The 72,089-nt window shown below is 35.3% G+C and overlaps 2 protein-coding genes and 1 pseudogene across 2 annotated transcripts in view; 1 reads left to right on the forward strand and 2 right to left on the reverse strand.

Moving 5' to 3' along the window:
- Window positions 1-1,094, reverse strand: part of LOC107869150 (probable LRR receptor-like serine/threonine-protein kinase At3g47570) — a 4,527-nt gene extending 3,433 nt beyond the window's left edge. The window contains exon 1 of the mRNA XM_016715713.2: window positions 1-1,094. This exon is cut by the window's left edge and continues 69 nt beyond it. Within this exon, the coding sequence (XP_016571199.2) occupies window positions 1-979 (979 nt within the window). The 5' untranslated portion in view covers window positions 980-1,094.
- A 24,961-nt stretch (window positions 1,095-26,055) lies between these two features.
- On the forward strand, window positions 26,056-38,334 carry LOC107869149 (annotated as a pseudogene).
- A 16,945-nt stretch (window positions 38,335-55,279) lies between these two features.
- On the reverse strand, window positions 55,280-57,061 carry LOC107869148 (probable leucine-rich repeat receptor-like protein kinase At1g35710). The gene is made up of 4 exons (XM_047411520.1): window positions 56,900-57,061; window positions 56,253-56,502; window positions 55,961-56,176; window positions 55,280-55,458 (listed from the first exon to the last, which is right to left on the reverse strand). The coding sequence occupies exons 1-4, from the start codon at window positions 57,059-57,061 to the stop codon at window positions 55,280-55,282; spliced, it is 807 nt and encodes a 268-aa protein (XP_047267476.1).
- Window positions 57,062-72,089: the final 15,028 nt, after the last annotated feature.

Genomic DNA, 72,089 nt, shown 5'->3' on the forward strand with positions numbered 1-72,089 from the left:
GTCCATCAAACTCATTTTTTGATAAAGACAAAATTTGAAGTTGTGAACAATTTGATAAGCTTGTAGGCATATTACCCTGAAGCTTGTTATCAGACAGATAAAGTCCTTTGAGTATTGGGAGACCATTGCATAAACCATTGGGAAGACTTCCTGATAAGCCATTGCCAGTAAATGCAATGAATTCAATCCTAGAAATATTGAAAATTGTAAATGGTATAGAACCCGTAAGTTGATTATATTGCATGGCAAACCAGTTCATGTTGTGAAGAATGCCGATCCCTTCTGGAATGTTTCCTTGAAGTGAATTATAAGATATATCTAAAGCCTCCAACCTTGAGGCATTCAAGAGTGACAGAGGTATAGAGCCTATTAGATTATTACCCCTCAACTTTAATTCTCTAAGGTTTCCAATCACTTTTGGTATTTGGCCCTCTATGGAATTGAAATTCAGATTCAAAGTCTCAAGTGTGGAAACATTAGAAAATGAAGAAGGGATGGAACCAGTGAAACTATTATTTCGAAGGTTTAGTACTTGAAGTTGGTGTAAAAACCCAAACAAAGAGGGAACCTCCCCACTGAAGCTGTTGAAGCTTAAATCAACAAACTTAAGCCGATGCAAGTGTGCCATTTCTTGAGGCAAATTTCCATGGAAATTGTTGCTTCCCAAGTCAAGAGAAACAAGAAATGTGAGCTTCCCAAGTTCACGGGGTATTATGCCCGCAAGATTCATGTTGGAAAGATTCAAGAATCTCACTCTGTGGTGACGAGAGCCACAAGTGACTCCAACCCAATGGCAAAGAGACGTATCTGGAGACCAACTTTCATCCAAGAAGTGAAAGGGGTCCGAAATGATTTTAGATTTCAGGGAAAGAAGAGCTAATTGATCAGTGGAGATATTTGATTGGGTCATGGCTGAACTACTTATAACATAGTACTGAAGCAACAAGAGAAAAGAGGTGAAACAACCAAGTTTCTCCATAATTGCTTATATTGGTAAGAATATGGTTAGTAATGACGTGGTTTTGAGACTTTAAATAGCAAAGAGGTTTCTTTCTCTGTCTGATTTTAAAATCTATAAAAATCTTTTTTTATGAGAATTTACCATACATTAAGTTAAAAAGGAATGGCTTTACTTTATTCATTAATTAAGTCATGTAAAGAAACAATAAAGTAACTTTAGTTTGTTCGGGAAAGAAGACTCAAAAAGGAGTCTTCCACTAAGTTTTATAACCAAATGTAAGATGCTCATTGGAGGAGCAAGAATGAATTGAAGAGATTTTCTTTGTTATTATCTTTGTTTAACAACTTAAACAGTACTGACTACAATATCATAATGAATAGGGATATAGTTTTGGCAAACCAAAATTTAACTAGTGTCAGCTATGAGTTCATAGGGATTTATATCTTTTGATATGGAGTATATATATATATATATATATATATGAAAAAAGCTACTAAATAGCAACAACTATTAGGCTTGAACCCATTATTTTGATATTACAATGAATTCAATTTGACTGAACTCATTGGATGTATCTTCCTCATGATGTTCAGGAAGCACCTGGTTCGAGTCTGTTGAGGCGCCATCTGCACCAGCTGTAAGGTTGTTAGAAAGTTAGTTACAAAGAACTTTTGGTGCTGGGTACATAGTTCTATTTGGAGTTTCATTATTTCACGGATTTTGATCTTCCCATAAAATGGTTAGCGACCTCTTTGGGTACATGATTTCGATGTACTAAAACAAAAGTTAGACTGATAAGTGCACTTTCATTTTGATTATTCCTGTTGTTTTGGGTACACAAAATTTGTAAGTTTGTACACTAAACTTCAATACAAGTTCAAGAATGACTATTCAAGAACAACTAGAAGTATAAACACCTTCAACACAAGATTAGAATTGATCTTTCACTAGAAGTATGTTTCTGTTAAGAAATAAGATGAAATCGAAATTAAAGCCAAGTCCCCTGAATTCATGGAGTATCCTTAAGGAAATAATTCCCCTCAAGTATCCGAGATTGCGGAGTTTTCCTCCCAAAATAAAATAGCTTACAATCCGATAGTAATGGTACCTCAAACTATCGGATTTTTCAAACTCACTCGACCGGATATGATCACATAGAGTTTTTAGAAGACAAGAAGTGTGTAAGCTGTTAAAAATCATCTGTATACCTGAGGAATACGTCAGGTATTTATAGACATAAGGTGTCCCTTCGGAAAGAAAGCATTGGTTTAGTAAAAAGGCACCTTTTCTGTACAGTCACATTACCTGCGCCCAGCTGTGCTGGAACTGCGCCTGACCTGCAGCCGCAAGTGACATTGTGCAGATTCCAGTAGATTCTGCGCTACACCTATGTCCGCAGGTTGCCAGTGCGTGTACAAATCACTTTTTTGCACGAAACAGTGTTCCTCTTACCTAGAAGGTTCGCATACCTTTAAGGTGCACGTGGTACATGCGTTTTCATGGCGTCCGAAATGGGAGAAAAATATTCTATTGGATTCTTTGGATTAAATTTCACTTGTTATTTAAGTATCAAATAAAATTTATCTAAAAATTTGATCTCATCGATCCTTTGACAGATCCGAAGCCGAAGCCAAAGCTGAGAGAGCGAAGATGATGACGGCACGAGGAACCTCTTTGTTCTTGCCTCACTATCCAAGTGGAAATGTGTTTCTCAATATAAATAAATGAAAGTTTCTTTCTCCCACCAATGTGGGAGAATTTAGTAGACTTTTATTTTTGAGTACACTTTTTATTTTTCTGTGGACTCACTTTCCCTCCACTATTTTCCTCTATTTTCCCTTCACACATTCAACTTGAACCCAACAATCCCCCACATGAATGGAGAATGACTATCTTATCAAGAATTTATGGACAAGCATATGATCATCAAGCAAAGACTGATTGCATCTGGATTAGTGAATTTTCCTTTGAACTTTTCATAGTGAACATGCATCGGATGCACTTGGTCAATCAGTAGATTTGATATCTTTGAATCATCGAGCTTTAATGTACACCTAGACAACACATGTCACACAACCAATCTTTTACCATTTATGGTTCTCACGATTTTGTTCTTTTCATCCATGATTATGTCCCAGTTTCATGAGAGCTTAGAGAATAGGCTTTACTAACATTCTCTTTGCAGTGGCTTCCACTTCATCCTCACATAGGTGATTTATAAATGTACAATCATATAGATTAAACTATTTGGTCAAATATGTCAAATTTAGATAATTATTAAAAGATTTCACACTATAAATCTTATCCTTGTTTACTAAAAATTGCCTATATTAAATTATAAGAATGGGTTGGGTATATTGACAATCTCAATCCTGTCAGACACAACTTTGTTTGATCTCCATGAACCTAGCTCTTGGGATCTCCAGTCCGATAGGTAGAGTTACCGTCATGCTGACTTGTCTTAGGCCGTAAACCCATTTCCTTGGATGTTCTCTAAATTCCTTCTCTAGATAGGCCTTTTTTGAGTGGATTCGACACATTATCCTTTGACTTCACATAGTCAACAATGATAATTTCACTAGAGAGAAGTTCTCTTATGGTATTATGTCTCCATCTTATGTGACGAGATTTATCCTTAGACATCATGCTCCCTACCCTACTTATTATTGTTTGGCTATCATAGTGTATACATACTAGTGCCACTAGTTTGGGTCAATAAGGAATATCTTTCAAGAAATTCTGGAGCCATTCTGCTTCTTCACCGACTTTATCCAACGCGATAAACTAAGATTCCATTGTAGAGCGAGCAATATATGTCTGTTTGGACGATTTCCACAAGATTGCTCCTCCACTTATGGTAAATATATATCCACTTGTGAATTTTACTTCATTTGATCCAGTGATCCAATTTGCATCACTATATCCTTTAATTACCGCAAGATATTTATTATAATGCAAAACATAGTCTTGAGTGTATTTAAGATACCCCACAACTCTTTTCATTGCTATCTAATGAGTTTTATTTGGATTACTCATGTGCTGACTCAACTTACTAACAACACATGTTATATCTGGCCGTGTACAATTCATGATATACATCAAATATCCCAACACTCTTGCATAGTCCAACTGTGACTCACTTTCACTTTCATTCGTTTGAAGTACTCACATCCAATGAAGTCTTGGCAATACCGAATTTCAAATACTTGAACTTGTTAAGTACCTTTTAGATGTAATGAGACTATGACAATGCCAACCCTTGTGGAGTTCTGTGGATTCTTATTCCTAAGATCACATCCGTAACTCCAAGGTCTTTCATATCAAACTTGCTCTCAAGCATTCGTTTTATAACATTTTTGTCAGAAATGTCTCTACTAATGATTAACATATCACCCACATACAAACAAACAATGATCTTGTGATTTGGAGTGCATTTAATAGAAACACATTTATCACATTCGCTTATCTTAAACCCATTTGCCAACATGGTTTGGTCAAACTTCGTATGCCGCTGTTTAGGTGTTTGTTTTAGTCCATAAAGTGACTTAACAAGTTTACACACCTTATTTTATTTTTCTGGAACCAAAAAATCCTTAGGCTATTCCATGTAAATTTCTTCCTCTAATTCTCTATCTAGGAATGTTGTTTTCACATTCATTTGATGGATTTCAAGATCATATACCACCTACAAGACAATTACATCTGAATTGATGTTATTAATGTTACTGGCGAGTATGTATCAAAGTAATCAAGTCCGTCGTTCTGTTTGAAGTCTTTCACTACAAGTCTTGCCTTGTATTTTTTAATAGTACCATCCGCTTTTATTTTTCTTTTGAAAATCCATTTAGAATCTAAAGGTTTATTTCCTGGAGGAAGACCAACTAACTCCCACGTATGGTTGCTTAAGATTGAATCAATTTCACTATTGACTGCCTTTTTCCAAAAGGATAAGTCTGAAGAAGACATCGCTTCTTTAAATATTTGAGGCTCATTTTTTAAGAGAAATGTTACAAAATTCGATCCAAATGAGCTAAACTTTCATTAACGTGTACTACTGTAATACCCTAGAAAATGGGTCGCGGAGCATCACACGGTGCTTAAAGCTACGAGTAGCCCCAAGATAACCCTTTGAGCCATTTTCATTCAGTTCAACACAAATCAATGGGGTTTCCATAAATAACCCTCAACTATCAATAGAGTAATCATCATCCAAGAATAAAAGAATTTTAGAAAGATAACAAAATACGACTTATTAGTCAACTCCCAACATCTATACTAGTCTGACAAGCCTTTAAGAAAATCAATAAAACCAGCGAGCCATTGAGACATGCTCCAACTGACTCACACTCAGTTATCAAATGTAAACAATTCCGTGAAACCAACATCAGACATCACGTCCTCAGAACATGAGGACTCACCACAACAGAGGATGTAGAACAGCGTGCCTGAAGAATCACTATCGAACCTGGAACTGAGCACCTGAACCTATATTCCTAGAAAATGCAGCCCACATCCGAAGATGGGGATCAGTAACATGGAAAGGAACAGAGTATATGGGGGTGTATGCAGTTGTATAAACATCATCAGCAGAAATATTTATAAGAAATATGCAGGATGTATGAAAGACTCACATAGCCCGAAGAAAATCATCATAATCATGAGAGGATGAAATAAGTACAATAACACATGTGAGTCATCATATAATTTGTCAATAACTTTTAGTTCATCAAGAATATCAATTCTCATAATGTAAATATCATTTAAATCTTTCGAAGGAATAACTTTCACAATTCCACTTTCAAATCACTTCACCATTCACTACAGACACAAGGAAACACACACACACTGGGAGATCCTATAACCGACATAAACCATGTGAGCTAAATAGAGTCCAACGTACAACCCACGTTGGGGAGATCCGTCCTATCCTTTCCATCGAAGTAGGATTATCGATATCAAATCCACACAAACTAGCGATCACTATATAAATCAGCCTCAGACTTACTCCTATGGGGGCACATAGTTCAAGGGAAGTAAGGTCTCTTTATACCTCCCACGTGGTGCTAAGAATTTCTCCCAGACTTAGCTCAGATCATTTCAAAGATAATCCACAATAAAACAATTTCATTAATATATAAATATACATCGGGAGCCATCATGCTTCCCATCTATCAAAATCAACCACGTTGTGGATTTCTTTCACACTCGAGTTCAAAACAACTCCATTAGGACCAAAAGGTCAAATCATTCAAAATATCTCAAATATTCAACATCAACGTGCTTATAACACACACTTTCTCAAAAAAACACAATTTTCAATGGGGATTCACGACCCAAATATCAAAATCATGATAAATATCGTTCAAGATTCATGCTTTATATCTCCACAAATGTAAATTCATCTTTCAAAATCATAAACATCAAGATTTCATAATAATCATCATAAGATATGGGTTGATGCTTCAAATTCATAAAAAATCAAATAAAAATTATGCCTTTGTAAAGAAAATTACTTTTGAGCTCAAGAACGAAAGAGAGTTCTTGTTGAAAAACCGCACATACCTTGAATGATGAGCTTTAGATCGATACTCATTTTTGAGATGTTAATCGTGCCTTTGAATGATGGTTCTTGGAGTTCTTTAACTAGGAACTTGGAATCTTGAATAAATTTGCAGAATTAATGGTGAACTTTGGAGGTTCTTGAAGTTGGATGTAGGAGCTTAGGATTTTCTTTTTGAGGGAATTTGATGAAATATAACATATAATGCTTCTAATAGGCTTTAATATAGGGTTTGGACGGATTTTGGGTGAGGGAAAATGACCAAAATGCCCTTAAAAATCTAATAATTCTCGAATCTGTCCTTTGGTGGACTGTTTTGATAGTCTGAAGTAGATCAACCATAGCGTTTTACTCTGATATCCAATTTCATTAGAAAGAGGACTCTCATATCTTTCCGTTGATATATAGTGTCTCACCTAGATCATTGTGTACGAGGAGTTATGATCGTTTGAAGGTGAACCAAAAATTTGCTTTTGATAGGCTGAAGTAGATCGACCATAACTTTTTGCTCCGATAGACAAATTGGATGAAACTAATTTCATTGGAAAGAGTTCTCGCAGAGCTTTTCGTTGATCTATAGTAGATCACCAGATCATTATGTACTAGGAGTTATGATCGTTTAAATTGGAGCAAAAATACACCAGACCTCAATACTTTTTCCGCACGTTTTACTGTTCACTACTATTCACGTTTCAATCGGAATGTTCATAACTCGTCGCTCGGGTGTCCATTTTGGATGATCCACATATCGTTGGAAATATTATTCGATACTCTACGCAATGGTGGGTCATAATCTAAGACATTCTGCACGAAAAATTTATAAGTCATTCTAGAAGATAGAACCCAACACATTTATGCACAAAATTTCAACGAAACATGTCCATTTTTTTAACTCTTTCTGGGCAATAATCGAATCACCCACTGGGTTAGAAACTAGGATAGGCTCAGGAATAATCTCAGGGCTCATTTCAAAATTCACAGCAATCAAAGGTGTAACATATGAGAAACTGGATCTAGGATCCAACAAAGCATACACATCAAATTGAAATATACAAAGCATACCAGTAACAACAACGGGAGAGTCCTCCTATTCCTGGCGGGACGGTAAAGCATAGAATCTATTCTGGCGCTGCCCGCCAGCATTGCTAGAAGAGGCGCCCTGAGCTGGGGCTGGGCGAGTCGCTGGAACTGCATTAACAGTCTGAGTCTGGATCTGAGGGCGATAGTCACGACGCCCTTATCCATCCTGTGGACAATCTCTAACTCTGTGACCCATGTCACCATATCGGAAATAACCCCTCTTCTTACCCCAACACTCACTAGAATGAGCCCTACCACACTTAGGACATAGGGGACGATTTGGCTTACTGCCAGCACTATACTGGGACCTGGATGCATATGACCTGCTACCTTGCTCCTTCCTACCTCTAGACACGAGAGCACTAGCAGATGATGGTGCTGACATAGATGAACGATCCTAATACTGAGGGCGACTCCCTCCCTGTGATCTAGTCTGACCCTATCCGTGTTTCTCGGACCTAGCTCTCTTATTCTCTCTCATTCTATCTCTCTCCTTAATCTTGTCTACCTCAATCTATTGGGCATGAGTCATCAGCCTAGAAAAATTCATCTCACTATTCAGTATAGTAGACCTACACTCCTTAACCAAATAACTAGATACTCAAGTCATAAACTTACTCATACTAGCCCTATTATTAGCCACTAAGTCAGGAGCATACTTGGCCAACTGATTGAACTTTAGAGAGTACTCCCTAACAGTCATAGAGCCCTGTCGCAGGTTCATAAACTCTTCCACCTTTGCCTCCCTCATCTCCAAAGGGAAAAACTTATCCAGAATGCATCCTGGAACTCTTTCCAAATTGTAGGGATAGCTCCCTCACCTCTACCTTTCATCCAAGTAACAACCCAGTCATAAGCGAGGTCTTTCAACCTATACGCAGCTAAGTCCATACTATATTCCTCAGATACATGCATCACCTGGGTAATCTTTTGCACCTCCTCTAAAAACAACCGTGGATCCTCATCAGACTTGGACCCATAGAATTTCCAGCGGATTCATCTGCATGAAGTCACGGATCCTAGCAGAAATTGAATCACTTCCCTACTTCTGCGAAGCTGGGGCCGGGTTGGCCTGAACATTTGCAGTAACAGCTTGGGCCAGTGCTTGAAAGGCTACCTGAAATTCAGCATGAGACACATTTTCATTCAATGGGTCAGCGGGTTGAGGTTACTGACCATAATTATTTCTTGTCGCTCGCGTAGAGGCATATTTCTGAAAGAGGAGAGCACGAATCAATAGCAAAAAGAGACACTTTAAGCACGATAGACTTTTAAAAGAAAGAATCATACTTTTTCCTAAAACATCTTGTAGCCTCTTGCTCATAGATGTGGTGCGCTACACACCGATAATCAAGAATCAACTTAATGCTACTTGTCAGACTCCCTAAGACACCTTAAAACCTTAGGCTCTGACACCAAGTTTGTAACACCCCAAAAAATGGGTCCCGGAGCGTCACACGGTGCTTGAGGCTACGAGTAGTCCCAAGCTAACCCTTTGAACCATTTTCATTCAGTTCAACACAAATCAATGGGGTTTCCATAAATAACCCTCAACTATCAACAAAGTAATCATCATCCAAAAATAAAAGAATTTTAGAAAGATAACGAAATACGACTTATTAGTCAACTCCCAACATCTATACTAGTCTGACAAGCCTCTAAGAAATTCAATAAAACCAACGAGCCATTGAGACATGCCCCAACTGAATCATACTCAGTTATCAAATGTAAACAATTTCGTGAAACCAACATCAGACATCACATCCTTGGAACATGAGGACTCATCACAATAGAGGATATAGAACAGCGTGCCCGAAAAATTACTGTCGAACCTGGAACTGAGCACCTGAACCTACATTCCGAGAAAATATAGCCTACATCTGAAGATGTGGGTCAGTACCATGGAAAGTAACTGAGTATATAGGGGTGTATGCAGTTGTATAAACATCATCAGCAGAAATATTTATAAGAAATATGCAGGATGTATGAAAGACTCACATAGCCTGAAGAAAATCATCATAATCATGAGAGGATGAAATAAGTACAATAACACATGTGAGTCACCATATAATTTGTCAATCACTTTTAGTTCATTAAGAATATCAATTCTCATACTGTAAATATCATTTAAATATTTCGAAAGAATAACTTTCACAATTCCACTTTCAAATCACTTCACCATTCACCATAGACACAAGAAAACACACACACATACTGGGAGATCCTATAACCGACATAAACCATGTGAGCTACATGGAGTCCAACGTACAACCCACGTTGGGAGTGCCGTCCTATCCTTGCCATCAGAGTAGGACTATCGATATCAAATTCACACAAACTAGTGATCACTATATAAATCAGCCTCAGGCTCACTCCTACGGGGGCACGTGGTTCTAGGTAAGTAAGGTCACTTTATACCTCTCACTCGGTGCTAAAGATTTCTCCCCAACTTAGCTCAGATTATTTCAAAGACAATCCACAACAAAATAATTTCAGTAATATATAATTATACATCGGGAGCCATCATGCTTCCCATCAATCAAAATCAACCACGTTGTGGATTTCTTCCACACTCGAGTTCAAAATAACTCCATTAAGACCAAAAGGTCAAATCATTCAAAATATCTCAAATATTCAACATCAACGTGCTTATAACACATACTTTCTCAAAAAAATACAATTTTTAATGGGGATTCACGACCCAAATATCAAAATCATGATAAATATCGTTCAAGATTCATGCTTTATATCTCCACAAATGTAAATTCATCTTTCAAAATCATAAACTTCAAGATTTCATAATAATCATCATAAGATATGGGTTCATGCTTCAAATTTATAAAAAATCAAATAAAAATCATGCCTTTGTAAAGAAAATTACTTTTGGGCACAAGAACGAAAAAGAGTTCTTGTTGAAAAATACCACATACCTTGAATGATGAACTTTAGATCGATACTCATTTTTGAGATGTTAATCGTGCCTTTGAATGATGGTTCTTGGAGTTCTTCAACTAGGAACTTGGAATCTTGAATAAATTTGCAGAATTAATGGTGAACTTTGGAGGTTTTTGAAGTTGGATGTAGGAGCTTAGGGTTTTTTTTTTGAGGGAATTTGATGAAATATAACATATAATGCTTTTAATAGACTTTAGTATAGGGTTTGGACGGATTTTGGGTGAGGGGGAATGACCAAAATTCTCCTAAAAATTAAGTAATTCTCGAATCTGTCCTTTGGTGGACTGTTTTGATAGTCTGAAGTAGATCAACCATAACGTTTTACTCCGATATCCAAATTGGATGAAACTAATTTCATTAGAAAGAGGACTCTCATATCTTTTCATTGATATATAGTATCTCACTCAGATCATTGTGTACGAGGAGTTATGATCATTTGAAGTTGATCCAAAAATTTGCTTTTGATAGGCTGAAGTAGATCGACCATAACTTTTTGCTCCGATAGAAAAATTGGATTAAACCAATTTTATTGAAAAGAGGACTCGCAGAGATTTCCGTTGATATATAGTAGATCACCCAGATTATTATGTACAAAGAGTTATGATCATTTAAAGTTGGAGCAAAAATACGCCAGGCTTCAGTACTTTTTCCTGCACATTTTACTGTTCACTACTATTCACAGTTCGATCGGAATGTTCATAACTCATCGCTCGGGTGTCTGTTTTGGATGATCCACATATCTTTGGATAGCTTATTCGATACTCTACGTAATGGTGGGTCACAATCTAAGACATTCCACACGAAAAATTTATAATTCATTCTAGAAGATAGAACCCAAGACGTTTACGCACAAAATTTCAACGAAAAATTTTCTGGGGTATTACAACTACATCTTGGATTTTTATCATTATTTAAATCCTCACTTGGTTCATCTCGAGGTCGTTTAGACCCTCCACTAGACTGTTCATGTCTAGTTTTATACTGATAAATGTTTTCAAAGAATTCAACATTATCTGATTCAATTATCGTATGTTCAGTGATATCTGAATGTTCGAATTTATGAACCAAAAATCGATATGCTTTACTACTTTTAGAATATCCTATGAACACACCGTCCACTATGTTAGGTCCTATCTTTACCCTCTTAGGCATAGAAACTTGGACCTTCGCTAGACACCCCTACACTTTGAAATATTTCAAGTTGAATTTTCTTCCTTTCCATTTTTCATATGGAATTGATTGTGTCTTACTGTGGGGCACTCTATTGAGTATTCGATTTGCTGTAAAGATAGCTTCCCCCACAATTTTTATGATAAATCTGAATTTATAAGTAAGATATTCATTATTTCCTTCAAGGTTTGGTTTTTCCTTTCCGCAATTCTATTAGATTGAGGTGAATATGGGGTCGAAGTTTGATGGACAATTCCATTCTCTACACATATTTTCACAAAGGCAGATTCATATTCTCTGCCCCTATCACTTCTTATCGTTTTGATCCTTTTCTCTAACTGATTTTCAACTTTTGTTTTATATTACCTAAACACATTTATTGCTTCATCTTTACTGTTTAGTAAATAGACATAACAGTATCTAGTACAATCGTCAATAAAAGTTATAAAATACTTTTTTAGACCAAGAGATAGTGTTGACTTCATATCATAAATGTCACTATTAATTAAGTCTAAGGGATTGAAATTCCTTTCAACGGACTTAGACGGATGCTTAGTATACTTTGATTCCATACACATTTGATATTTTGATTTATTGCACTCAAAGTTTAGCAAAACTTCTAAGTTAATCAGTTTTCACAATATTTTGTAATTTACATGTCTTAATCGTTCATGCCATAAATCATTAGACTCAAGCAAGTAAGAAGAAACTGAACTTTTATTGATTTCAACATTCAGTACATTCATTTTGAGTAAGCCCTCATTGAGGTAGCCTTTTCCTACGTACACTTCTCCTTTACTAAGTATAATTTTTCTGAAAACAAATTCACATTTGAATTCATTTTATCAAGAAGTGATACAAAAAAACAAGTTCTTTCATAACTCCGGTATATACAGGACATTGCTCAAAGTCAACATTTTGCCTGATGTCATTTTCAGGCAGACCTTTCTTGTTCTTTCAACTTTTACAGTTGTGGAGTTTGCCATATAGATCTTCTCTTCCCCTTGGGCTAGAGCAAACGTGACAGGTGGAACCGGAATCCATCCATCATTCTTGAGGATTTTCTACCAAGTTGCATTCAGACAGCATGGCACACAGATCGTCCATTTCTTTCTTGGATTCAGCCACATTTACTTGGTTCTTCTTTTTGTCTTTCCTTGGAGCACGATAATTTATTGACTTGTGGCCAATCTTGCTACAATTAAAGCATTTTTCCTTGAATTTCTCTTAGGTTGATTATTTTTTTGTCCGGCTTTCTTTCATTTTTTTTGAGTTGTTGTGGTCATCTTCTACAATGTTTGTTCCATTCATCACAGAATTTCCTTTCAACTCTAGCTTGGACAATCACCTAGCTCTAGATGATTACAAACAAAGGTTACGCCATAACACTTACTACAATCATAAACTATTATAGGCAAACTTTTAAGAATAAAATACAAAGACTCAATTACAACAAGGAAATAAAGATACAACTCAATGAGCAATAGGTTCCTAGTTGCAACTGCAGCCTTTGAATCACCACTTCGGGAAGATATTTAGTTGTAATTATATGGAAGTGATTGTTTTCTTATTAAGGAATATGAGCAATCTATGTTATGACAAAAGAAAACCTAGGAGAGATCCCATTGGTTGAAGCAAAAAGATGGCAACAGCTTTTCACCAACTTTTGTACTATGTGTCAGCTACGATAGTTTGACTGTGACAGCGACAGGTGAGCCCAACCTGTTTCCTAATGAGTAGTAGCATTTTACATCACAAAAACTTCAGGAAACAGGTCTCAAACTATGAATTTATCAATCATCAAAACTAAGAGCTTAACACCATTTATTGTTAATTTACGGGCTCGGTATGGCTGCGACAAGGACTCGGTTTCAGATAGGAAACATAGTGAGTCAGCATAATGGGGAATCCAGCAGATGCATTGAAAGTAACGGATCCTTTCTGAAGTGTAGGAACAAACAAAATCCATTACGCTCTAATCAGGATATTTTATTATACTAACCATTTATATTACTTGCCTAACTGTATTTAAAGAGATAGAGAGTAGAAGATGCCAAAATAATCGTATGACAACTATATAAAGAGTATAATTCCTCTAAATTTTTTTTAAGATGTTCATTTTCAAGAGGAATAATTTGGCTTTAGTTAAACAATTTACATGTTCCCCCTTTTGCAACAATAATATTAAGAGGAAACAACCTTTCTTTTTGAAATGGACTAAAAAGAAAAGTAGGTCATTATTTTTTAAATGAAGGGAGTAATATTTAGCTAAACTATAAATACTTGGTAGCTAGGCTTATTTAAGCAAGCGTACCATTTCTTGAGGCAATTTCCACGGAAATTGTTACTTCCCAAGTCTAGAGAAACAAGAAATGTGAGGTTTTTAAAATCACGGGGAATCCTGCCTGTAAGAGCCATGTTACAATGATTCAAGGACTTCACTTGTTGGTGACGAGAACCGCAACTGACTCCAACCCAATGAAAAACAGATGTAGCGGGAGACTAATTTTCATCAAGAAGTGAGAGGAGTCAGAAATGATTTGAGATTTTAAGGACGGAAGAGCTAATTGATCGGTAGCAGTGTTGGTTTGGGACATGGCTGAACTAGCCATAACATAGTCAAGCAACAAGAGTATTATTAAGAGAAAAGAACTGAAGGCTTTCTCCATAAGTACAAATATTAGTAAGAAAATAGAATGGTTAATAACCTATGGTTTTGAGACTTAACATAGCAAATGAGGTCTCCCTTGTGGTCTTCATGATTTATTCAACATGTCATATCAGTTCTAATACCACAAAGACTTGTAAATATGGTGCAAAATTCATCAAATCAGCCAAAGACTTGTGCAAGCCAACCAAGTCTCTTGCTTTATTTTCTCTAGAAGTGTGAGTGGTGAAAAGTAATGCTACATTTATTAATTTACTAGCTTTTGCACACGTGTGTTCCACATAAATTTTTATATATTCATTAAAATGATTAAATTTCTATTAAAATAAGGGTATAATGAGTAATAAAATGCAACAATTACAATCTATATCTATGTATTATTAATAGGAGATGACAAAACCTCTACATTAAGCCATGTGGCATCTTACGAGTTTGCCATTTGGCATCTTTGGACAAAAAATTAGTTATTTATGTTATTAGTTATTATACAAATATTTCAATTTCAAATTAATTATTAAAAAATTGACATGAAAATAACGTACTTTTAATTGAACGTTTTAAAACTTAAAAATCAATAATAATTGGTGCATTACATTTTGAATTCATAATGGTTACAAGTTATTAACTTTATCCAACTGAATGAAACAATGACAGATTTTTCACATTTTTAGAGAAAACTACAACATGAGAAAGTAGTTATTTTTTGAATTTGAACTTAAAATGGTTATCTAAAAGAATTAATGGATCTCTTTTTCTTCATTTGATGAATTCTTGCATTCTTTATATTTTTTTTTATTAGATGGCTAACTGAACAACTATTGAGTATATTAACAGAGAGTGAAGTGGAAGTCCAAGAAGAAGAAGAATTGCATCTATCAACTTGGCCGAAAGATGAAAATAATAAAAGGTAAAACAGAACGAATATTCCAACAAAAGTATTGTAAGTCCTCTTCTTTGACAGAGGTCCCTTTCTTAGCCACGTTTTTATAATATATACTTTGCATTATCATAAACATATTAGCCGTTGGATTTTTTCATCATTGAAATAATATATTTCATAATGCATAAACACACACATATACTTATCATTGATTTTTCATGTGCAATAATAATGCACAAAGTAATTTTTTCTTATGTATAGCTAAGTTTTTCTTTTGTTGCCATAAAAAAAGTGTCTTTATACCTATTATTTAATTCATCGGGTATGTTATTGTTCTTATAGAAAGTTGAAACCGAAATCAATTTATTTAAATGTGCAACATTTTATTAAAAAACTTGTTAGGTGCAGGTGGCTACAGAGAAAATAAATGAATACTTGAAGAAGAAGGCTAATGTGTTTGCCTACAAGATTTTTCTTACAGATTTAATAAATAAATACCTGATGGAACTCTAATTATAGTATCTTCCAAAGAGATTATTTCAACAATGCTTGAAACTTCTTTATTATTGAATTGTTGGCCATGTCCTTACGTTTATTAAAATGTTTTACTTACACATGATACTTTTCAGTGCGAATTTGGATTTAGTCGGTTTTCAATGTGAATATCGAACATCGGATGGACATTCAAAAGAAATGTTAAAAACGTGCAATCGAAAATTTTAGTTATCATGAAATCCATTAATACGATTGAATAGTATCAAGAAATCATTTGAACATTACTGCTGTTAAATTATTCATGCTTTCCCCATGCATTTTTCTTTTATGATTTAGTAAATTTATTTCTTTAATGAATATATAATATCATCTATCCTCATGGGAGCATGCTACTCCTCTTTCTTAAATCATTTTGTTTATTTAGTAATTGGTGGATTAGGTAGTGCACGCGAAAATATTGTTATAAGGACAAAAAATTAAATGTAAGAAGGAGAATTTTAAAAATTGTCCGATCAATTAAAGATTAACAGTGTTTTTTTTAAAAAAAAAAATGAGATAATTAGTTAAAGACTAAAAAGGTAATTTCGTTGAAAAAAATTAGATAACAAATAAAAGTCATCATAAATAATAGGGTAAAAGCTGGAAAGATGGAAGAAACCATTACACAATTAGAGAATTATTTATATAAATATAATCTCATGTGTCAAAAAAAGTCAAATTATTATGCGAGTATAAATACAAATACTACTACTAATACTAATATATTAATATATTATTGAAAGGATAGGATGCAGCCTCCACATTAAGCGAAGTGGTAGATTCAAAATAAGCCACTTGTCAGTTTTTTAGTAGTTCTAAGGAAATTAAAATAATATATTATTAAAAGGAGAGGATGCAGCCTCCACGTTAAGCCAAGTGGTAGATTCATAATAAGCCACTTGTCAGTGTTTTAGTAGTTCTAAAGAAATTAAAATAATTAAATAAAAAACAGAAAATAACTTTAATAAAATTCTAAACTGAAAAGTTAAAACTGCAAATCAGTTTGTATTTCTAAAATGAAGTTCACGAAATCCAAAAAAAAAATGTTTAGTTTTTATATATCTCCAAATGCTCTTCTTTTTTTCCTTTGATGAATTTTTGTTGATCTCGCTCACATCATTCTCTTGCATGAGAGACCTTCTTCTCCTTCATTTCTTGCCCAATATATTCATCTCTTTTTTTCATTTCTTTGTCTTTTCAATTTAATTTATGAATTTTCATGGTTGCTGAAAAATAATACACCCAATTCGAATCTTGTCTTGGTATTTGTTGTCGAGAAAGCTACGACACAGAAAAGTTTCAAGGCCGGATATAATCTCCCAAAGAACGCTGTCAGTAGTGGCAAAAAGTAGGACTAGGCAAAAGGGCCACAAAATCTACATACAAGATCTGCATCTTCAATTTGCTGAAGAAATTTTATCTCGACGTCGGTATCTCCAGCAAAGCCATGGGTATGATTTTATTAGTCTATTTACGTGTCTAAACAATGATTACATGACTTTTGTTTTGAAGCAGCAAAGAGGCATAATTTGATGACCAAAGCAAATTATTAACTGATTTTGTTTATATATGGTATGGTGCTATGTGGATTTTAAGTACATGTGTAGTTCTAGCATACAATTGAAGTAATAAAGTGTTTGGTTTGTTGGTCTGTTGAAGCTCCATATTGATAAATAATGATTTTATTCATGACTATGAGTTTTAAATATCTATATCTATATATTATTAATGAGAGAGGACAAAGCTTCCACAGTAATCCATGTGGCAGCATGATAAAACACAATGTGTACAATGTGTCATTTTAGGACAACAAGTAGATAGTTTTTATTTATTTTTTTTAATTCAACACCCAATGGGCCACTTTATTAATCAAACAAAAATGTACATTGTTGGCCCAACGTACCAGAGTCCAAAAAGGAAATCAAACAATGCAAAAAGAAAAACTAAGTGTACCTAATTAAACGATTAATTAGGAAAGTGAAATGTCTGCAGATAAACTCAACAGACACGAGAATTTCAGAGAAAACTTCATTGACAGGAACCGCATCCAAGCTCAAAACTATTGGGAGGAGACGAATCGGAGCTGCGAAAAAGGACTCCAGCGGCTACAAAGTGTTTCTTCTTCACCTATGCATTCCAAATTGGTCAATCAAATTAATCGGAGCTGCTCATCGAACCTGTTCAACCTCGTCACCACCATTGACTCTTGAACACAGCTTTCAGGTATTGTGGTTGCGGTAAATTAGATTCCTTTTTTCAAATCTAAATTTCAACGGGTTGAATTCCTAATGAAGATTGATACCACTATTGACATTTAAATCCTCGAAAAAAATATCTACTTTTAAAAATTTTGAGGTTGGATCAAGCTGTTTCAAGCTATTAGGATTCATCTGCTCATGCTAGTCAAAATACCAAGCCAGAATTTTCAAGTGGAAATTAGAGGTACAACTAAAACTCTGCAAATCTGTACTAACACCCTAATCTTTACACTTTTTCCTTAATGAACTGAACCCACATAGGTTAATACCATCATTTTAAGTGAAGAGCGTCAAAACTAGAGTGAATTAATAAGATCTGTGACATAAGTGTATAAGTACTAAACGGAATATTAAAAAATCTCCTAATATTGACTTGTGAGTCTTGGTTTCATACCATACGTAACACCTCAAAGCTCTCACCAGGTTCATGGTATAGTAACCAACCGAAATTACTTCAGACTTCACAAAGTACATTAATAAGTCAATCTTTTAAACTCAACATTAGTATTCATATCACAAAAGTGTACCAGAAAGTATGGTTGTTTAAGATGTGAAATTTGTAACAAAGTGTCTGATTCTCATGTTTGGTAAACTTAGTTTATCAAGATTGATAATCCTTTTTTTCTTTAATTGGAACTTCCTCGAAATTCCTATATTCAACTGTACCTGCAAAATCAAAAACCAAGTTAGCAAAATAGTCAGCAAGAATATTTCCCTCTCTCAAGGAGTGTTGTACTCTTACTGACATAGCCTCGATAAGTCTTTTAATGGACTTGACCTCCATTGTTACACTCCACGGGACTTCCCAAACTCTATTAATAATGTGCCCCAAAGCCAAAGAATCAGATTCAATGATGATATTAAGGAAATTATTTTTCCAGCTGTAAACCTTCTCTAACGGCCACAGCCTCAGCCTCAGCCTCAACCACCAGATTAGTTGAATCAACAATCTTCAAACCCTTTGCACCCAATAAATCACCATAACTATTTCTTACACAAAAAGCAACAGAGCTAGCACCTGGATTACCTCTTGAGGCCCCATTTGTGTTACATTTCCACAAACCAACTGGTGGTGGTAACCATTTCACAAATTTGCACTGAAAACTTGGCCTATAACCATCAAGCAGAGCTACCATATAAGGCCAAGTTCTAGGAATCTCAGTTTATTGAAACTTCAGTTTGATAAACTTCTGAAGGGTAGTGTTAATATCATGCAACACATTACCTATAGAATACACTCCTCCATGTAATACTGTGTTTCTCCTTTTCCATATAAACCATAAAACAATATTAGGAATAGCATGAAAGATTACCTTTTGTCTAGCATTTCCATGTGTATCCCACCACTTTTTCATGGTCTGTTTTACTTGAATCCGAGGACCAATGATACCAGCTGTATTTGGCACATAATTCCGAACATTGATAGCTATTTCATCATTTAGAAAAGGATATTTCATGGTCTCTCTGGATGGTACTGAACAACAAGAACAAACTTGAGATATATTAGGGTTTCAGATAGCCAAAATTGCTGCAACAGGGACCCTGTTAGTCCATACTCTTCATCCAAAGAATGAAATTTTAAAAGAAAGTCCTTTCACCCAGATCTTCTTAAAAAAATTTGAAACTTCATCCTTTTTTCTCAAGATTTCCCATGTACTTTTTACTAAAAAATTTTCAGAACTTGTCTTAGTCCACCAAGGTTTATCCCTCATCTCAAATTGCCTGACATAATCCATATGATTTCTAATATGATCCACAATGTGGGCAGGTATGTGATTTTGCATTTCCTCATAGTCCCAGTCTGCTTTATTCATAAATACTCCAATTTCTGTCAAAGGATGATAAGAAACCACCTCTGATTGATGATTATAAAGTGGACCAAACATTGTCCAATTATCATACCAAATATTTACTGAATCTCCCTTAGGTTCTCACCATAGGTGTTGTTCAATGCAGTTTCTATTATGTAGCATATGTTTTCACTATTGAGAACCTCCCCTCCCCTTAACCAATGAAGGTAATTATTTCTTTCAATACTTGTTCCATAAAAATGTAGCCCATAAAGTGTTCTCTGTTCTAAATTTCCACCATAGCTTAGCATACATGGATTGTGAGACATCAAACAAAGATTTAAAATCCAGTCCTCTTTCCTGTTTGGGCAAGCAAACTTTATCTCAAACAGCCCAATGTTTGCTCCTTCCAGTGACCTTGTTACTCCAAAAGAATTTAGCAAAGATTTTGTGCAATTCCTTAATAACACACTTAGGGGGAACTATGGCAGAAAGTACATGTATAGGAACACTTTGTAAAACACTTGTGATCAACACCTCTTTGTCTTCATATGATAATAGATTTCCTTTCCAGGCTTGTAAGTTTGTCTTAACCCATTTGATAAGATCAGCATAATGTTCTTTTCTTTTTCTAGCATGGGTTATGGGACACCCTAAGTATATTAAAGGAAAGTGACCTATTGTAAAACCTGTATACTCTTCCACCAATTGTCTCACATTAGATGCTGCATTTCAAAGCAGATAATAATAACTCTTATCCTTATTTACCTTCTGCCCTGATTGAATAATTTTCTCCAAAGAATACTTATTAGTTGAAGCAAATATAGTAGCGTCATCTACATAAGCAAGATGATTAGAATTAGCACTTCACTTGGGTAAACCATACCCTACAAATTGAGTATCTTCAAATAAGGAATTTAAGGCCTTGCTTAGAACCTTGCTGATAGAATGAATAAAGCAGGGGACAAAGAATCCCCTTGCTTCACTCTCCTGGTAGAATGAAAGGACAAGAAGTAGATAGGTTAGTTAGTAGTTACCTATTTTTGAATTTTACTTTTAAAATTTCCTTAGAAAATTTAAATTTTGACAATTAATTAATTAATTCATATTTGAAGCTTTTTAATAGATAACTAATTTTTGAATAACTTTTAAACAAATATTATTTAATTAAGAAACTCCTATTTTTTTTTTTTTTTTATAATTTTTGACCTCGGTATCTTTTTTAGATTTTGGTCATTTTAAGACAAAATTTAATATTTAATAATCTCGCTAATAAAATTATATAAAGAGAGAGATTAAAACATAAAACCTCTATCAAAATATTTTTAAAAAATATTAAAAAGGACTGCCAAGTGTTTGAGTATTTATCCGCACTTTGGCTGTTTTAAAATCAATGCTATTATAGCAACTACATAATTGTTTAAAAACAAAATAAAAACTTGCAGATACATAATATTTAGGGATAATTTCACTTTACATAAAATAAAATATTTAGTTTACAATAAATATAACTATTTTTAATTACAAGTATATATTCTATCGCTATTCTATTTTATATGTAATAAGAGAGAGAAAATATTTCTGGACTTACAAGTATTAACATTAGAAAATTTCTATTTTTAAACAAGAAAAAATAAATTTAAATATTAAAAGAAAAAACTAATTAGAAAGAAAAAATTATACTAATCTATACATTAACTTCCCCATACAAGTTGCACATTAAGAAAATGAAAAAGAAAAATAAATAAAAAATTACCAGACGTACTAATTTACACATTATATAATTTTTCTGTTTTAAGCAAAAAAATCATAAAATAAATATCTGTGGTAATTGATATATCAAAATATTCTAATTTTTTTTTAGTATTTTTATTAATATGTATCTACTTTAAATTTCTAAATTTGGCAAGTTATCAACTCCAAAAATAACTTTCTTTTCCACTTTCACGTTCTCCACAAAAATGGATGTCACTTTTATAACCGATGAATGCACCATATCTACCAAATCACTGTTCGGCTTTCGATACTTCTAGATTTAACAAGATCAACTTCTTATTAGGAAGTGGTTTACTCGAATTTCAGTGACGAATCACAATTAATTACTGGCTAGATTGTGAGGTAAGATATGGACTTTTGATATTCCTAATTCTCTTCTTTATTCTGTATTGTTTGCTTTCAAATTACAATTTCATTCAGAACTAAGAAATGATCAAGTTTGCAATATTATATTGTTAAACCTTTTCCGACGTTCTGCATACCTTTCAACTTTGATCCCATTCTTTGTTCTATTTGAATTCCATAGAGTTAAGCAATTCCAATGACCAATAGAGAACGGGTGGTGAAGATGACTCATCCACAAAGACTTTTATTCGCTTAATTTGGAGATTTCAAAGGACGAAGAACTCGACTAATTAAGTCCTTATCAAATTGTTTCTTCTAATTAACTACAAAGTAGACAAGTTGATAACTGACGTGTAACACAAATATATGTTCAAGTGAATGGTCTACATCTCAATGTTTTTTTTGGTAGTCTTCTTTTGTTTGTGTTTAGATATGTCTTTGGTGTGATACCTAATATTTTTCAATTACAAACTTTTCCTTACTCAATTTTTTTATAATGTCTTAGGAGAAAGATCCCCAAAAGTTCTCTATTATTTTAAGAGGTATGAAATTCTACTACTACTTTTTACCTAAGTCATAGACAAACAAATCAAGTTTCACAAGACCTGATAGATTGCTTTATATCTAAATTGCCTTTCAAGCAATTTAGATTCTTATTTTTTCTCATAATTTTGCTTCAAGTTTGTTATCAATTTCTTAATTGTATTTCAACTAGATTAAGAAAGTTGTTTATTGGCCACTTCATATGATAATTATTAACTATTCTCATGTGATTCATAATAAGTGTTATATTATGGACAGCTGTGTATTTATAGTTGTTTTAACTTTCTTTTACATGTACATTATCCAGTGTTAAACATAAGAGACTTTATAATAAGTGTTATATTATGGACAGTTGTGTATTTGTAGTTGTTTTAACTTTCTTTTACATGTACATTATCCAGTGTTAAACATAAGAGACTTTCAAAACGCAACTTTGAACTTTTGCGTCAACAATAACAACATATCCGTTATAATCTTACAAAGTGAAGTTTGGAAAGGGTAGATTTTATGCAGAAATGATGAATTGATTAAGAAAAATTTAATTACTTGGAGAAATCTTTGAATGTTGGATAGAGGAGGAAATATCAAACTTGATTGTACTATAAGAACTGTTAAGTGTATGTTTGGTTACGAGTTTAATATTCCGGTACAACATCTCTGTCTCTTTTATTTTATTGAAATAATTTACGGAACAACTTCATATATTTTAATCTTCCAAACAGCGGAGAAAGAATTCATATACGAACGCATCATCTAAGCACGAAACTATGGGACTCCTTGTGGAGTAAAATATGTAAATTCATTTTCTGGCATGTAGATCTTATTTTGGTACATCTTTTTTTCAAATTAATGAATTTATGGCCACAGTAATGGTGTAATGTGATACTCTCTCATCATCTTTTTTGAGCTACTGTAATTCACTGTGACACAATTGTTTGCTTAGCTCATTATTTTTATTTAATAATGCAAAGTTTATGGCGGTTTCATTCAGAAGTTTTTTCCCATATCTCGAGTTTCGACAGACGTATTTATATTTCTGATATCTCTGTGTGGAAATTTTGATCAGCTTTCAGAGAACTCTTAGATCTACTTTTGATAAATGAGTTCTAGGTAGAAATTGAAAAGCAAACGGACTTATTATGTGTCTAAAGGGGATATACTGTCAAAAAGTGAAGAGTGGTGGAGGTATTTAGTAAACAAGTTTATTTTTTGGAACAAAATACTACATGTTTTGAGTCTTTCAAAATATTATGAGGATATCCTTAGTTTGTTAGAGTTTAACCTTTAAATTATGATTTTATATCTCAGTGTCAATTGCTTATACAATCCTTCCATGTAGTTTTTATATAAGCTAATATAATTTTCATACAAACTCATTAGTGGAAATTCTAACAAATAACTGACTAATGTAGTGAAATGATTAGTTTATATTTCAGATTCTGACGAAATAAAGATAAAATGCGATTCTACACTTCCTTTCCCTCTATATCTAGATTACATACGGATGTTGGATATATATTGTGGTTCCCTCGAGTTGTATTTAATTAACGAAAATTTTAATGTAAATTTATTTTTAGCACATTACTCTATAAGTTTCAATATTTTGTGAGACTAGAATAACATTTTCTTTATACTTACAGAACTATAAATGAGAATAGCTCTAATGTTTAGAACTTACAAATAAAATTATAGAAAATTATTGCAATGTTCACTAACCATTCTGATCAACTAATTTTGTCTCTATGCTATGTCAGGTGTCAAATTAATGAAATGGCGGCAAGCTAACATAGTACCCAGAATGCAAAAAGCGAAATAGCTACCTCCACTTTGGATAAGAAGTTGCAATTTTAAATTGTTGTATTAAGGATATCCTATGATACATATTACTCTTCATAGGGGATGAGAAGATCAAAGGAAGTTGTAATGTTGAAATTTTATCATGTTCATGAGTACATGAGTGTAATTATTTCAGATCTGAATGATATTAATAATCATTTGTTAAGGTTGATTTAGATAACTATAGTATGTGAACCACCGAAGTCGGTGTAAAAGAAGTTATTCATTGACAAAAATAGTTTTTAAAATTTCCTTTTTTAGATGTATCCATATCTTATTTGATTTATTTGGTTCAACGTTGTTGCTAACAAGCTACTTGAGGCAACTCAAAGTTAATTATTATTCATAACTTGCAAGAAGTGGCAAAGGGGGTCACCTTTTGAAGTCTTCTCCTTTTGCAAAAGATAGCTTTTATGGAGTTAAGTTTACAACAAAGTGATTTGTTACTAAATGCTTGATATTGTTCTATAAATGTTGATCTTGCTCACGCATTCGGCAATTGAGCAAATTTCATTTTATGATGTTTGCCTAAATTTTTTTTTTTCTTTTTAGGATGTTATTGAGAGTTTTATTGGAATATAGCATTGATGTCTAGTTTGCTGAATAATGAATTGTTGCCATAATGAGCTTTGCAAGTCAATATTAATGTTGTCAAGATATTCAAAAAATGAGTCCTATGAGTGATTTTTGTCTTGCATATTAAAAGATGATTGATCTGTTTTGCTTTTGGTCTTTAGTAGATGTGTTGGTTATGGATGGCATATTTAATGTCATCAATTGCAAGTGAAGTATTTATGTCTTTACTATTTTTCATGGATACTATTGTTTGTGCAAATTACTTTTCTTAGAATTGTCCTCGCATCGCGCGAGTACGTATACTAGTTAAATCTTTATAAGTATGACAAGAAGCAAGAATTCGGGATGTATTATAAAATTTAAAATTAATTCTTAATTTTAAGCAATGAACTGTAAATTGTGAACATTGATTATTAGTTAGCAAATTTTCAACAAAGTCACAGATAACTAATTTGAACCCAAATAAAAATACAGACTTTCTACAGAAATTCAAAGAAAATTAAATTAAAAAAGTGTAATAGATAGAGACAAAAAAATAAATAGAGAAGGAAAAATACAATACACACATCCTTCTTAAGACTTTATTCATAACAATATAGCTGGAAAAAGAAATACAAAATACGTACATGGTTGTTTGAGCCCTTGTCGGCACCATCTCACATAATCAATCAAAATTCAAGAGTCTTCTTCATCGAGTAAAACTAAAGCATAAATCAAATAGTACAATAAAAAAATTAGTGGTTCGCTACTTTTAACTATTGAATGAAAAAGTTAAGTTTGTGGGAAGGAGTCACATGAGATAAAAAAGATGAATTTATATAGATAAAGTTTTAAATTAAATATTTATATCAATACTAATACCACCAAATCAACCAAGTCTTTCACATTCCAATCAGAATTTTAAATATGGTGGCAAAAATTCCTCTAATCAGCCAAAGACTTGGCAAGTCAACCAAGTCTTGCTTTATTTTTGTGTGCTTAGTTCTTTGTAAATAGTCTTGCTTTCACATGCTCTAGCATTGTTGGTGAAAAGTAGTGCCACATTTAGTAACTTAATACTGTAGTGTCTTCTTAATATTAATCGAGTTTAATCCACTTGGCTCTTGTGGATTTATCACAGGCAATGAGAGCCTTCCTAGATGGTCAAGTTTTGTCCAGTGAATTACTTTCTGTATTGGAGAATAATTTCATTAACTATTATCACTCACTTAGTTATACTATGCTAATTATACTAATTGTTTCTCTAGGTAAAGGCAACTCTCTAGCTCTTATGCTATGAGCACATCTCTGGCCAAATAGTGAACATGAACAAAACTTGCTATTTGGTGGCTCCAAACACTAAGCTGATAGAACAACTCATTGGCGTAACTGGTAAAGGTTCTTCCATGTGATCAGGAGGTCACGGTTTCGAGCCGTGGAAACAGTCTTGCAAACGGTGATTGTGTCGTTAACATGTTTTACACAAATTCATCGAAAGCAAGTAAAGCTGTCAATAAAAATGTAACACTGAACCTTGAGAAGCGGGGAGTTAGAACTTGAATTTTATGGTTTAAAATTCAGAAATAGTGACGTGTCTGGCATTAATAGCCTGGTTCTGAATTAATTTTTTTTTAAATATTTAGAGAATATTATTAATTAAAATATTTAATCTAGACTAAAGCTACTGAATTCAGTTGAACCTGTAGACAACCTTCTACCTCCGTTCCGGCACATACTAAAGTGTGGACACAAATGTGTGTTTTGCTTGTGTGGGCACATCAAGAATTGAAATTTTCTTTGACATTCTTGTGGTGCGTGTCTCACATTGTTGAAAATGAGAAATTACAAACCTTCCTCGAATGAATCTTCTATCTCCATTCCGAATAATTTTATGAGATAATACTCAATTACTCCCCTGAACTATACCCAAAAAGACTATGACACGCATCAACTTGAAGGGGGTCCTATTACCCCTGAACTAATTAAAAGTGTAATTTTGATACTCTTAGTGCCTACATGGCACATACGTGGCACAACACTCTGAAGTGTCCACGTAGGCATACGTGTGTGCCACGTATGTGCCACGTAGGAACTAAAGGTGTCAAAATTATACTCTTAATTAGTTCAGGCGGGTTATAGGACTCCTTTTAAGTTGAGGTGTGTCATAGCCTTTTTGGGTATAATTTAGGGGGCTAATTGGGTATTTTCTCTAATTTTATTATACTAAAGAAAATTTGAAATTTAAGAAAAATAGGTCATTCTGTAAAACTAGAGAATCTCTAAATTTCACACAGAGTATCCCTTATGTTCCAAACAGTCGTATTATTTCTATATATTTAGCAATGTACAGACATTTTCACCGTAGCTAAAATCTAATTCTGATAGGTCCCTCTTAGACGGGGCAGATTGTTTAAGCAAACTTGTTGGACTCAGCTAAATAAATCCTCCAACACAACATGTGGGTCCAAACACCGAGACTACATAGATCAAGGAATAACTTTTAAAGGGAGGTTTGAGGAATCCGCGGCGCAAAAATACTTCCAACAATTAACCACGACCATTCATTTCTGTCATAGCCAAGGTGTCTATCATCGCGATCTAAAACCTGAAAATATAATCCTGGATGAAACTGGAAACCTAAAGGTCTCCGATTTTGGCCTGAGTGCTCTATACGAGACCAAAAGACAAGACGGACTCCTACACACGACATGTGGAACTCCAGCATACGTCGCGCCAGAGGTCTTAAATAAGAGAGGGTACGATGGCCAAAAGGCGGATATTTGGTCATGTGGGATCATTTTATTTGTCTTGTTAGCTGGTTATCTTCCATTCCATGATGCAAATTTAATGGTAATATACAAGAAAATTAGTAAAGGGGAATTCAAATGTCCTGAACATTTCCATTCTGAAGTGAAAAAACTTCTTTCAAGAATTCTGGATTTAAATCCATTTTCAAGAATGACATTAGCTAAGCTAATGAACAATAATAGGTTCAAGAAAGGATTCAAATAAATTGATAAACCACCAATGCTGGATCAAGAACAAGACAAATCGCCTCGTAGCATTTTCGACATTGTGGATGATTTAGATGCAGAAAGTTCTTCAGGACACATAGAGCAACATCCATTAACAATGAATCCTACTTGTTTGAATGCTTTCGATATCATCTCTCTTTCTCCTGCTTTTGATCTCTCTAGCTTGTTCAAGAAAGATAAGATCTGTAGATCGGATGCTAGATTCACGACACAAAATTCCGCATCCACTATCGTCTCAAGGCTAAAGGAAGTAGCTTATATGGGGAGTTTTAAGGTTACTATCTGTTAGAGTGCACGCCCTACTGATTTTAATGTTATACTCTACTAGTTGTCTATCTGTGGAATAAGTAGGCTAACGTGGTTCACTAAAGTAAAAGATGAACACAGTATTTTTACGTGAAAAACACCCAGCTCAAGAAAGGTGTAAAAAATTATGACCTGTACCTCTACAGAATTTAACCCCAATCTTCACTATTACTCTTGAGCCTTAACAATCAACAAATTACAAGACTTCTTGTAAACTGGAAATTAAAACTTCTAACTCCTATTTCTAGAAAAATAAAAATCTTCCCAAGATAAGTGTTCCCAAGTCCTCGAGTTCCCTAACTTGAACACACAACTCCTAACTCAGTTTATACTTCACTGAGACTAAAATAAAAGACTCATTACAACTCAAAGAACCAAGCTATTACATAAAGTCTACGACTTGCTAAGTAAAGGACCAGGTTCTTCTTCAAGTAAGTGAACTGATTTGCTGATTGATGATTTTCTTGTCAATGCATGAGTGAAACCTTGAATGCCGTATGTTGTATTTAAGCCAACCCCTTGATGGAGTCCTTTAGATAATGTACTCTTCTATCTTAAATAGTACTCCAAGGTAGTTTCACTCCTTAGCTGAATAGAACTCTTTCTCTCTTATTCCTTAGTCTGGTAGGATTCCTTGATCAACTCAATCTTCAAGTGTGTGCATTTATCTTCTTATTTTCACCCTCTTTTCTGCATGTGATAAGTATGAAAATATATTTGACTTTTCTTGTTTATCCACTCCTTTCTTTACGCATTGTTAGCCTTCTATCAGCTTCAATGTGCAATCTATGTGAGGACCAGATTGCAGAACATATTTCATTCATATGTCCGTCATCAAAACTTCAAAACCCCTAAAAAATTATCCTTTTTTGATGATGACAAACTCAGCAACATAACATCATTCATAAAGTCCTGACATACTTAATAAAGGAATTTAAACAAAAGAACACAAAATAAAACAGGTTTAGTCAATTGAGTTATAAGCATTACATAATCTATTCTTCCCCCTTTTGACATCATTGAAAAGCTGGACCCAGAAAGTGAAAGACATTTAATAATCCATGGCCACTGGGGCTATCACTAAAACAATCAAAATTTAAAGTAATAGAACATTAATACAAGATGAAAAGATAGGGGAAACACATTTAAGCAAATAAGTATATCTCATTCAGTATCAGGATACAATTAAAGTTACCAAAATAGCACAAGAGATAACAAGTAACTAGGGAAGGAAATAAAAAAGAGACAATCCTAGAAAACTAAGATAGAGGCTAAGTAGATGAGGAGGAGGGGATATGGGAGGTCAATTTCCTAACAATATTAACATTCTCAGATCGTTCATGTTCCAAAGAAGCTATTAGGGAGGCAATTTGATCACGTAGAGGGCTCTTCTCATTATCATGGGTAGCTTGAGCAGCTTCTAGTTTAGCCTGAGAAACCTCCAGCTCAACAGTCTTTGCTGCAACTATATTCCTTAACCTTTGCACAGGTTTATTGGAACTTCTCATGGAAACAGGTAATATCTTATGGTTCATTGACCCTATGACATCCTTAGTGGTTTGGAGAGACCACACTTTGACAAGTATATTGAAATCCTCAAAAACAAAAGTGAGCCAAAATTCATATAGCAAAGCATGACCATTTTTATCTTGAAGTAAGAACCTCTGCATGTGCTGAATCATGAGTCGAGGTAGGTATATCTACACTTCAGTATTAAGAAGGTCCATCAGGGTAAGATCAAGAAAACTGGCTATAGTCCTTCTTTTCGATCGAGGAAGGAGCATTTTGTGAACAACATCAAAGTAAAACTGATAGAGTGGGGATATGTCATGTAGGACCCTACGATGAGTGAAAAGTTAAGGGTTTCTAGAGAAATTTCTAGATATATCAAGAGAAGAAGAAAGATTATCAAGAGGAGGCCAGGTAACCTTGACATAATGACCCCATCCCCAGAATATTCAAGTTTGAGCAAGGTCAGTAGCATAAAGATTGATGGTAATCCCATGAACAGTGGTAGAAAATATTTCTCCAATGGTAACTCCATTGGTATAAAACTCATACACTTCATCTTTTCCAAACTTACGTTGATGATCACCTTGAAGAACCAAGTGTGATGACCCCTGAGCTTCCACTTTTGAGACCAAGACATCCATTTCAGGGCCCTCAAAACTAGTAACAACACGTCCTCTAGCTAACTTACTTCTTTAGAAGTGGATAATATGAGCTGACTGAGAAGCTTTGTCAGCAGGAGTATCCACATCATACTCAAAATCAGCATCTGAGTTAGTAGAGAGAGCAGGGGGAGTGTCAAAAGTGACTCAAATGTAGATGAGTCAGAAGGAACAGGTATCTCAACTTATTTCCTTGAATGAGAATAAATTCTTGGAGTAGTGGTGAATAAATTCTTGGAGTAGTGGTCTTGGAAAAGGAAGAGGACTTTGAAGCAGATTTGGGCTTAGAAGAATGAGTACAAAAAGCTGAGGGTTTAGGAATCATGCGATTGGCAGTCTTGCCTCTTTGTACCAAATAAAGAAGTATATCTGGTGATTGGGAGGTAGGAGAGGTAGGAGCCGATGTAGCAACCCATATTTTCTTACTGGTTTAAAGAGTTTTAGCAAGGGATGTTTCTTTTTGATGTTTCCTTTGATGAGTATGAGAGGTTCTTGGAGTAGGGTTAGCAATGAGAGGCTCCATAAGATCTTAGTCCTCAACAACAATGGTAGAGGAAGGATGTTTTCTTTTCAACTAAGATCTTGACTTTTTTGGGATTAAGTTTGCAATTGGGACATCATCAGGGTCAAGAATTTCTACAGAAATAGGAGAGGGTGGTGTGGGATTGGGAAAGGATGATTAACTGGAGGCAGATTGAGCAAATGGGTTTTGGAGATTCTGAAAAATGGAAAAATCAAACAATTTAAAGTGAATGATAAGTGGAATAGACTAGGTTTCATTTGTAGTGAGGTGGAGAATAATTGCAGTAGGAATAGAGTCATAGAGATTGGAGGAGTCAGAGGAGGAGAATGAAGCCATGATTGAGAGAATAGTTGAGGTAGTGATTTGGTTAGTGAAGAGAATTAGTGATGAAGAAAAGAAAAAAGTGTATTTAAAAGGGAGATGAAAGAAGTTGAATCGAGGGTGAAGTGTATTTGGTGAAGAAACATAATGATAGAGATGTTCAGTGATAATGGGAAAATGGTGGCAGCCTTTTAAAATAGAAAGACTTTTGGATTTTTGGCGGTTGAGGAAGTAGCAAGGGACCATGTAGTGAACCTGTTTCTCTTTATGCAAGTATTGGTAAAATGTAATCATACCTTAATTTTGAAAATAAAATGGACAAAGTTTCTTGAGTGTTCCAGCCTTTCTACAAAATCAACACATGAATGAGGCAATTTACTCTCAAATCTTGGAATTAGAACACACAACTAAATGTGTAAGACTGGATTAATCATCAATCACTTAAAGGCACCTTATTCTAGTCAGTCATAGAGGGAGATTTATACTATTTTAATCATCCCCAAGGATAACCTATTCTTTCAAAATGTTCCCTGCTTAATGCCTTAGTGAATATGTCAGCAATTTGTTCTTTAGTAGAACAAAACATAATTGATATAAGACCTTTTTCAACATTATCTCTAAGAAAGTGATGTCTAATATCAATATGTTTAGTTCTTTTATGTTCAACAGGATTCTTAGCAATATTAATAGCACTTGTGTTATAACAAAAAATAGGAACACATCCAACATCTATACCAAAATCCATGAGTTGTTGTTTAATCCACAACAACTGAGCATAATAAGATCCTGTAACAACATATTCAGCCTCAGCAGTAGACAAGGCTACTGAGTTTTGTTTCTTAGTAGACCGAGTAATCAAACATGATCCAAGGAAGTGTGCCATGCCTGTGGTTCTTTTCCTGTCAACCAAGTATCCTACATAATCAACATCAGAGTATCCTACCAAGTTGAAGTTACTACCTTTCGGATACCATAGGCCAAGATCACTGATTCTCTTGAGATATCTTAAAATTCTTTTCACAGATTTTAGATGAGACTCTTTATGATTTGCTTGAAATCTTGTACATATCCCCACACTGAACAAAATATCTTTCCTACTTTCTATGAGATACAATTGTGATCCTATCATTCTTCTATACAAATTTTTCTCCACACCAGGACCTATTCATCCAAATCAAGTTTTGTCGCAGTGGCTATTGTAGTGCTGATCTCTTTTGCCTCTTCCATAGAAAATATTTTAAGAAGCTCCTTGACATACTTCTACTGATGGATCATGGTTCCAGATGCTGTTTGTTTAATTTGTAATCCCTAGAAGAAATTTAGCTCCCCCATCATGATCATCTCAAATTCACAACTCATGAGTTTAGCAAAATCATGAGTCATATTCATGTTTGTGGAGCCAAAAATAATATCATCAACAAACACCTGTACAACCAACATATCTTTTTCATTAGTTTTTAAGAAAAGAGTGTTGTCAATCTTACCTCTAGTGTGGCCATGCTCCAGAAGAAACATTGACAATCTCACATACCAAGCTCTTGGAGCTTGTTTCAGTCCATACAAAGCCTTGTCTAGTTTATAACATTATCAGCAAACTCTTTACTTTCAAATCCTAAAGATTGTTTGACATACACCTTCTCTTTGAGAATACCATTCAAGAATGCACTCTTGACATCCATTTAATAGAGAATGAATTCCATATAAGCCGCAAAAGCAACAAGTAATTTGATTTCTTCAATTCTGGCTACAGGAGGAAAAGTCTATGCCTTTTTCTTGATTGTACCCTTGGACCACTAATCTTGCCTTGTTCCTTGTTAATGTTCCATGCTCATCAACCTTATTTATATACATCCACTTAGTTCCAATTATAGTTCTATCTTTTTGAAGGGGAACTAAGTGTCATACTTTGATTCACTCAAACTGATTTAACTCTTCCTGCATGGCTATAATCGAATCAACATCAAGCAGTGCTTCAGTTAATTTTTTTGGCTTAATTTCTAACGATAATTCTTTGAAAGCGCACATGCTTCTCAATCCAGACCTTGTGGTAATCCCAGAAGTGAGATCAGTAAGATCATTCTTAATAGGATGTGATCCTTGATACTTGTAACCTTTTGGAACCAATCCTAGTAAGCTACTAGGATCACTACAGATGTTCTGAGCTGGGGTAGTTGGTGGCTCAGTTTCCTCTATCACTATGCCTCCATAATCAGTTCCCCCTATCGATGAACTAGGTTGTCCAACCTGTTCCTCGAATTCACTCCCTTCCTGGAAGGTAGTCTTAACATAAGATTCATCAAAAACTACATTCACACGTTCTTCAAAATAGTTTGTTCTGATGTTCAGAACCCTATAAGCCTTACTATAAAGTGAATAACCTAAGAAGATTCCCTCATCACTTTTAGCATAAAATTTTCCCACATTAATCTTTCCATTATTATGAATGAAACATTTATAACCAAAAGTTCTAAAATGATAAATGTTTGGATTTCTTTCTTTTAGTAATTCATAGGGAGTTTTCTCTAGAATAGGTCTGAAGATGCATCTATTTATGATATATTCTGCAGTACTAATTGGCTCAGCCCAAAGGTTTTTAGCAAGATTTACTGCAAGCATCATTGTTCTAGCCATATCTTCAATGTTTTATTTTTCCTTTTCACCACTCCATTTTATTATGGTGTTCTAGGAGCATAAAAGTTATGATCTATACCATTTGTCGAACAAAATTCTAAAAATTTGTTATTCTTAAATTCTATAGCATGGTCAGATCTTATGAAAACTAGAGTAGTGACTAGTTTCTTTTCAATTTTCTTAATGAAAATAGAAACAATGTCCAGGTAAATCTGGAATAATCATCAACAATCACAAAAACATCCATTTTTTCACCTTTGCTTTGAAGTCTCATTGGTCCGTACAAGTCCATATGAACTAGGTCAAGGCACTTAGTAGTGCTGACATGGTTCTTTGACTTAAAAGAGGATCTTACCTGTTTCCCCTTACACAGGCACTACATACCTTTTCTTCCTTGAAATTGGTCTTGGGAAAACGTTATACCATATCTTTGGAAGAAAGTATGTTTAGCTGTTTTAGACTTACATGTCTAAGTCACCTATGCCAAAGTAGGGAATCCTTTTCCATTGCACTCAGAAAAGTTAACTCTGTTCTTGGAATTGCCATTATATAAGCTTTGTACATATTTTTGTATCTCCTTGTAGTGAGAACAATCTCTTTGGTGTCCATCCTCTTAACTATGACTCCTGCAGAAGTAAAAATAACTTTATTACCTTTATCACACAGTTGTGAAAGACTTAGCAGGTTATGCTTCAATCCTTCTACAAGATAGACATCTTCCAGTGCTCTTGATTCAGATGTGCCTATTTTTTCAACTCAAGTAATGATTTCCTTTTTGCCATCACCAGTCATGTGTCTTGAGCAAGCACTGTCCAGGTACCAATGCTTTTTGCTGTCTTTCACATTTTCCTACAAGAAATCAATGGTTAGACTTAGGAACCAAGACAAGATTGGGTCCTTTTTATGAGTAAATAGATGAATTAAATTTCATCTAGTCCATGCAGGCAACATGTAAGGTAACCTGTTTCTCTGACCAAAACCAGTTCTTTTTCTCTTAGTCTGAGAAAACTTATTGGCCAGGTTTTGACTGCTAGATCTACTTTTCGTAGCCACAAGGCATTCAGTGGTTGGATGCCCTAGGTTACCATAGATATAACACAAGTCTTTAGGATCATCAAGACTTTTGTGGAAACCTAAACCTGCTTTTTCACTGTAATTCCTCTTACTTAACTTATGAACAATTCTTAAAGAGTTTGTCCACCTGTTAGCTCTTTCAAGGTCAAGCTTCAGTTTAGAGACTTCTTGACTTATTTTATTCACCATATCTATTTCAACACTACACTCTTGTTTGTACTTGACTAGTTCTAGTTTAGTACTTTCTTGTTCTTTACTCATGACCTTTTTTCCATTTTCAGTGAGTGTCAGTTTTAGGACTTCAGACTTAAGACCATTTTTTGAAGACTCAAGTTGTGCAACCTGTTTCTTGAGAGTGCAGTTTTCTTCTTCAACTATATTCTTGCAAGATTTAAATCAGATTAAATTTTAGACTTGCAAGACTGTTGAACAACTCATCCCTATCAGAAGTTAATTCTTGGAAATCATCAATTGGTGTACTCATCATAGAAACAAGTTTTGTTTTTGAAAATAAATGCAATTTTTATTTAAGCTCAAGTATCAGAAGCATCATCTTCTTCTTCTAAGTCAGAATCTTTGAAGGCCATGAATGTTGTTTCATCAATCTCATCATTATTTGAATCTGATCCCCAAGATGCTACCATAGCATATTCTTTTTTCATTTTGGATTTTTCTTTCAATTCTTTCTCAGTCCTTTCCTTCCTCCATTCAATTTCTCAAACTGGATGATCCGATGATCAATCTTTCCACACTTATAACATCCATTTGGATTGTCATTGAAACGTTCTTGCTACCTGTTCCCTTTCGTTCTTAAAGAAGTTACTAAAGTTCTTAGTTATGAAGGTAACTTGTTCCTGGTCAAGTTTAACTTCATCATCACTGTCTGAGGCCTTTAAATTCAAGACTTTCACAGGGGTTGCTTTTTCATTAGTTCCATAAATTTCCATTTCATAAGTCCTCAAATTTCCTACTAGTTCATCCAGTGTCATGGTTGTGAGATCCTTTTCCTACCTAATTGCAGTCACATTAACATTCCATTTTGATTTTGGGAATACCCTCAACACCTTTTCAACTTGTTCCTCCTCAGTAATGACTTTTCCCAAAGAGGTCAGCTCATTTGTTAAGACAGTAAGCCTTGTCACTATCTCATGCAAGGATTCATTCTCCTTCATCTTAAACACTTCAAACTCAGTAAAAAGAAGAGCAATCTTGAATTTTCTTACCTGAGAGGTACCCTTATGTGCATTTACTAGTGCATCCCAAATCTTTTTAGCAGTGGTATAAGTTGACAGTCTATTGTACTCAAACGGTCCTAGTCCACAAACTACAATGTTATTAGCCTTTGCATTTTTCTTTAATGCCACCAAGTCATCAGCTGGAAATTTACTCCTTAATTTCTTGACTTGTTCACTATCAACTAACTTCATTAGAATAGTAGGACCATTAGTGATCCTATCGCATAACTCGTAGTTTTCACCTTAGATAAATATTTCCATCCTGGCTTTCCACTAGATAAAGTGAGAACCATCAAAGAGTGGAGGTCTAGTAGCTGACTGACCTCCACTATGACCAGTAGGAGGTTCGAAATTCATCATAGTGATCTTTTCTTAGGTGCTAATCTTATTTAAGACAACCTCGCTCTGATACCACTTGTTAGAGTGTGTGCCCTACTAATTTTAACATTATACTCTACTAGTTGCCTATCTATGGAACAAGTAGGCTAATGTGGTTCATTGAAGTAAAAGATAAACATAGTATTTTTACGTGGAAAACACCCAAAACAAGAAAGGTATAAAAAACCACGACCTGTACTTCTACCGGATAACCCCAATCTTCACTATTACTCTTGAGCCTCAACAATCAATAAATTACAAGACTTCTTGTAAACTAGGAATTAAAAGTTCTAACTCCTATTTCTACAAATACACAAATCTTCCCAAGATAAGTGTTCCCAAGTCCTCGAGTTCCCTAACTTGAAGGCACAACTCCTAACTCAGTTTATACTTCACTGAGACTAAAATAAAAGACTCATTACAACTCAAAGAACCAATCTATTACATAAAGTCTACGACTTGCTAAGAAAAGGACCAGGATCTTCTTCAAGTAAGCGAATTGATATGCTGATTAATGATTTTCTTGTCAGCGCATGAGTGAAACTTTGAATTTCGTATGTTGTATTTAAGCCAACCCCTTGATGGAGTCCTTTAGATGATGTACTCTTCTATCTTGAATAGGACTCCAAGGTAGTTTCACTCCTTAGTTGAATAGAACTGTTTCTCTCTTATTCCTTAGTCTGGTAGGACTCCTTGATCAACTCAATCCTCAAGTGTTTGCATTTATCTTCTCCTTTTCACCCTCTTTGCTGCATGTGATAAGTATGAAAATATATCTGACTTTTCTTGTTTATCCACTCCTTTCTTTATGCTTTGTCAGCCTTGTATCAGCTTCAATGTGCAATGCATGTGAGGACCAGATTGCAGAACATGTTTCATTCATATGTCCATCATCAAAACTTCAAATCTCAAAACACTATCAGAATTGTATGATGACTATCTTATTTTAATGCTTAAACTATTTGGGAGAACACACTTTATTTACTTGATTATTATTTGACATGTCCAATCATGCTCGTATATGGGCCGGTCTAATTTTTTTTAATTATCCGAGCACGTAAAATTCATTTTTATGTGGCCTCGTACTATGTTGAAATTGTTCAATAGAGAAGTCAAAAATTTCACTAAGATAGTCCAACAGTTAATTTCACACTGTAATTTCTGCTTCACTTGCGGGTTCGTCTCATCTCAAAGTTTAATCTAAGCACCTTTACCTTATGTGGCTTTGCCTTTGTGACCATCTTACCTAAAATTTTACTATTTTAGAGGCATAATACATAAACGTGCCCTTCAACTTGGCCTTATTTAGCATCTATAGATGCCCTCCAACTTCTGATGTGCACAACTATACATTTAAGTTTGTATAAAGTTGAACAAGTAGGCACATGCGTTCTTGATGGAGTCCTAGATGGAAATTCATTTCCTATGTGACGTCCTACATGTATTATATCTTCAATAGTGAAGAAGAAACACGGGACGGTGAAAATGCAAGGAAGCAAGGAAGGGAGAAAAGGGAAATGACTAATTGATGCAGAGATATTTGAAATTACGCCAGCTTTCCATGTTGTAGAAGTGAAAAAAAAATCTGGAGATACTGTAGAATACAGGAAGTTTGGTGATCAATCCCTAAATCCTTCATTAAAAGATATAGTTTGGAAATGGCAGGGCAATGAGCAACAACATGAAAACAAAAATAGTTGTGGTTTAAAGATTTGGTTAATTTGGAAAATCTTGAAGAATGGCGGTTGATTTGTACTGTAATGAAAGAAGAGAAATTTAGAGACTTAATTATCTTTCTTCTTCATTTACCATTGAGGAACTTATATGTCACATATTTTAGTCGTGGAATTAGTCACTGATGTTTGTGGCAGGCAAGTTGCCTGCATTACAATCCTTGGGTGCGACACTTGTCTATATCTTCTGTGAATACAAGATACTTTGCGCACCGTGCTACCCTTTTTTCTTATCATGTAAGCTTTATGAAGTTTTTTTTGTTATTTCTCTTTTTGTTTGTTGTCATGATGTTATGTGTCATCAGTGTTTCCCATGTATAACATTTACTGTATTAATTGCTATTTGTATTCATGTTAATTCCTCACAATTTTAAAAAAAATTCTTCTGCTTAAGATTTTCAAGAGGATTAATTAGGTTTTAGTTATTCAATTTATATTTACAAGTTCCACCATTTTGCAACATTAATATTAACAGGAAATCTAGTGCTAAAACAAAGGAAAGAAAGAAATATTTACATGATTTCACTAATTTAGCGAACATTTGCAACAAACAAATGACTTGAAGCGACGAGAGATTCCAAGAGCATGCTTAGCATGTAATAAGTTGAATATTGATCTTCTGTAGCATCCCTACAACATCTTTCATGTTAGTCCTTCTTGCCGAAGATTCAGCACAACAATCTAATGCCACTTTCATGATTGATGCCACTACATCTAGCTCCTTATGTAGAGATTGCCAGTTGATGTTAGCAAGTTGGCATCTACGACGTCCAATACTGCCTCTAGAAGTGAATAACTCACCCGTTGCTTCAAGCTAAGATCTCCCTCAAACTCATTAGGCTTTCTCCTAGTAAACGTTTCTAGAAATATGATCCCGTAGCTATAGACATCACACTTTGTTGATACCAAACCATCCCGTCCATACTCTACAGTCAAATAATTAATTTAAAGATGCAATATATGTAACACCCCACATTTTTGGACTAGAATGTAAATCGTCATTTCTTCTCATAAAGGTTAAAAAATCCGTAAATCCAATGAAAATTTAGTGTGTTGATCAATTATGTAGTGTAGAAATCTATTTGAGCATGAATTAAGATCATAGAAGTCCCTTAACTCAAGGACGAGTTGAAAGATTTCCAACTGTTCGAGTTTGAGTAAGCATCGAAACTTGGGTCAACTTCAATCAACCATAACTCATTGTATATAATGAACTGGGTGGCCTACTATATACCAAATTGTAGATAATTTAATAAGCTTTTCAACGATATAAGATTTGTCAAAATCCAATAACTAGGTAAGGAGTTATGGATATTTTAAGTTTCATCTGTAAGACGAATGCCATTTCAGTGCATGACACATCGCGCCATAGGCCAAAATGGCACTCATCAATTTCCAGCAAGCCTCCGTGATAATCCCGCTTCGCGCCAAACTTCCAGGTCTCAATAATTGGCATTTTCCCAAGCTCCGCGTTGCACTGGGGCCAAAATGGGGATCCAGTTTCAGAATTTCACTCAAGGGTATTTTGGTCTTTTCTACCCATTCCTACCCTCTATATATGCCCTAGTAAAGGGAAAAATCTCATTTTTTCTCTAGTAACTCAAGATTCAACCATGGGAATTCAAAACAAACTAGAGATTTGGAATACCAAATCGTAAGCTTCAAGAAGCACCTATTATTTTCACATATAGAGGTACGTGGGGTTATCTCAAAAATCTCATGGGCTTAAAAAAATTCATGTTTTAAAAATGAGGGTTTTGAATTTATGAATATAAATATGTTTTAAGCATCTTTATGATATTGATTTAGTCTTTATGCCTATTTCCAAAGTGGTTTGATATATTATATATGCATATGCTTGTGATTCAAAAGATGTTAACTTCAGAGCATGAATTATATGAAACCCCTCTCTTGATATGAAATTGTTTGAATTTTCATATGATGTGAATTGTTAGAAATCATCTTGACAAGCATGACATGAACTATTTTAAAAGTGGATATGATTTTTGATTAGCAAGGAGAGGGTTATTATGTTGAAATATGATGAATATAATGGTTGCATGAAGTAATGATATGATATTGATGGCTTGCAAGTCGGGTATGACGATACCCTACAGAATAAGATATGTGGTTGAATTAATTGGAGTTGAATGTATTGATTTTATACGAGATAGGTGGATGCCCGAAGAAGGCATTTGAGTGTAAGGGCTCATCGCTGGAAACCATGTTTGCCACATTGGAATTTAGTACCGGGCTAAGTGATCTTGCGTACCTGACTTTATGTCATTCCCAAATTGGGACTATGGTTAGGAGCCCTGCTTTGTGATCTTGTGCACTACCATAATTTATTGGGTCGAGATACCTTGCTGTGTGATCTTGTATGTATTCCCCTCACTTATACTCTAATCTTGGCAGAAAACGAGGTTTGACAGTTGGTGTAAATGTTATATATCTGGTATTCACCTAGCTCAGCTGAATTACATTGATGTTGAAAACTATTACGTTATGCCCATGTGTTTTCAAATGATTTGATACGAAACTACTTTATACTGGCTCTCACCTATATTTTGAAAAAATATTGTATTTTGTTTTGATTTCTCTGCGTACTAGTACTTTTGTATTGACCCCTTTTCCTCCCAGGTTCGAAGGCACAATCTAGGGGTCCAGATAACCAGTAGATCTCTTTCAACAGATTTGCAGAATCAAGTGGTGAGCCTTTTATATTTCGAAAGGCCTTATGTCTGTTCATTTATCATTTAGTAGTTTTGGTTCTACTGGGGGCCTTGTCCCAATTTTCAGATAGTTATTTGTTTCGGTTATGCAGTAGAGATTTGGTAGACGTTTTTGAGATATTGATTGAGAATTATGGGACATTATTCCCCATTATTGTTTTCATATGATTTTTGACCATGTTTTCGTTATATTGTGTATCTTCCGTATTTCTTTTGTCATATAAGTCATGTGCATGATTACCAGATAGATAGGGGTGTTTTGGGCCTTTATGGTTTGAAATATTCATCACGGCCAGGACCCTAGTTTGGGTTGTGATAAACTTGGTATCGAATCATCGTTCATGGTCCCAGGGTTTCTATGAAATCACATCGGGTAGAGTCTTATTTATGGATGTGTAGCGCGCCACACTTATAAGCAAGAGGCTACAAGGCGTTTAGGAATGTCTCTCTTTCTTCATGTTCTAGTTCTTCCAATAGAGTCAGAATGTTCCTCCTTCATACCTTAATTCATTCTATGGTGACGTTCATATGAAAGTAAAATCATCCCAAATTCTTTCCTTACTCTGATGTTCTCAGACCCATCACATTACTGGGGTAATTCAAGTGTAGAAGTTTAGAGTCTAAATGGTATGGTCCCTTCGGATCGCGTCATATATGATCTTAAAATTGTGCAAGGACTTGAGAAGAGTCCGTTATTGCTTCAGAGTGTATTGGTTCTAGTGTGAACCTTGATCTTAATGAAATCGTGCTTTTCAGCCTTCTGTAATGAGTATATTCTGTCCTTTTCAGAAATTATTATTGCAGATGTCATGCTTAAGGGAAAAGATGTGTAGTAGAAGTGTTGGAATTGTATTTACACCCAAATAGTAGTATAAGTTAAAGTATCGGTGTCATGACCCATTGGTAGCTAGTAGCATGTGTGGATTGTATGATAATCTGTGGGGGAAATATTTTACTCAGATTTTTTTATCTATACAAAGTAAGATGTGTATTCTCAGATTATGGAATATTGTGTGACAAGTTTCCATCCCTTGAAAATATTTTATCATCGTGTTGATGAAACTAAAAAGTCTAGTGAAGCCGTGTGGGGCTCTTTCGATTCACTAGCATAGTTACCTTGTCATTCATTTCATTTTCTTGTTCAAACCACAAAAATCAAAGTCTAGTGAATCCGTGTGAGGCCTATTTCAATTCACTAGCAATTTGTCGTTCAACGTGTTATTCTCGTGTTGGTTGAATACATGTATAGCTGAATCTTTTTGCATGAGATAGATTTGGTAATGAAGCTATTCGTCCTTGTGTGTTAGTTTATTAGTAGAAGATAGAGAAAGAGCTATTAGGCGAGGTGAATTGTCCTTGCTTGAAGTATGAAAATGGCAAGATTAGCTAGTAGGTTATAAGTATAGACTCATGGTTGTTGTGAACTTTGAAGGTAGTGTAAATGTACGCTTGGGTAAGTAGTTGTGATGTGAGAAAGAAGTATAAGTAGATACGATTGTGCGGGCTTATAATATAAGTATAAGGTTGACCATGTCTATTATGAGGCTTTAACCCCCCTTGCCCTTCTTTTCATTGGTAGTTGTAAACTAGTACCACTTGTGAGAAGGAATGTAGTAGATTTTTGAGATATTTGGGTAGAATGTCCCAATTTGATGGATTAGTATATTTATATTATGTTGTATTCTTCATTGGTGGTAAATAATTGATACTAAACTATAGGCTTGAATTTAAATGGTGTGGTGGTAAATAGTGGCAAGAGTTTGATGACGCATATTTTGTGGGATTAAATTAGTAGGCTTGATGTGCTGAAATAGTACATGCTAATGGATTATGATAAGGAAAACCGTTAGGTCATGATCAATTATTATGGTTATGAAGTTCTAGTGCACTAGTCTTTTCGTGATGTTTATTTCATAGTTTCCAAGTGAAAAATTTATGTGTATGGTTAGATTGTAAATCATGTTTAGCACTAGACATTAAGTTTGAAACAATTGATGGCCATGAAGGGGGATGTGATGATTTCTTGATTAATGATACTAGTTATAGGGAAGTGATCTATAGGCTTGAATAGTGTATGCAAGTGCCTAAGTTTATTTTATTTCGTAATGAAGTATAATGGTGTATGTATGATGTAGAAGTATGCCCAGGGTGGTTTAAAGTTGCGGTATTTATTCTAAGGCTATTATATGTTGTGTGTGGCTAGTGGTACCGTTGAGTTGCTAGGTGGGAAAAGGACTAGTTAGATGGTATATGGTATTCTAAATAGCCAAGTTAAGGAACTTTAATTGATAGTGTTGAGCCTTTTTGATATGATCCTGATTCTCTTGGTAGAGGAATATAATTTTAAGGTGGCTTTATTGGTAGTCTATGACAGAAGTAGAGTGATTCATTAAAGACTTGGTGACATCCATGTTAAGCGTTAGAGTCTAAGTTTGAGTCCTTGAGGGTTGCGCTATTAGAAATAAGAGTTGAAGAGCTAGAGGGTGTGCACTCCAACTAGGGGGATACTCATGAGGATTTGAAGTAATTAAGTGCTCTAGTATTATGTGATGACTATTGGAGCTATAGAATGATAGAGTGTGTCTCAGAAGGTGGTATTAGTAGTGGGTTTTCCACTTCCAGATGTAGTCATTCGGGTTAATTTCTATTAATTACGTGTATTGTTGTTTTTCATACCCTAGAGAGCAGTAAGGGTAGTTCTATTTAGAGTCTAGTAAGGGATCTCTCAATCTTAAGATGATGGCTTAATGCTAAGAAGAAGATAATAGTAAAAGTGACCGAGCCAGACTCTCATATTCTAGTAGTAATGTCAGTATGATATAGAGCATCAGAAAGTGAGGGTGAGACTCCACCCATTCTTATCTCAGTTTTTTTCAGTTACCCCAATGCCTACTCATGCCAGGGCCCCGGTTCGGGTCGTGACACTATACTTTCTAGGTAGGGGAAAAAAGGACAAATCAGAAAAACTAAGAGACATACCTGGTGCAATATAACCCAGTGTTGCTAAGGTTTTATTGTACAAATCACTCTCATCTTCACCAAGTAGTTTTGAAATGCCAAATTCGCATAGGTGGGCAACCATATACTCATCCAACAAAACATTACTAGGCTTCAAATTGCAATGAATTACAGGCGATGAGCACCCATGGTGAAGATATTCTAATGCACATGCGACATCTATCACTATGCTTAGTCTTTGACTGATATCGAGGAAGTAGTTGTGTGAAAACAAATACTTCTCAAGACTTCCATTTGGCATATACTCGAGTACTAAAGCCTTAAAATCAAGGTTTGAACAACTAGTAATGACTTTTACGAGATTCCTATGGCAAAGGCTGCACAGAACTTCACATTCCATGTCAAAGCTCTTGATTGAACACTTTAATTGGAATGGCATATCCACTTTTTAGAACACCTTTGTAAACAGAGCCAAAACTTCCAGAACCAATCAGATTACTCTTGCTAAGCGCATCAGTTGCTTGGAGCAATTCATAGTATGAAATTCTTTCTCTTGTTATGGAAGATAATGAATCATTTTTTTGAGAAGCCCTTTTATGTCTTCTGTACCTTATCCATACACACGCTAAGGTGATAGGAGCAAATAGAATTGTGATTCCCAGAAAAAGAAATAGAACTAGCAATCTTTTGCTATTTGAACTGTCCTTTGATGAAGTGGGGGCATGGAGGGACATTAAACCTTGAAGAACCACACAATGCTTCATTGTAGATGAAAAACAGACTCTAAAGGTTCCTGAAAGGACCCCTCGAGGATATTTCAACATACAAATTGCTGAGAGAAACATTGAAATACTTCAGGTTTGGAAGTTTCTCAAAAGACATAGGAATGATTCCTGATATATTATTGTTAGAAAGGTCTAGGAATTCCAAACCTACCATGTTTCTCACCGAGTCAGGTATAGATCCTTGAAATTTGTTATGTTTCAAAGAAAGGTGCACCAGAGTTCGCAATCCTCCAATTTCTCTGGGAATTCCATTAGAGAATTGATTCGTCGATAGATCTATGAGTGTCGCAGCCTTTAGATTTCTGATTTCTGGAGGTAAAGAACCTACCATGTTGTTTGATGATAAGTAAAGAACCACTAGATCTTGAAGGTTCCCTAAGCTTGGTGGTATATTGGCACTCAATTTATTGGAACCCAGATGTATCTCCCTAAGGGAAGTAATATTCCCTAAACAATTAGGAAGAGATCCTGAAATTTGATTTTGACCCAAGTAAATATCATCCAAATGCTGCAATTTACATATATGATCACCAATAAATCCTGTAAGTTTGTTTTTACTCAAGTTGAAGCACTGAAGGTGTCATGACCCAAACGAGGGCCTGGCCGTGACGGACATCCCGAACCATGAAGGGCCGTAATGCCCTTCTCTATCTGGTAATCATGCACAACATTCATATAATAAAAGAAGATCCGGAAACATAATCTTAAATGAAAACATGGTCAATTTTGATTTCAACACAAGTATGGAAACTGTAAATCAACTACATCTAAATAACATTAAACTCAATCTGCGAAATCTCTACTACATGAAAATCTGACAACTGTCTGAAACTGGGACAAGGCCCCCCGTAGACCAAAACTGAAATAAGTGACATAATCTGAAAAGACAGGCTTTCTGGAATAGAAAAGGCTCACCAATGCACAATCTAATCAGCTGTCTGAATTATCTAATGCTTATTTGGACCCCTAGACTGAGTCTCAAAACCTGAGAGGTAGAGGGAGGGGGGGTCAATACAGATGTACTGGTACGCGAGCATATCCAAAATAATCATTTATTATTCAACATATATGAGAGCAATTTAAAACAGTTCATAAGTATATCATATATTAAGAATTCACATGGGCATTTTAAAGACTCTGTAAAAATCATCTCAACTCTGAGAAATCTATGTTACTTCTGCGCTAGGTGGTATACCCTACAACTCTGAAAAATTCCATGGGCTATTTGGAAACTATCATTAACTCGGCAGCGAATCCCCCAACCCAAGTGTGCCGCAAGGGCCGGAGTCTTTGAATCTACTACGCCACACGGCCGTCGCCATCATACAATAATAATCTATGCGTATCGGCAAATACAGTTTCAGGCTAAGAGTTGCTTGAACTTGCGCCTTCTTCGGGTAATCACCTAACCCTCTTTAATCCCCTTTTTAAAACTCTATCAGACCATACAGCCTCTGAAAACATGCGCTGAAAACATAATCTATTATGGCATAAACACATATGGTATCGTCATACCATTGACTAGCAAGTCACATCTCTGAGCCATTATTAATCTATCGTAAATCTCTGTTTTCAATACACAAGTTTTGTGACCAACATTTCAGTAATTAAACTCAAAGAAACTCTTTCTCAAACCTCATGTAAACACATGCAAGGAACTCGTCTTTGTCAAGCATTTCTGTAGTACAGTACAGGGTGGTCATGTCAAAGTTCTCAATTCACATGCAATTCTTTCTCTTAAATACAAGAACACATTTTTATCAAGAAACACCCTCTCAAGAATTTCAAATCATGCTCAAATGCTATAATATTACGAAAACATCTTTCAAATCACAAAACCATAATCTTTAATTCAATACACTAGAGGGAGTTCATAATTTATGCTCTCAATGATCTTAAATCTCAAATTCCATACATATACATATACATGTAAATCAATTTAGGGGATAGGACCACAAGGTCAAAACAATAGTAACCTTAAAATATTCGGAGTATGTAATTTAGAACATAGATTCCAAAACCCCTTTGAAATTCATGCAGCATAATCTTAAATCTCAAATTCCATACATATACATATACATGTAAATCAATTTAGGGGATAGGACCACAAGGTCAAAACAATAGTAACCTTAAAATATTCGGAGTACGTAATTTAGAACATAGATTCTAAAACCCCTTTGAAATTCATGCATAAAAATCTAAAAATCATGCTCTAATGGTTTTAAACTCATATAGTTTTTTTAGGATAAACCCCACGTACCTCTGTCTAGAAATTTAAAGGATGCTTCTTGATGCCCACGGCTTGGGGATTCTAAATCTTCAATTTTGTTTTGAAAACCCACGGTTGAATCTTGATTTATTTGGATTTTCAATATGGAACCCTAGAGAGTGTTCTTGAATATTTTTGGTGAATGTATGAGTAATATGCTCAATTGGGGTTAAAATCTTGTGTTTGGACTGATAAGGGTATGGAAAAATATCCAATATACCCTTAATGAGACAGGTATTAAAATACAACTGGGAGCCTAATTTCTTGGGCCACCGAGACGCGCCATTATCGCGGTGGCTAACTGGAAATTGACGAATGGGAATTTGGCCCACTCCGCGATGTGCCACCATTGCGGAGTCCCACTAGAAATTGACCATCATCATTTACACCCTCTCTGCGATGCGCCAAGGATAGGAATGATAGTGTTTTACGACTAGGACTTAAATCAACCATAACTCCTTCACCGAGTGTTCGTTTTGGACGCATCTTATGTCGATGGAAAACTTATTCAATCATCTACAAAATAAAAAGTTGAAATCTAAGGATTCCACCGGGAAAAAAAAGGATAAATCATTCTAGAATCCGATGCTTGATATTTTAGGGACAAAATTTAGCTAAGAAAAACTTTGGGGAGTTACAATATCCCCCCTTGGGAATATTCGTCCCCGAATGTTGACGCGGGAAACAGACAAGTATAATTTCAAGCATACTAAGGCATAGAAAAAATAAGGCAAGGATTGTACCATCTATTTCGTCATCCATTGGATCAAAAAGGTTTGGGTATCTAGCTCTCATGTCAACTTCTGATTCCCAAGTCGCTTCTTCAATTTTCTGGTTTCTCCACAACACTTTAACTGAGGCTATCTCTTTGTTCCTCAATCTTATAACTTGGCGATCTAAAATCTCTACAGGCTCTTCTTCATAGGATAAGGAGTCTATCACTTTGATTTCTTCAACAGGAAACACTAAAGAATGGTCTCCAATATATTTCTTCAACATAGATATATGAAATACCGGATGTACCGAACCCAAACTAGCTGGCAATTCTAACTTATACACAACTCCACCTATCCTTCTCATAATCTGATATGGTCCTATATAGCGAGGACTCAGCTTACCTTTCTTCCTGAATCGGATGACTCCCTTCATGGGAGAAACCTTGAGAAACACCCAATCTCCTACCTTAAACTCTAGATCTCTTCTCCTAACATCGGCGTAGGACTTTTGATGACTCTGAGCTGTCTTAAGTCGTTCTCTAATGACTTTCACATCCTATATTGCCCGATAAATAAGATAAGGCCCAAATATCTCTGTCTTACAAACTTCATACCATCCTATCGGGGACCTATATCTTCTCTCTTATAATGCCTCAAAAGGTGCCATCTTAATATTCTAATGGAAACTATTATTATATGCGAACTCTATCAATGGAAAGTGCTCTACCCAACTACCTTTAAAATCAATCACGCAGGCCCTCAACATATCCTCAAGGGTATGGATGGTGCGCTCAACTTGCCTATCTGTCTGAGGGTGAAAAGCCATGCTCAAATTCACTTGGGTACCTAAACCCTTTTGAAATGATATCCAACTATGTGAAGAAAACTGTGTACCTCTGTCAGATATAATGGACACAGGTGCCCTATGCAAATGAACTATTTCTGCAATGAACAACTTGTCGTAATCCTCTCCCGAATGATTTGTCCTGAAATGTAGAAAGTGAGCAGACATGGTCAACCTATCTCCAATCATCTAAATGGAATCATATTGGTTTCAGGACCTCAAAAGTCCTGTAATGAAGTCCATATTAATCATCTCCCACTTCCACAAAGGCAAATCTATCTCTTGAGAAGAACCACCTGGCCTCAGATGTTCCACTTTAAGGGTGGAAAGCCGTGCTCAAATTCACTTGGGTACCTAAACCCTTATGAAACGATCTCTAAAACTGTGAAGAAAACTTTGTACCTCAGTCAAATATGATGGACACGGGTAACCCATGCAAATGAAATATTTTTGCAATGAAAAGCTTGGCATAATCCTCTCCCGAATAAGTAGTTCTGATAGGTAGAAAGTGAGCTGACTTGGTCAGCCTATCTACAATCACCCAAATGGAATCATACTGGTTTCAGGACCTCGAAAGTCTTGTAATGAAGTTCATAGTAATCATCTCCCACTTTCTCAAGGGCAAGGCTATCTCTTGGGAAGAACACCCTGGCCTCATATGTTCCACTTTAACTTGCTGACAATTCAAACACTTGGCAACATAGTTAGCCACATCACGCTTCATATTATTCGACCAATAAATGTTTTTCAAATCCTGATACATCTTAGTAGAGCCAGGGTGAACAACATACCTCGACGTGTGAGCTTCGTCAAGGATTCTCTTCCTCAGACCATCTACATCTGGAACACACAATCTACCCTGGTATCTCAAAACACCATCACCACCAATTTTAAAAGACAATACCTTTTGTTGACCCACATCTTTCTTGATCTGTATCAAGATGGGATCTTCAACCTGCTTCTCTTTGACTTCTGTACAAAGGGAAGATTTAGCTATCTCATGAACAACCACTCCTCCATCCTCGAAAACCAAAAGTTGCATTTTTAGATTTGCAAGTCGGTGAATACCCTTCACCATCTCCCTCTTTTATTTACCCATATGAGAAAGACTACCCATAGATAACTTGCTGAGGGCGTCGGCTACCATATTCGCCTTACCCGAATAATAGTGCAGGCTCATGTCATAGTCTTTCAAAAGTTCCAACCACCGCCTCTGCATGAGATTTAATTCTTTCTGCAAGAAAACATAGCATAAACTCTTGTGGTTAGTAAATATATCGTGTACCCCATACAAATAGTACCGTCAGATCTTAAGTTAAAAAACCATAATTGCTAACTCCAAGTCATGAGCAGGGGAGTTCCGCTCATGCACCTTCAACTGCCTAGATGCATAAGCTAATAACTTACCGTGTTATATAAGAACACATCCAAGTCCCACTCGGGACGCATCAAAATATACAACAAAACCTTTTGTTCCCTCCGGAAGAGTCAGAATAGGAGCACTAGTCAACTTGTCTTTCAACTTCTCAAAACTATTCTCACAAGAGTCAGACCACAAGAACTTCACCTTTTTCAGAGTCAACTTAGTAAGTGGTGCAGCTATGGAAGAAAAATTCTTGATGAATCTTCTGTAATAACACGCCAAACCCAAAAAGCTTCGAATGTCGGTTGGAGTTGTGGGTCTGGGCCATTTTCTCACTGCCTCAATCTTTTGGGGATCAACCTTAATCCATTCACTAGACATAATATGCCCCAAGAACGCAATATCATTCAACCAGAGTTCATACTTGGAAAATTTTGCATACAACTTATGATATTTAAGGGTCTGAAGGATGATTTAGAGGTGATTGGCATGGTCCTCCTTGCTCTTAGAATATACCAAAATGTCATCAATGAATACAATGCCAAACAGATCCAAAAACTAATGGAAAACCCTATTCATTAGATCCATGAAAGATACAGGGGCGTTAGTCAACTTGAAGGACATAACTAAGAATTCATAATGGCCGTATTTGGTTGAAAAGCTGTTTTGGGAATATCTGACTCTCTAACTTTCAACTGGTGATATCCCGAATGAAGGTCTATCTTTGAAAAAAATTTAGCACCCTAAAGTTGATCAAAAAGATCATTAATCCTAGAAAGCGGATACTTATTTTTGATAGTGAGCTTGTTTAACTGGCGGTAATCTATGCACATACGCAGGGAACCATCTTTATTTTGCACGAAAAGTATAGGTGCACCCAGGGAGACACACTGGGGGGGATAAAACCTTTATCTAAAAGTTCTGCTAGCTGTTCTTTCAACTTCTTTAGCTCTGCAGGAGCCATACTACATGGCAGAATAGAAATAGGACGGGTATCCGGCAATAAATCAATACAAAAGTCTATCTCCCTATTAGGTGGTATTCCTGGGAGATCATCTGGAAAGACTTCCAGAAATTTATTCACTATGGGGACAGACTGAAGAGGGAAACTTTCAGCACTAAAATCTTTAACCCGAATAAGATGATACAAGCAACCTTAGGAAATAAGTTTATGGGCCCTGATATAAGATATGAACTGCCCTTTAGGTGCTAGAGAATGTCCCTCCCATTTTATCACAGACTCATTCGAAAAAGAAAAGGTGACTCTTCGGGTCCTACAATTCAAGGTGGCATAGCACGAATGGAGCTAGTCCATCCCTAAGATGGCATCAAAATTAACCATATCAAGTTCTATGAGATCTGCCTTAGTATCTCGGCTGAAAATAGACACAACACAATTTCTATATACCCTCCTAGCCACAACAGAATCTCCCACTGGGGTGGAAACCAAAAAAGATTCAGTAATCACATCAGGCTCAAACCCAAAACTAACAGCCATGTATGGGGTCACATAAGACAAGATAGACCTAGGATCAAGTAATACATACATATCACAAGAAAAGATTTGCAACATACCAGTGACTATATCTGGTGAGGCCTCTTTCTCCTGCAGTTGGTGAAAGCATACAGCCAGTTTTGACCATTTCTGGTGGCTGAAGTGGCACCCTTCTGAGGCGGTGGTGCAGATGAATTCCCCTGCGAATTGGCTCCTCCTACATTACTCTTTCCTACCGGATAGTCTCTCTAGATATGACCTGGATGGCCACATGAATAAAATACCAAAGAGGCAAACTGAAATCTCCCTGGATGATTCCTCCTATATCTCCCACAGCACAGATAGGACTGAGAGGTCTGGGCTATATTTCCCTGTGACTGCGTACCCTGCATCCTCAGCCCTTGACTAGACTAAAAATTTTGGGTGCGCTGCTCAGCTGTGGGTCTGGACACTAGAGCACTAGCTGCCGACTGTGCATTACCCCAATTCTTTTGTTTTTGACATTTGCCGCCCTAATTACCACTCTGTTGCTGACTATGACTCTGGTCTGTCGCCTGGCTCTCTTTGCCTGTCTGTCCTTTTTCCTAGATTTAGGTATCTTCTTCTTCTTCTCTTCAACTTGCTGCATGTGGACTGACATTCTAGCAAAGTCCATATCCCTGTTCAGCATAGCTCCATGACACTCAAGCACCAGATCATCTGAAAGGCCAGAAGCAAACTTCCTCATTCGGGCCCTCATACTACTAGTCATCTCAGGAGCATAACGGGCTAGCTTTTTAAACTTTAAAGTATATTCCTAAACACTCATATTACCCTGCTTAAGGTTCATGAACTCCTCTGCTTTATATTCCCTCAGCTCCAGAGAAAAGAATCAGTCAAGAAAAGCTTCCACGAACTCGTCCTAAACTGTGGGCTCAGTACTGTCACTCTTCGTATCTTCCCACTCATTATACTATTGGTTCAATACATCCTTTATATGGTATGCTGCTAGCTCAACAACCTCTACCTAATCAACATGCATTACTTTGAAAATCTTCTCTATTTCGTCTACGAACTCCTGCGGGTTCTCTTCTACTTTAGCACCAGAGAACTTGGGCGGGTTCATTCTCATAAACTGGCCCACTCTTGTAACTTCAGAAGTAACAGATGAAGACCCAGTATCCTCCAAACTCCAAGTATGTGCGTCTACTAGCTATACCAGCATATGAATAGACTGTCTAAATTCAGCATTAGAAACCTCTCCTTCATGAAACTGAGTGTGATTGGCCCCCGTTCGAGGAGCTCTATGAGGACTGGTCGGTATAGGAGGTACTCCCAGAGTAGGAACAGGTTCTGGTGTATGATCTCTATTATGGGTTCGCATCCCATGGGTGGGATGGAATTCATCATCCTGAGCATTAACGTTGGTGCGATGGGGAGGCATCGCTGGTTTTCTGAAAAGAAAGAGGTCATTGATTAGGGGACAGATTAAACTCTAAAGCACGAACTAAATCACAAAGAAAAGAAACATTATTAAATGCCTAGTAGCCTCCTGCTTATAAGTGTGGCGCGCTACAACCCATAAACAAAACTCTACCCGACGTGATTTCACAGACACCCTGGGACCATGAACCATACTCTGATACCAAATTTGTCACGACTCAAATGATGGTCTGGCCATGACGGACATCCCGAACCATGAAGTCCCAGAACGCCCTTCTCTATTTGGTAATCATTGACAACATTCATATAATAAAAGAAAATGCGGAAACATAATCTTCTATGGAATTATGGTTAATTCTAAATTCAACACAAGTATGGAAACTGTAAATCAACTACATCTAAATAACATCTGGCTCAGTCTGCAAAATTTCTACTACATGAAAATCTAACAACTGTCTGAAACTGGGACAAGGCCCCTAGTAGACCAAAACTGAAATAAGTGACATAATTTGAAAAGACACGCCTTCTGGAATAGAGAAGGATCACCACTGCACAATCAGATCAGCTGTCTGAATTATCTACTATTTATCTGGACCCCTAGACAGAGTCTTAAAACTTGAGAGGTAGGGGGAGGGGGGGTCAATATAGATGTACTAGTACGCAGAGCATATCCAAAATAATCATTTATTATTCAAAATATATGAGAGAAATTTAAAATAGTTCATAAGTATATCATATAATAAAAATTCACATAGGCACTTTAAAGACTCTGTAAAAATCATCTCAACTCTGAGAAATTTGTGTTACTTCTGCGCTAGGTGGTATACCCTACGAATCTAAAAAATTCCATAGGCTATATGGAAACTGCCATTAACTCAGCAGCGAAGCCCCCAACCAAGTGTGCTACAAGGGTTGGAGTCTCTGCATCTACTACGCCACACGGCCGTCGCCAGCGTACAATGATAATCTACCAGTATTGGCAAATACAGTTTTAGGCTAAGAGTTGCTTAAACTCGCCCCTTCTTCTGGTAACCACCTAACCCTCTTTAAGCCCATTTTTAAAACTCTATCAAAACATACAGTCTCTGAAAACATGCTCTGAAAACATAATCTGTTATGGCATAAATATCGTATCATCATACCATTGACTTACAAGTCACATCTTTTAGCCATTATTAGTCTATCGTAAATCTCTATTTTCAAAACACATGTTTTAGGACCACCATTTTAGTAATTCAATTCAAAGAAAATCCTTCTCAAACCTCATGTAAACACATGCAAGGAGCTCATCTTTGTCAAGAATTTTAGTAGTACAATACAAGGTGGTCATGTCAAAATTCTCAATTCACATGCAATTCTTTCTCTTGAACACAAGAACACATTTATATCAAGAAACACCCTCTCAACAATTTCAAATCATGCTCAAATGCTATAATATTGCAAAAACATCTTTAAAATCACAAAACCATAATCTTTAATTCAATACACGAGAGGGAGTTCATAATTTATGCTCTCAACAATCTTAAATCTCAAATTCCATACATATACGTATACAAGTAAATCAATTTAGCGGATAGGACCACAAGGTCAAAAAAATAGTAACATTAAAACATTCGGAGTACGTAATTTAGAATATAGATTCCAAAACCCCTTTGAAATTCACGCATAAAAATCTAAAAATCATGCTCTAATGGTTTTAAGCCCATGTATTTTTTTTAGGATAAACCCCACGTACCTCTATCTAGAAATTTAAAGGATGCTTCTTGATGCCCATGACTTGGGGATTCCAAATCTTCAATTTGTTTTGAAAACCCACGGTTGAATCTTGATTTATTTGGATTATCAATATGGAACCCTAGAGAGTGTTCTTGAATATTTTTGGTGAATGTATGAGTAATATGCTCAATTGGGATTGAAATATCGTGTTTGGACTGATAAGGATGTGGGAAAATACCCAATATACCCTTAATGAGACCAGTATTAAAATATAACTGGGAGCCTGATTTCATGGGTCACCGCGATGCACCACTATCGCGGTGGCTCATTGGAAATTGATGAATGGGAATTTGGTCCACTTCGCGACACGCCACCATCGCGGAGTTCCACTGGAAATTGACCATCGTTATTTACACCCTCTCCGCGATGCGCCAAGGACAGGAATGATGGTGTTTTACAACTAGGACTTAAATCAACCATAACTCCTTCACCGAGTGTTCGTTTTGGAAGCATCTTATGTCAACGGAAAACTTATTCAATCATGTACGAAATGAAAAGTTGAAATCGAAGGGATTCCACCGAGAAAAAAAGTATAAATCATTCTAGAAGCCAATGCTTGATATTTTAGGGACAAAATTTAGCTAAGAAAAACTTCGGGGCATTATAGAAGGTTTCTCAAGTTGCCAATTATTGTTGGAATCGATCCAGCCATGTTTTTTGCAGAAAGATCAAGGTCTAATAAGCTACTTAAGTTCCCAAAATCATTTGGAATTCTCCCTTTTATCTTGCAACCGTTGGCGTAAGATTTTATAAGAGATGTTGAAAAGTTCCCTATGGAGACTGGAAGCATGCTGCTCAGAGGAATTAAAGATAAACAGTTGTTAAATTTTTGCAATTGGTTAAGGAAGTTAGGAAGCTTAACGAAGAGTCACTGGTTAAATTGTTTTCTATCATGTTTAGGAACTGTAGATGAGTTTGTTGTATGAAAGATCTAGAATAGTAAGTTCAGAACAATTGGATATGGAATGAGGAATAGTCCCAACAAGATTGGTTATGTAACCCATAAAAATTCTTTCAATGTTGAGTAAGAGAGAACCTAAGTTTGGTGGGAGGCTTCCTCATAGATTGTTGAGTGAAAGATCAATTATTCTCAGCCCTGATATGTTGAAGATCTCCATTGTAAGTGGACCACTAAAATTATTAAGACCAAGCAGAAGTTCCTCCAACTCAATGAGATTGCTCATCTCTTTGGGTATTCCACCAGGAAACACAAGGACAAAAAAGAATAGTAGTGAGTTAACTAACATAAGTTGTACCTTCTTCTATCACTTTGATTACGTACCAGTAAACCTATTTTCGTCAAGATATAAAATTTGCATCTTGGTTAAGTTGCCAATCTCTCGTGATAAGAATCCACTAAGATCGTTCCTCGGCAGTGACAAAATTTGCAGCGATGAGATATTGAATATGGAGATCGGGACAGAGCTGGTAATCTGGTTTTTCTCCATGGCTAACTCTACGAAATTAACAATATTTCCAATTTCTTGTGGAATTATCCCTGCCGTTAATGTGTAATAAAATAATTGTGATGTAATAAGATACAATAGTGCTAGTATTCATAAGATGGAACATACCAGTGAAATGGTTAGCTCCGATAACTAATATCTGCAAGTTACTCAATCTTCCAATTTCACTTTGTATTGGTCCATCAAACTCATTTTCCGATAAAGACAAAATTTGAAGTTTGTGAACAATTTGATAAGCTCGTAGGCATATGACCGCGAAGCTTGTTTTTGGATAGATGAAGCCCTTTGAGTATTGGTAGACCATAGCATAGACCGTTGGGAAGATATCGTGATAAACTATTGCTTGTAAATGCAATGACTTCAGTTGTTGAGATATTTAAAATTGAGAATGGTATAGAACCCGTAAGATGATTAGCTTGTATGCTTAACAACTTCATGTTATGAAGATTGCCAATCCCTTCTGGAATGTTTCCTTGAAGTGAATTAAAAGTTATATGTAAAGTCTCCAACCTCGAGGCATTCGAGAATGACAGTGGAATGGACCCTATGATCTTGTTACCCCTTAAGTTTAATTCTCTAAGGTTTATAAGACTTCCAATTACTTTTGGAATTTGACCATCTAAGGAATTGAAGTTCAGATTTAAAGTCTCAAGTGTGGACATATTAGAAAATGAAGTAGGGATGGAACCAGTGAAACTATTATTCCTAAGATTTAGAAATTGAAGTTGGTGTAAAAATCCAAACCAAGAAGGAACCTTTCCGCTGAAGTTGTTGACACTTAACATAAGAAACTTAAGCCGACGCAAGTATGCCATTTCTTGAGGCAAATTTCCATGGAAATTGTTGCTTCCCAAGTCGAGAGAAACGAGAAACGTGAGGTTTCCAAATTCCCGGGGAATCCTGCCTTCAAGAGCCATGTTAGAAAGATTCAAGGACTTCACTCACTGGTGGTAGGATCCATAAGTGATTCCAACCTAATGACAAACAGACGTAGCTGGAGACCAACTTTCACCCAAGAAGTTAAACGGGTCCGAAATGATTTGGGATTTCAAAGAGAGAAGAGCTAATTGGTCAGTGGTAATATTGGTTTGGGTCATGGCCGAACTATCCATAAGCAAGAAGAGTGTTGGGAGAAAAAATGTGAAGGCTTTTTCCATTATTGCAAAAATTAGTAGGTATGCTCTATAACATGTGGTTTTGAGACTTTAAATAGGAATGAGGCCTCCCTTTTGGTCATATCAATACTAATACCACAAAATCAACCAAGTCTTTCACATCTCAATCAGAATTATAAATATGGTGGAAAAATGTTCTCTATTCAGCAAAGACTTGGCAAGTCAACCAAGTCTTGCTTTAGTTTTTTGTGTGCTTAATTCTTTGGAAATAGTTTTGCTTTCATAATTTGTAGAATTGTGTGGTGAAGAGTAGTGCCAATAATAGTCAAATCTTGTTATTTGGTTGCTCCAAACACTAATGTCTAATGTCAATAGAATTGAGGAATTAAATCAACTCATTGGTGTAACTGGTCAAGTTGTTGTGATATCAGCAGAAGGTCACTAGTTCGAGCCGTGGAAATGGCCTCTTGCAAAAATGCAGGGTATGGCTACGTACGATAGATCCTTATGATCCAACCCTTTCCTAGATCGGACGCATAGTAGGAGCTTAGTGCACCAGGCTGCCCTTTTATTGGCATTAAAACAAGCAGTTGCATTGAAATTAATAAAGTTCCATGGAGTCCATAGTTGCATAAAAGGAATCAAAGTTATGGTTGCAGAGTGTTGAGGCACTTCTTCGATGGTCCTTATATGCCTGTCGAAGTGCACTGAAGAATTCATGATTTATATATATTTTAGGGTGTTTAGAGGAAGTACAAAATAAGGATTGATTTTGCATAAGGGAAAGGTGCGATAAATACATCTAATGAAAGTTATTAGCGGGAATAAATATCCATTTTAACAAAGAGTGCTAAAACTTTTACTGACATTAGTTAATTGGCATTGGATCCAATATCGCTATAGACTTTAGGACACTTATAAAGAGTGCTAAACGGCAATTGTCTGTAATAATATTGCTTCTAAAACAGAACTAAGCTATTGCCTTAAAAAATCATTTTGGTACTGAAAAGGATATTTGTTACTATTTATTTTGTATAATAATTATATTTATAGTCCATTTGGGTTCCTGAAAGAACTTTGCGGTGTTGAAACTGATTTTATAACTAAATAATAGTGTCTTTGAATAAAAGTGTTGAAATTGATGATAACCCGTTAATGTATTTGATAAAATACCTTTTCTATTAAAATAGTCAAAAAGCTCTCAAAGCTATTTAAATATTCCATACTCTAAATATCACATAAATCAAGAGCTTTTTCACTACTATATTTTCTTGTTTTATTGATTTTGATATGCTTATCTGAGTTCAGATATATCGAAAACAACATTTCTACTTTTCTAGTAAAAGGGATAAACCCAAATACACATTACCATTCCAAATCCCCCTCCCCCATGTAGGATTACACTAAGGAGTCGTTTGGTTAGTAAATAAGTTATTCAAAGTTTAATTATATCAAGATTAATTATGTCACACTCAAGGAGAAATAAAAATAATACTACACTCGCGAGATAATTAATCAGGGGATGAGTTATCCATGTTTTTTTTATCTCAATCAATCATGAAATAAACTCATACTAAAATTAATCCCGAAATCCTTTATCCCTATTGTGACATTGTTGTTATAATAGAGTGACCAAGAGTGCAATCATACTTTAATTTGTTAAATATTTCCTCCGATCACTTTTACTTGTTGTTATTTTTCTAATTAAATTTCTATTTTTATTTATCACTTTTGATATAAAAGAAAAGACAAAAAATTATTCTTATTTACCCTTAACATTAAATTTTTATTCTGTAAATAACTTTCAAGACAATACTCTATACATCAATTAATATGAACAGTACGATATAATAATCATATCAATAATTGTTTGGGATTAGAAAATTAATTTGTAATTACCTAAATCTCAAGAGGCTTAAATGAACATCTACGACAAAGAAAAAAAAGGAAAAATAATATAAACGTACATCTTAACTTATCATATTCATACAGAATTTCCACCCTTACAAAACAGTTATAAAAACTTCATTTAATTATGTATCTCTATTTAATATATCGGGAGCTAATTATGTATCTCGACAGATTCAAAATCGAAAAAATGTATTTGGAGCTAATTATGTATCTTTACAACGAAAAAATAATTTTTTGTTGGATATATGGGGAGCTAGTTATGTATCTCAATGGATTCAAAATAAATTTTTTTAGAAATTATGAAAAATGTAGGGATTTTCTGTAATCAAGCTACAAACTATTGGGATTTAGGTCATTTGAATGAAAAAAGAAAAAGGAAGAAATATAGATGTAGCTGGAGACCAGCTTTCATCCAAGAAGTGAGAGGGGCTTGAAATGATTTGGGATTTCAAAGCGAGAAGAGCCAATTGATTAGTAGTACTGTTGGTTTGGGTCATGGCTGATATAGTGAAGCAACAAGAGTATTATTAGGAGAAAAGAACTGAAGGCTTTCTCCATAAGTACAAATATTAGGAAGAAAATACTATGGTTAATAACCTGTTGTTTTGAGACTTAAAATAACAATGAGGTCTCCCTTTTGGTTTTCATGATTTATTCAACATGTCATATCGACACTAATACCACAAAGACTTGTAAATATGGTGCAAAATTCCTCAAATCAGCCAAAGACTTATTATTATTAAACCGCTAGTTCGCTAGTCATCACATAACCTCTAGCTATTCGCCTAAACATTATCCTTATTCACGGGATAACAATTAAGCACTATTCATTTAATAGTCAACATCTAACATCAAGTCTAGGTTCATCATTAGACCAAAACCGTCATTTATCAACCATTCATTATTATCAACTATTCATCCTATTTTTGTTAATCATTACTAGACAACACATTACTACTTGTCGCCACACCATCTTTTATTAATTGACATTATTGATTAACTAACCATCGTTAGCTACCATGTTCCAACTAAGCAAGATAGATTCATTAACGAATACATTAGCTTCCTAGCCATCAAGTGCAATAGTCAACTAATAGACAACTAGTTACCACATAGCTTAACCGTCTAACAAGAAGAACAACCATAAGATCACATTTCAGCTACAATCACATCATCTATAATGGTAAATAATCATGAACGTACCAAACCAATGCATGCCATCACCAGTAATCAATTAGTGGAATAATAAGCATCATACCGCATCTTTCTCCGTCCCATACCGGAGAGATGTGTATACAAACATATACATATTCATATTCATAAATCGTAATAACATCATTCACAATGATAAACACTTCTTGGATATTTAATCAGTACCATAACACGGCCCTTGGCCCATTAATTTATCCGGAATAATAACAACATCATAATCATGGCCGTAGGCCCATATACATTTCCGAAACTCATATCAATAATCATATGTATAAGTCATAGCATACCTATAATCATCTCACATATAGGAGGCATAATATCAATAAATATGTTATCGTCTCTCACACAAGAGGCATCTCACATCTAAGAGGCATAATATAGATAGACGTGTAATTGTCTATAGAATATCATATATAAATAGGTCATACGTCAAGACAACGAGGAATATCGCTTCTCTAAGCCAATTTAAATATCTAAAAGGACCATAATCTCTATAGGTCCAACAATCATGACTAAAGAAAATAGCAACTCTATAGGCCAAATATCAAGTTTAACAGGAAATAGCATCTCTATAGGCCAATCATCAAGTCTAAGAGAAAATAGCATCTCTATAGGCCAATCATCAAGTCTAAGAGGAAATAACACCTCTATAGGCCACATAATGAATCTAGGAGGAATATCATCTCTAAATGCCTAATATCATTTCCACAAGTAGTATCATAACCATAACTCAAAAGCCACAATCTTAAAACATCAATACAAGTTACCAAGTTTTGAAGTATCCTTATTCTAAGGTTTACTAGCTTCATCTAAGTCTAACATCCGCAACTAAGTCCACAAGACTTAACATAAGCTTAGGCCTAAGTGGGCCGAACGATTCCACTTCTAATCCATAATTTCTATAATTAGGCATACTATGCCCCAAACTAGGCTAACGTATCTAGTTCATCTTCTAGATGTCAAGAAATCCATATTAAAGCCTAAGATAGTAACTTCGACTAGAAACAAGGATACTCAAGTCAACTCTACCAAACTTACAGTTCCAAAACTATCACACTAGCCCAATAAGGCTAAATATACAAATCATGCTTCAAATGCTGAAACCATATTCCATGCATAGCATTATATCATTCCATGCTACAAATTTACCCAAACAAGGGAGAAGGTAATAGGATTCTACAAGGGTATTAAATGATTCAACCAACGGGTTAAAACCCACATATAATCCCAAAGTTATATATGTTATATATATATATATATATATATATATATATATATATATATATTCAATACTAAGTCATTCTATCCAATGTCAATCTTAACATTCATATTCACACGCAATATATATCATACATCATCCATGAAGAAGAGTAGACAGAAGCCTACCTCAAGGCTAAACTGCAAAATCACACTTCAAGCACCACATGCTTGTCTTCACTTCACAATCCCCAAAATGCCATCACACTATCAAAAATATAATCTACTCATAAATACGAGTCTAACGATACCCATATTGCACTACTGTGTTTCGGGTCCAAAACCGACACCAAAAACCCCAAAGTGGGTCCCACATATGGAAATCGTGTTTCCAAGGTCAACCTAATGCTCATACATCACCAAGGAATCATAATCCTCAATAAATTGGTGAAAACAAACAAAATTTGGGGCTAAATCAAGCCCTAAGCTAAATTAGGGTTTTGGGTCAAGAACTAAGAAATTCACCAATAAAGTGATAAAATCTTACCTTAATCCGGATGATAATCATGATAAAAGATGTTTATCAAGCTCCCTAGACATCCATAAGACTCAAATTTGAGTTATCATACCCATTTAGGGTTTTAGGCTCTCAAAAATGACTGAAAATGGTGGAAAACGCAGCCTATAGGGTGCTTAAATATCCCTACCAGCTTTGGAGATCGGCAGTCGCTATCTGGGCTACCAGCAAAGTCAAAAACTTATTTTTGACCCTCAGAACTCATTCGGAATACAAAATATATGATCTAAAAGTTAAATTTGAGTGTAAACCACATTTTAAATTCATTGGAATCATCAAAACTTTCGTCTGAGATCGTTTCGGCGAAAAGTAAGGCCCACACCTATCGTTTCATTTTTCATTAATTTCGCTTAATAGCTCAAAATGAGCTCGGGTGTATTGCAACCCGAACCAAAGGTCTACCCAAACTAAAATCGATATTCCGAATCTACTGGCGTAGTTAGAATTTGCATCCGAGATTGTTTCGCTGAAGTTTTCACTCGATGGACATTTAGAACCAGTAAAGACTTCTAAACAGGGAATTGACTCTAAAATCCAAATGAATTGTCCAGTAACTGAACCGTCAGTCCTAGCTAGTCATAAATGACTTGGGGCAGCTATGGAGAAGCTCAAACGGTGAAGATAAGCATAAATATGGAAAATAACCTGAAGGGTCATTACAACATCCATTACTAAAAGGACTTTCATCTCCGAAAGTCAATGGATAGAAAGAATCTCAAAAGATCGAAAGGATGAGGTACTGGGCTCGCATGCTCAAAGAACGACTTCCCAGGTAGCCTCAACGGAGAGAAAATACTTCTAAGGGATTTTGCCACAAGTATCCCTTTTTCAATAAGCACTCTCATTCTACTTCTAAAATAGCCAACTCAATTTAACCGCTAACTAGCCTCCAACTGAGTTGGAAAGGCTGATGTACGCATATCTGAATCACATCATGCTGATTGCATCTCTATATCCATATAAATCAACAAGGGCTCATCCAAGACAAAATCAAACCAAGACATAAGTCATAAAACCAACTCCAAACCCAAAAATAACATTCCTTAACAATTTTACAAATGCTCTCAACTCCAAACCAGGAGAAAAATCACCTAAGTCTCATTGACTCCATCACATCATAGAGAAATCAAGAACTAAAGCTGACCCCCTGAAAGTCCTTAAGGCAAACATGGAAATAAGCCCATAAAGAATTATCTGGGCATACAAATGGAGATAATCAAGAAATGCAATCCACACCAATGCTGCAACCAGTATGAATGAAAATCAAACTTAAATTTCAAAATTCAAGGTATAACTACTTATGACTGAATATTTTGCTCCGGGATGTTCTACCAATCGAGAATAAAGGCATAGTAAATCCAACTCGGGTATATTACTCCCACTGAGTAAATCATCCAAAATTCTCAAAGAAAACTGAATCTCGAGGTCAAAACTGAAATAACCAATATGGGGCCCATGGGATACCATCTGAACACTTATAAAGTATAATCCAACCAACGTCAAGAACACCGAATAGACAACCATAGAGTAGGCTCAACCAACCTATAAATGAAATCTGAACAAAGACAAGTCTAAAATAACTGTTGCTTGCAGGCTCTACAACACCAAGCTGAAATCTCAATACCAAGCCTGAATCGCTCGGTCTAAAATATCTAAACAAAAACTAAGAATGGGTAGGCACTAAAGAACCAAATTTATCATACTTCCCAATCGCCATTCCAAAGCGTCAAGTTATAACTGAACCAATAAACCTATATCATTACCAACCATTCAAATCAACTTTAGTATCTAAATCTAACATATCCGAGATAAATCATACCAAGCCACAATACAAAAATCATGTAAAAGGGTAAATCGTTGACTGAAAATACAAATAACGCACCCCATATCTGCTAGAGGGCATTACCTATCAAAATATACTCAAACTTCTCAAGACCTGAAAACCACACCAGTGAAGGCAAACACTTTAGCAACTCGAAGAAATGCAATTTAAGCCGGACACTAACCAATACAATACCCCATCTAGGCAAAGAAATAGCCATAAACACATATCATAGAGGAAAATTACTCCACCAAGCCTTACTAGGCCAAGCAAATGTTGAAATGCGGATTTCCTGAATCCAGCCAAGAACCACATCATCAAAGAAGAAATACCAATCTTAAGGCCAAGGTCAAAGTCGAGATAACCACCAAAGTACCAACAACTCAAGCTAAAGAGTTTGTAATTTTTCAATTTTAGAAGCAATCACAGGAAAGGTCACCTGCCTTTATCTTCCAACTCCTCTAGAAAAAATCTTATCACAACGACAAAAGAGTATCCAATCTCCACTCTAACAACAAGGCAATCCATAACAAGAGAATGAACCCAACTTACCTATGATATGAATCCATGACATCACAACATCAATATCAAATTGCTATCTGACAAAGAAATAGCCACAAATGAAAATCAGATCTTAAAATGGTCGATCTCACAAATGGTTTATATTGGAAGGGATATCCAAAATAAAATCCTTCACAAACCAGGAGGAAAGTCTAAGAATCTCAAACTCACAAATAGGCAACAAAACTAAATTGCCGACTCAAATCCAAAAAAAATCATAGAAGGTCAACTTACCTTCGATACCACAATACGTGCCTGAACAAATCTAATACAGCTAACCAAGAGGGAACACAGTCAACCTCACCAAGCTAGGGAAAAGAAATCACCAATTCAGGCTATATCTACTCTAGCCACCAATTAGTATCACAAGAAAATGAAACTCTAACTAGATAACATTAGTCTATACAGCTAACCAGCGAGAATCAAATTCATCATGTAACAACATCAAGTAATAATATCAAGTAATATTAATAATTTCACATAGTAGTAGCAATAGCAATAGCAATATCAAGATCAATATTCTGAACAGGCGATACAAAAATGAACATCAATATTATGTACTACTCAAGGGCACCAATAGGTCTAATATGTCAAGATAAATAGTACTCGAAACCACACCCATAGGGGAAAACATCAATATAGATATACTCCATCCACTACTAAAAAAAATAAGCTACGGAGTAGTAATATAATCATGAATTCAACAATAAGACACATAATGACCAATATAAATTCATCAAGGCATATAATTATCAATGGGTATGAAAACTCCAATACACATAATAAGAGATAAATGTGAGAAGTAAAAATGCACCAATCTTGGCAACATTTGTAGTCATATGACTAACGGGCATAGGGAAAATAAATTTGAATGGATCTAAATCGGATCGACTGACTGAATCAACAACTGAGGTGCCAAACGCACCATCTATAACTGAAGATGCCACAACATCATGAGCTAATCTAAATGAGCTGAATAACTAGAATTCATGTCAGGGATACTCCCTAAACTAGTAGTTGGTCTCTCTAAAGTCATAACATTTCCTAAAGCATCAATATTGGGAGAACACAAACTAAACCCAAATGGATGGCCAACTGACGCTGAGAGAAATCCATAAATTTATGTCCAAACTTCCTATATCACAACCTATTTTTGGAACTCTAGGCTGGCAGGGAATATATGCTAACTCTAGCTGATCACTTATTTCATACTAGGGGCATTCTCAGAATGAGTGTCTCATCACAACACAACCAAACAAAGAATCTAGAATACTTTGAGATACTACCCCTCATAATTCAGAATGGTCACCATGGTCGAAGAACTATACCACACTCCATAAGTTTTATGGGGACTCATCCCAAATCCTTTTTAGCTACCCCTAAAGATCTTCGATATCCATCTATGACTCTTTAATCCGATGCTGTGCTAAAATTCTAGAAACCCGTATTGGAGTCTAATCCACATCTATTGACAGTATCACATCATCCTTTGGGGATAGAATAAAGTCAAAGAATATGTTCAAGGTTCAAAGGAATGCGGACACATGATAAGGATTCATGAAGTGAATTTCCTAAAATATCACTGTAGCCTCCCGAAGATAGGTTACAAACATCTCCGCATTGATTTGCAGGACTGTACAAACACTTAGCTCTTGTACTAATACACCGAAGAAACCTAGGCTTTGATACCAATTTCCACTACCCAACTTTTCAAGTCATGATGGCGCCTACCATAACCTATCAGTAGGAAAGCCAACCTGTAGTCTGGAACGGCTAGTAACGGACTACTCAATAACATAAGAAAGAGAATGCAAAATATATGAGATAAAGATCAATACATAGACAAATCCTAAAACCTAGTGGTATCAGTACAAGAGCTTCTAAACATAATAAGAGTACAAAAGTGATATATCAAGGAGAAATATACTGATTCAAAACTTAGCTATGAATATAGTTTAAAGGCTAATATAATACATAGGAGAGAGATAAGTAATACTCCAAATGTCAGAAGATCACTCTAAGTCTCTGAATCAGGGCTACTCCACACGATGCACACATCAACGACGATAACTCTTACTATGATCTATAGGCTACGAAGGTGTAGTATAAGTACCAATGAATGGTACTCAGTAGGCAACTGCCAACTAAGCTCCAAAGATAAAGTAGATATATACAACATGTAAACAGAATGGAAACTACAACAAAGAGTCCATAAATAATGTAATAAGTCAATAAGAATAACAAGGGACAACCATCCCATTCATGTCCAAGAGTCTAACATAATAAGACTAAGGAAGTGTCAAGGTGAACTATCTTATTCCAGCTACATTAAATATATGCCAAAGCTATACCATATATCCCAAGTCAATATACAAATAAAGATCAAAAGAAAGATATATTGTAATATACAAGACGAAGGAACGACTATACAATATGAACAATGAAGAAAGAGATACCTGATAGTACCATGACTTCATATAGCTAGATATATATATAATACATATAAACAAGAGGTCATCTCAAACATAACCTAGATCGACATGTTCTCATTTTAAGACCTCATTATAATACTATCAGGATTTCTAATCCATATGGATAGACATAGGATAATCATGCATAGTAATGAAATCATAAGATAGCAAAGGACGAAGACATACCTCAATCCCAATACTGGATCCATGCCTAATCTATTATAGTCTAGGCATAATAATAATCATAACAATGATAATAACAATATCAATAACATCATAGATAACTGGCTACTCCAGACAACCAAATACCTAGCCGATCCTATGCGTACCCCCACCACCCCAGACTCAGAAGGTTCAATCAACATACAACAACACAAGAAATATTCTTCACCCATATCTATGCAATCGTCCTATACCGACTGATAAATATAGGTGCATACTAGTGTTAGGCGAAGCGTATACAGGAATGAATGCAAAGTATACCATCGATATCACAACTTATAATATTGTCCTCATCAGGACCATCATCATTGTAATCAACCTTCGGCCTTACCGGGAATCAATATCATCTCAATAGTATCCTCCGGACTCAAATCGGGTATCAATATCATTACAATATCCTCCGGCCTTGCCGGGTATCAATATCATCTCAATAGTATTCTCCGGACTCGAATCCTGTATCAATATCATCATAATATCCTCCGGTCTTGCTGGGTATCAATATCATCTCAATAGTATTCTCTGGACTTGAACCGGGTATCAATATCATCATAATATCCTTCGGTCTTTCCAGATATCAATATGTTATCATAATATCCTTCGGCCTTGCCAGGTTTTAATGTATCATCATAACAATTGACACATAAATATAGGCATCTAATAGGTGCATAGACGCAAGCTGATATAATCATAATCGTAAAGGTATCTATCTTATCAATACATCCCAACTACTCATTATTAACTAACCAACATTTATTATTATTAAACCGCTAGTTTGCTAGTCATCACATAACCTCTAGCTATTTGCCTAAACTTTATCCTTCACATAATTCTTATTCACGGGATAACAACTAAGCACTATTTACTTAATAGTCAACATCTAACATCTATTCGAGGTTCATCATTAGACCAAAACCATCATTTATTAACCATTCATTATTATCAACTATCATCCTATTTTTGTTAATCATTACTAGAAAACACATTACTACTTGTCGCCACACCATCTTTTATTAATTAACATCATTGATTAACTAACCATCATTAGATACCATGTTCAAACTAAACAAGATTCATTAACTAATACATAAACTTCCTAGCCATCAAGCGCAATAGTCAGCTAATTGACAACTAGTTATCGCAGAGCTTAACCGTCTAACAAGAAGAACAACCATAAGATCACATTTAAGCTATAATCACATCATTTATAATGGTAAATAATCATGAACGTACCAAACCTATGCATGCCATCACTAGTATTCAATCAGTGGAATAATAAGCATCATACCGCATCTTTCTCCATCTTACGAGAGATGTGTATACAAACATATACATATTCTTATTCATAAATCGTAATCATATCATTAACAATGATAAACACTTCTTAGATATTTAATCAGTACCATAACATGGCCCTCCGCCCATTAATTTATCCAGAATAATCACAACATCAAAATCATGGCCTTAGGCCCATGTACATTTCGGAAACTCATATCACTAATCATATCTATAAACCGTAGCATACCTATAATCATCTCACATATAAGAGGCATAATATCAATAAATGTGTCATCATCTCTCACACAAGAGGCATCTCACATCTAAGAGGCTTAATATAGATAGATGTGTAATTGTCTATAGAATATCATATATCAATAGTTCATATGTCAAGACAATGAGGAATATCGCTTCTCTAAGCCAATTTTCATATCTAGAAGGACCATTATCTCTATAGGTTCAACAATCATGACTAAATAAAATAGCAACTCTATAGGCCAAATATCAAGTATAAGAGGAAATATCATCTCTATAGGCCAATCATCAAGTCTAAGAGGAAATAGCATCTGTATAGGTCAATCATTAAGTTTAAGAGGAAATAGCATCTCTATTAGCCACATAATGTATCTAAGAGGAATATCATCTCTAAATGCCCAATATCACTTCCACAAGTTGAATCATAACCATAACTCAAAAGCCACAATCTTAAAACATCAATACAAGATACCAAGTTATGAAGTAACCTTATTCTAAGGTTTACTAGCCTCATCTAAGTTTAATATCCGTAACTAAGTCCACAAGACTTAACATAAGCTTAGGCCTAAGTCGGCTGAACGGTCCCACTTCTAATCCATAATTTCCATAATTTCCATAATTAGGCATACTATCCTCCAAACTAGGATAACGTATATAGTTTATTTTCTAGATTTCAAGCAAGCCATATTAAAGCCTAAGATAGTAACTTCAACTAGAAATAAGGATACTCAAGTCAACTCTACCAAACTTACGGTTCCAAATCTATCACACTAGCCCAATAAGGCTAAATATACAAATCATGTTTCAAATACTAAAACCATATTCCTAGCATATCATTATATCATATCCATGCTACAAATTTACCCAAACTACGAAGAAGGCAGTAGGATTCTATAAGGGTATTAAGAGATTCAACATACCTGTTAAAACCTCCATCTAATCCCTAAACTTATATGTATGTTCAATACTAAGTCATTCTATCCAATAACAATCTTAAAATTCACATTCACACGCAATATATATCATACATCGTCTATGAAGAAGAGTAGACAGAAGTCTACCTCAAGGCTAAACCGCAAAATCACATTTCAAGCACCACATGCTTGTCTTCACTTCACAACCCCCAAAATGCCATCACACTATCAAAAATATAATCTACTCAACAATACGAATCTAACGATACCCATATTCCACTATTGTGCTTTGAGTCCAAAAATGACACCCAAAACCTCAAGTGGGTCCCGCATACAGAAATCACGTTTTCGAGGTCAACCCAATGCTCATATATCACCAAGGAATCATAATCCTCAATAAATTGGTGAAAACAAATAAAATTTAGGGATAAATCAAGCCCTAAGCTAAATTGAGGTTTTTGGTCAAGAACCAAGAAACTCACCAATAAAGTGATAAAATCTTACCTTAATCTGGATGATAATCATGATAAAAGATGTTTATCAAGCTCCCTAGACACCCATAAGACTCAATTTTGAGTTATCATACCCATTTAGGGTTTTAGGCTCTAACAAATGAGTGGAAAATGGTGGAAAACGCGGCCTATAGGGTGCTTAAATACCCCTACCAGCTTTGGAGGTCCTCAGTCGCTATCTGGGCCACCAAAAAAGTTAAAAACTTATTTTTGACCCTTGGAACTCATTCGGTATCCAAAATTTTTTATCCAATGGTGAAATTTGAGTGTAAACCACATTTTAAATTCATTGGAATCATCAAAACTTTCATTTGAGATCATTTTGGAAAAAATTGGGGCCACACCTATAGTTTTATTTTTCATAAATTTTGCTTAATAGCTCGAAATGAGCTCGGGTGTATTTGAACCCGAACCAAATGTCTACCTAAAGTAAATTGATATTTCAGATCTACTGGCGTAGTCAGAATTTGCATCCGAGATTATTTTGCTGAAGTTTTCACTCGGTAGCCATTTGAAATCAGTGAAGACTTCTAAACAGGGAATTGGCTCTATAAACCAAATGAACTGCCCGGTAACCGGATCGTCGGTCCCAGCAAGTCATAAATGACTTTGGTCAGCTATGGAGAAGCTCAAACGGTGAAGATAAGCTTAAATATGGAAAATGAACTGAAGGGTTATTACAATATAACAAGAAGCAAGAATTTGGGGTGTATTTTAATGTTTAAAATTAATTCTTAAGCAATGAACTGTAAATTATGAAATTTGATTAGTAGTTAGCAAATTTTCAATAAAGTCACAAATAACTAATTTCTAGCCCAAATAAAAATACAGACTTTCTATAGAAATTCAAAGAAAATTAAATTAAAGAAGTATAATAGATAGAAACTAAAAAAATAAACAGAGAAGGAACCTTTTGCCAGCTGGTCTAGTAGCCGTTGAAGTACCGAGTAATTCATATCGTGCCTTTTATCCAACTCCACCATCCGACCTAAACCTACAACACAAGATCAAATAGTAATTTCATAGTGCATAATAATCTAGCAAAGAAAAATGAGTAACGTTATTATATTTAGAAATCTTACCCTCTCGCAATTGGAACAAGATAAATCCTCCCAGAATCATCTCTATCTCCTGGCTGCCTAGTAAGTGATGGTGGATGCACTGAAGTGGGCGGATCTGAAGCACCAGATAGAGTGCCTCCAAGCTGAAGATTCAACAACCTAATAGATGCAGCAGAATTATTGTGCGAAACTGTGTGACTGCTGCAGGAGGGTATCAATTATGGTAGATATCTGGAGGGGCCAACGGCTATCTGATAGTATTGTGGTGGCAGTGGTATGATCATACGAGCAGAATGAGTCGGTGTAGACCCATGTAGCAACCCCACATGTGTAAGAGTAGGTATCAAATCCTCAAATGACCTAGAATATGAGGGTCGTGCTGTCGCATCAGCAAATCGACCCTCGGATATATGAATACCTATGGGTCGTCTATAAGTCGGAGGTTGTCTATTCTTTTTTGGTTTCGTAGTATCAACTTTTTCCTTACCCTTGTCACCTCTGCTTGACATCTAAATTATGTTAAGTTAACAAGTAGTTAGTTCCTACAAAATGAATATATAAGAAAATACTCCAAGTAACTAATTTTAAGTTACTAATTCACATTTCAAATCGCTCTAATACAACGCGAGATATCGATAAGAATATTTTTATTACTATATAAATCATGGAAAAGTGGAAACAACAAACTTAAACAGTATATTACATATCAATCTTAAACAAGAAACATAAAGGTAAATATATAGTACAAAGCATAAATACATCAATACATAACAAATACAACCTACACAACTAATCCTCCTCTTATGAAGACTCTCCACTAAACCATTCACCCTCTTCGGA

This window comes from Capsicum annuum, chromosome 4 (assembly GCF_002878395.1).
Source record: "Capsicum annuum cultivar UCD-10X-F1 chromosome 4, UCD10Xv1.1, whole genome shotgun sequence".
NCBI lineage: Eukaryota > Viridiplantae > Streptophyta > Magnoliopsida > Solanales > Solanaceae > Capsicum > Capsicum annuum.

What these genes read in the sequence shown, in the direction of transcription:
- LOC107869148 (XM_047411520.1), bottom strand. Translation starts at nt 57,061, where the DNA reads ATGGCTCTTGAAGGCAGGATTCCCCGGGAATTTGGAAACCTCACGTTT. An exon ending in CGGAGCTAACCATTTCACTG is followed by an intron (nt 56,177 to 56,252) that starts GTATGTTCCATC and finishes CATTAACGGCAG; the next exon opens with GGATAATTCCACAAGAAATT. An exon ending in TGACGAAAATAGGTTTACTG is followed by an intron (nt 55,459 to 55,960) that starts GTACGTAATCAA and finishes GCATGCTTCCAG; the next exon opens with TCTCCATAGGGAACTTTTCA.